Source organism: Triturus cristatus, chromosome 12 (assembly GCF_964204655.1).
Source record: "Triturus cristatus chromosome 12, aTriCri1.1, whole genome shotgun sequence".
Lineage (NCBI taxonomy): Eukaryota > Metazoa > Chordata > Amphibia > Caudata > Salamandridae > Triturus > Triturus cristatus.
Window position 1 is genome coordinate 9,982,310 of NC_140595.1, and position 72,089 is coordinate 10,054,398.

Sequence of the window (72,089 nt, forward strand, 5' to 3'; positions counted from 1 at the left end):
GGCCTCAGTAGAGAGCAGCAGGGGCGATTGTATGATGTGGGTGATAAGGCTGGCAAATTGATTGCGTGGTTGGATAAGAGGGAGAGAGCGAGTCGTGTGGTTCCTTTGATTGAGAGGATGGATGGTGCGTGTGTCACCGAGCCGGAAGCCATTGTCTCCTGCTTCGCGGATTACTTCCGCGAGGTGTACTCCCCGGTTTCCCCCTGCTCGGAGGAAGATTCCCATGCCCTGCTTCGGGACATCGCGCTGCCCTCCCTTACGGTGGAGGACAGGGATTTGCTGGACGCTCCTCCCACCTCGGACGAAATTGCCCTGGCTATTCGCTCGGTTGCATCCGGCAAGGCAATGGGCCCCAATGGTATCCCCATGGAGCTTTACAAGCTACGCCCGGATGTGCTAGCGCCCCACCTGCGCGCGATGTTCCTGGCGGCCCACTCGCAGGGTTCCCTCCCGCCGGACCAGCGTCTGGCCACAATCGTGGTGATCCACAAGGAGGGGAGACCCCGTGAGCGGGTCACATCCTATAGGCCGATCTCGCTTTTGAACGCGGAGCCCAAAATCCTCGCCAAGGTGTTGGCCAACCGGTTGGTCGGCGTGGTGGGCGATTTGGTCCACCAAGACCAATCTGGCTTTATACCCCACCGCAACACGGCTCTTAATCTGCGACGCTTGCACGGGGTGCTCGCGCGTGTCCCGTTTGTGCGGGAGCCGGCCATCTTGGCGTCCTTAGACGCCACCATGGCGTTTGACACGCTTGAATGGCCATACATCTGGGCGATGCTGGCGAAATTTGGATTTGGACCGGGATTCATTAGCTGGGTCAAATTGTTGTATTCGGGCCCATTGGCGCAGGTGGTGGTGAATGGGCGAGTCTCGGCCCCATTCGCGCTGGGGCGGGGCACGCGTCAGGGTTGCCCCTTGTCGCCGCTCCTGTTTGCACTGGCCTTGGAGCCCTTGGCGGAGTGGCTACGGTGGCACCCTTCTATCCGTGGTCTCCGCTGGACCCCCGAGCATGAGGACCGCGTGTCCCTCTACGCCGATGATATCCTTTTGTATCTCGCCTCCCCGCGTAAATCGCTGATTGTCCTGGTTGATGTTTTGCGCTCCTTCGGTCGTAACTCAGGCCTCGTCATCAACTGGGCGAAATCCTGCGTATATGTGCTTTCCGGGGAGGCTCCGGCCCTACCACGGGACTGCCCGATCCAGATTGCCTCCCAGGGGTTCCGGTACCTGGGTATATATATTACTCTAGACCCGGAGGCCCGCTATGAGCGGAACTTGCTACCCCCCCTCCAGCGCTTGAAGGAGGACGTTGCGCGTTGGCGGCGTCTTCCGCTTTCGCCGCTTGGCCGAGCGGCCTTGTTTAAGATGATGTCCTTGCCGCGCTTTCTGTACGCCCTCCAGAACACTATGGACTTGGTTCCGGCGCGCTACTTCCGTGAGGTGGAGAGCCTCCAGCGGCGCCTGTTCTGGGACGGGAGGCCGCGCATTGCTCTGGCTAAATTGACGCTCCCGTGGTACGATGGGGGGGTCGCCCTCCCGGACATTAAACGGTATTACTGGGCCTCCCAACTAGCTGCAATTAATCATGGCCTTTACGGGCCCGCCTTGAACCCGGCATTTGAAATGGACAAGATGCTCCTGCCCGGTGGCGATTACAATCGAGCGCTCTACTCTGGCGCGCCCGACTCCCGTCTGACGGGACCGACGCGTGTCATGGTGCGTGTCTGGCACGCGGCTAATGCAGCTATGGGGTGGAAGGACCGTTTGACCCGGGCGTCACCGCTATATGCGTCTGAGAGGTTGGGCTCCCTGTGGACATCGAAGGGCTTCGAGAAGTGGGACACGATCGGAATCAGCACGGTGGGAGATCTCTGGACGAGGGGGGGATTCAAAACTTTTGAGACGCTGCAGACGGAGTTTCAGCTGCAAGGCAGTGAGTACTTTCGGTACCTGCAAGTCCGCCACGCGCTGGGCTCCGTCTTTCCGGATGTCGCGTCCATCCCGGAGTCTTCCCCCCTGGAGGACAGAGTGCTGGATGGCCATGTTCCAGACAGCACAATCTCCCTTATATATAAAAAACTGATCAACGACAGATCGTGCCTGCTGACTAGTCTCCGCGAGGCCTGGGTTGCCGACGGGCTGGAACTGGACGACGGGGATTGGATTTCCGCGGTGGCCTCTCCGAAGGAGGTGGCCATCCCGGCTCGCCTTCGCTTCGTCCAGCTTAAGATCCTTCACCGGGTTTACGTGACGGGGCCAAGGCTTCTACGTATGGGCTTTGCTGGTGACGGATTGTGTAAGCGTGGCTGTGGTGCTTTGGCAACTTTCATGCATATACTGTGGGAGTGCCCAAAGGTGGAGCGATTCTGGCGTGGTGTGCATGAGGTTCTGCGTGTGGTTACGCGTGTCGCGCTGTTGCCTGAAGCGAGGAGATGCTTGCTGAATGTGTGGGAACCAAATGACTATTCGGTCCCGCAGACGCGGTGGGTGACTCTGGGATACATGATAGCTAAGCGTGACATTGCTCAATTGTGGGGATCCCAGAGGCCCCCGGCGGTGTTGGCCTGGAAAGAACATATGGATTGGTGTATGTTTCGTGAAAAGGTGGTGTATGTGGCGAGGGGTAAGCCTGGGGCGTGGGTGAAAATCTGGGGCCCCTGGAACGCCTACCGCGGGGGTATTTGTGAGCCGCCACTGCTACCGGCTGCCTCGCCAGCTCCGTCCCCCTAGCCGACCCCCCTCCCTCAGCCGTGGGCACGTGGTTCCCCAGTCCCTGATCTACTCCCATTCCCCTCTTCAGAGTTTTGCTGCTGGTTGGGATCCCCCACTTACGGAGCACGTGCCGTCACTTTGGATTGCGGGTTGCCTTGCGGGTGTGGTTTTTTGTGTTGTTCTGTTTTGATAAAAGGAAACCGTATTGTGGGCTTGGAGTTATGCGGCCTGCGCTATTGATGTCTCCTGCTTTACCAATCTGCACCGCCAAGAGACTCTTACTGTATGTATGTCATATGCTTTTGTCACTCTAGCGGCCGGCCGGGTGGTTGTAGGCCCATACCTGTAACTTTTTCAAAATGCAATAAACGGTTTAAAAAAAAAAAAAAAAAAAAAAAAAGCAGGTATTTCAGTACCTCCAGGAAAGGTGCAGTTTCCCACCCAGGGAAAGCAATGTTGTTCAAAGAGAGAAGAGAAAACAAAAGCGGCACTTCACTGGCAAACACTTTAAAGTGGCGCTACTGTGTTTAGATGGGAATAAATCAATCTGGCCACCTTGCAACCACTCTGTCTTGATTTAGTTAGTTATGTTTCATATTTTGAATGTTTCATTTCTCTCCACCCAGAAACTGCAGTTAGAAACTGAAAAATGTCTGAAAAAGTCGACGTTTCCAGCAAAAGTGTTTTTCTCTTTTGGATCCATTTCACAGGCGAGCAAATAAACGAAAGGAGGAAAGAGAAGGTAATACCTGTTTCTTGAAGTCTCAGTTCTCACTAAATGAAGAGGAGCGAGACAGAAAGAGAGGGAAGAGGGGGAAAAGAGAAGGGGTGGGGGCAGCTGCCAGAGGCAGGAGAACAGGACACTGTCCTTGTCTTCTCTGGGAACGAACGAAAAGACAAAGGGGCATATTATCAAGGTCTGGCGTTAAAATTATCGCCGCTTTATCGGCAGAAAACTGCAGCTAAAGCGGCGATAATGGGCTTGATAATATGCCAGTGAGAATTCCAATAGAAGTCCATGTTCTGGTGTCAACATGGGCTTCTATGGGAATTCTCCAGAGCATATTATCAAGCCCATTATCGCCGCTTTAGCAGCAGTTTTCTGCCGATAAAGCGGCGATAATTTTAAAGCCGGTCCTTAATAATATGCCCCAGAGTCCTTTTCCTTCTCCGCTCATGCCGCCCGTACCCAAAAGCTGAGCCTTCACTATCGGCCTTGGCGATTTCTGCCGTCCGGGAGGCATGTTTAAAATAAGAAAGTAGGGGAACGGACTCTATGAAATTAAAGAAGTAGGGGCACGCCGTGCCTTGCCGATGCCTACTTCGACCACTGACCTACGTAAACAACACTACTTAACAACAACGTGAGTCCACTTCCGCTCTCAGAAGTCACCTGCCCCTCTAACCACGAGCTGAATGTCTTTGCCCTTGTAACATCTTCCGCCGCCTTTCAGCTGGGTTTGTGCTGTACAAATACTAGATACGTCCATTGAAGGGTTCTTCGACTCATACTTGAGTGACAGGCTAAAATATACCGGGTAGCTGCGGGGTGGAGCTTGGGGGGAGGGGGATTGGAATGTTACATTACCCTAATAACTGTATTTTCTGATTAACAGTCTGTTATGGTGAGGTGTCTGTCGGATTTCCCTTGGGATTTCTGCATGCACACTCTGATGAAACACACACTCTCTCTCATCTCTATCTTGAAAGCCCTAAAAAAATGTTGATTTTTTTCCAAAATATTGTGTTGTCTCTCTTAGAACTCCTTACAAGCCACATTCCTCTCTTTCTAATGCCTCTTAAACCCCTCTCATGCGCCCTGCTTGTCATATAATCTATTTTAACCTTTTTGGGAAATCTGAAGCTCACAACCCCGATCTTACTGACCAAGCCGCGCCCCTGGGCAAGTGCTCCTAATAGGATGCTCACTTTGTTGGCCAGCCACGGGGACTGCCCGAATATGCCAGAGGGCTGCTCCAAGTGCGAGAGTGTCAAGGATGGTCACAAGAGCTAAACTACTTGAACTAGGCCAGCGCTGTTCATTGTGCCAGGGGCCGCCTCAGAATGCCAGCTGGAGCAGCTCTGCGCTCAGGAGGCCCGTGCTTCTGGTCAATGAGCCGGGTTAGGTGCTGCCATGTTCTTTCGCTCACTGTGCCAGGGGCCGCCTCAGAATGCCAGCTGGAGCAGCTCTGCGCTCAGGAGGCCCGTGCTTCGACGAGTCGGGTTAGGTGCTGCCATGTTCTTCCGCTCATTGTGCCAGGGGCCGCCTCAGAATGCCAGCTGGAGCAGCTCTGGGCACAGGATGCCTGTGCTTCAATGAGCCGGGTTAGGTGCTGCCATGTTCTTCCGCTCATTGTACCAGGGGCCGCCTCAGAATGCCAGCTGGAGCAGCTCTGCGCTCAGGAGGCCCTTGGTTCTGGTCAATGAGCCAGGTTAGGTGCAGCCATGTTCTTCTTCTCAGGTCACTGATCTCACTCTCGTAGTGGAGCCTTGGCCAGCAGCAGTGTCCATCATGATACCCAGCTCCACTGGCGGACTCCTGGACCAGGATTTAAGAATGTGGGCCGTATAGATTTAGTGACCCCGATCCAAGCCCTTCATTAAGGGCAACACTACAAGGGAATTGGCCAAGTGCACGTTCTCATCAGCGGAGGAGGACATCTATAACTAGCTGTATGAAGCTGGCTCTGTGTATACGATACCAAAGTAAGGTATAGTGTGCACGGAGTCCAGTGGATTCCCAGAGGCTTAAGTAGATAATACTAACAGCTCTATTTGCGCTAGAGTGGTTGAGCAGTCAGGCTTATCAAGAGGCTGTGTTAAGCATTTGTTCTACACACTCAGGCAATACATTATTACACACACTCAAAGACTGAATCCAAGACCAATTGTTTTGTATAGAAATATTACTTTGTCACTTTTATTTCTAGAACCAAGAGAAACTCAGTTGCTGAAGAGAAGTTAAAGAGGTCCCGCTAGTCAAGCTCCTCAAAGACCAGCGGCTGCAGGTGTAGGGGTGACTTTAGACATCAGATTTCTTCTTACTGGGCCGGTCTTAGTTGGAGGGGACCCTTCAGATTCACACTGCAGGCGCCGTCATGGAGGTCAGCCTGTTGTAAATTAAGGCAGAATGTGATTAAGCATTTACTGAAAACATTAATGCTTCCCTTTGTTCATGTTTTCCTCATTATGTTGGCCGAAGTCCGGACTCCATTTTGTATTGACATGCTGCCATGTGTTCACCACGAGGAGAGTCCGACCTCTGTGTTAGTTGCTCTTGCAATCTGCCTAGCAACAGTTTATAAATAGCTCTCTCTTGTCCGTCTGGCGCATGCCCAGACTTGACCACATCTGTTATAATTAGCTTTGCCTGACCATGTGTTTTCGCGGGCCCAAAGAGCGTGTAGGCTCCGCCCATGTATTGATTCAGTATCGAGAATGACCCTAAATGGTAATGTTCTTCAACCTCATGTGGTATCCACCCACTTATGAGCCCCTCTGTTGTGTATAAAAGGGGACTGTGTATGCAAGTTCTTTGTGCTACTCCTTGCAATACTGAAGAGTGTTGTGTGGATTGTAGGACCACCCTTAAGGGTTAATAAACGTTGTTTTTGTACTTTGCAGTTTCCGTGCCAACTTCCTTATAGATTTCGTTACAGAAGAGCGAACCCTTGTCTCTTGCGGGCCTAGCTGGGGCTTGTATTCATCAATTGGCGCCCGTCACGTGGGGCTCATCGGCGACTCGGATGCTCGAAGGACTGGTCGCGACGAAGGTGAGGAGTTTGGCCGGGGACGTGATCACTGCCAGCGGCGTCTTAGCCCTGGCATCCCGAGGTTTTTCTCCCTTCCCTTCCGAGCTGACCGTCTGGGTGGCGCCGGTCATCGACTGAGACCTCTTCTGTCGGTCCTGCCGTGAGAGCCGTTTGGGCGATTGTGGAGCTTGGCAGTTGGAACCTGGACTCTTGATTGGTAAGAACCGTTGTACGGTACTTGCTCCGAGTTTTGAAGCCTGGTCTGGCTATTTGAGTTTGATTGATGGTGACTAGTCATATTTTGAATTTGTCTTTGTGAAAATATATGCGTTGCAACACATATAGGCAGGTAATGTGGAGAAATTTCTCCGGAGCTGTGTAAACTTTGAACGGCGCAACGATTAAGTGCCATTTTCTTTATAATATTGCATATTTTGCATTATTCCTAGCATGCCTGCTTTTAGCGCACTCCGTAAGTGGTGCTGCTGTTTTGGAAGCCGGTTGAACCTCGAGGAATCTGCTCCAGCTCCCCCAGAGGGGACTCCTAATAGGGGGAACAACCTTTACAACGCAACTTTTACAACGCACTACCATTACAACGCATTTTTTACAACGCATAATCCATTACAACGCATGATATTACAACGCATGACACTACAACGCATTTTTAAAAACTACCATTACAACGCATTCCATTACAACGCATACTACCATTACAACGCATACCATTACAACGCATAATATTACACTATACTATCCAACACTTACCCTACTGATGCACCCCCTGGAGTTAGAATAGTAATTTTTACCCCTATACTATCCAACACTTACCCTACTGATGCACCCCCTGGAGTTAGAATAGTAATTTTTACCCCTATACTATCCAACACTTTCCCTACTGATGCACCCCCTGGAGTTAGAATAGTAATTTTTACCCCTATACTATCCAACACTTACCCTACTGATGCACCCCCTGGAGTTAGAATAGTAATTTTTACCCCTATACTATCCAACACTTACCCTACTGATGCACCCCCTGGAGTTAGAATAGTAATTTTTACCCCTATACTATCCAACACTTACCCTACTGATGCACCCCCTGGAGTTAGAATAGTAATTTTTACCCCTATACTATCCAACACTTACCCTACTGATGCACCCCCTGGAGTTAGAATAGTAATTTTTACCCCTATACTATCCAACACTTACCCTACTGATGCACCCCCTGGAGTTAGAATAGTAATTTTTACCCCTATACTATCCAACACTTACCCTACTGATGCATCCCCTGGAGTTAGAATAGTAATTTTTACCCCTATACTATCCAACACTTTCCCTACTGATGCACCCCCTGGAGTTAGAATAGTAATTTTTACCCCTATACTATCCAACACTTACCCTACTGATGCACCCCCTGGAGTTAGAATAGTAATTTTTACCCCTATACTATCCAACACTTTCCCTACTGTTGCACCCCCTGGAGTTAGAATAGTAATTTTTACCCCTACACTATCCAACACTTACCCTACTGTTGCACCCCCTGGAGTTAGAATAGTAATTTTTACCCCTACACTATCCAACACTTACCCTACTGTTGCACCCCCTGGAGTTAGAATAGTAATTTTTACCCCTACACTATCCAACACTTACCCTACTGTTGCACCCCCTGGAGTTAGAATAGTAATTTTTACCCCTACACTATCCAACACTTACCCTACTGTTGCACCCCCTGGAGTTAGAATAGTAATTTTTACCCCTATACTATCTAATACTTACCTTAAATGTAATGTAATATTATGCGTTGTAATGGTATGCGTTGTAAAGGTAGTATGCGTTGTAATGGTAGTGCGTTGTAAAGGTATTTTTTTAAAATGCGTTGTAGTGTCATGCGTTGTAATGTCATGCGTTGTAATGGATTATGCGTTGTAAAAAATGCGTTGTAAGTGCATGCGTTGTAATAGTGTGCGTTGTAACGTCATACATCCTCCTAATAGGGATATGTACGTGAAGCATGGTCTTTCTTCCATAATGTACAGCACGTTATGGAGGAAATATACGAGGAAGGATCCTAAGTTGCGATGGCCTTTGTATGGATCGTTTGATATACGTAAGATTGAGTATGTGGAACAGTGTATGTGTAAGCGACGTGCTCGTCAGGATATGTTTGAGTGTGTGCGATTATGGGTGAAGGAAGTGCGTGAGCGAGAGAAACGTGAGAAAGCGCTGTTTGATAAGGAGCAACGAAAGAATGATCATATGCGAGCGCAGGAAGCGAAGCGTCGGGAGGACAAAGAGCAAACGGACAGACAAGAGAAAGAGCGTAGGCTACAAGTTTCGGGTCAATATGTTGTTCGTCAGCCACTTTATCCTGTCCTTAATAATCCTGATGACGATTTTTATTTACTAGATCGCTCTCCGCCCCCTTATGTTGGCGCATCTGCTCCGCGGCCGCAAGATTCTGGCCCGGCTTCGGGTAAGGTCGACACACGGTCCATGTTATCGACCGAGCATATGGCTGATCTTCGGAAACTTTCCCTCCGTGCACTTAAGGGCAAGATGTCTAAGGATGAGTTGTTCCATACTTGGGGGTCGTGGCAAGATAGAGAGAGGGTGTATTTTCTGTCTCATTTCGCGGATGAAGTAATTGCTGCTTTCCGAAAATATTCTAGTGTCCTTGAGCCTGACGAAGTGTCTTCGGATGCCGGAGCATTACGTAATGGTGTTTTTTCTCCCCCTAAGGCTCCTGAGGCGGCTCGGCGGCTGTTCGCTTTACGGGACGAGGTGCTGGCCCTTAGAGAGAAAGCACGTCAACAAACGGAGGAGGAGAAGCAGTCGGATTCGTCTGCAGCAGGGGGCCATCCATCCGCCTCCCAGTCAGATAAGGATGACATAGTGCATGCTAAACCAATGCGAGAGGCGGCGCCTTTGTATGTTCCTCCCAAGGGAGCAGGGACTAGCTCGGATATTAATTCTGTCGATGCTAGGGGATATTTTGTGTATAATTGGGTTTATACTCCATGGCATAGGGCCGATGTCATGGCATTAAAGAATGCGCTGCCTGACCCCCGCAAGAATCCAGCGGCCTTCTATGAAGAAGTCGAGGGGGCCTTGAATTCTTGCATTATGACCTTAGCGGATATAGACTTGTTCTTTGGCCTTATCCTACCGCCGGATACGTGGCGCTCTGTCCGAAAGGTAGATGATGCGGTTGCCTTCAAGGCCCGGTGGTCTGACCTTGAGGATGAGGATAGGGAACGGAAGCCCGCACAGAAACCACCCCAGAATATTTTAGATCTCCCTGCGGCTATTGTGGCTAAGTTGAAGACGATTATCCCCCCTAAAAAGATTGATTGGAATATGTTAGCTGCGTGTAAACAGAAAGTTGACGAGTCAGTTGCGGACTTCTTTACGCGCTTTGAGGAGACGTTTCATGATTTTAGTGGCCAGTCGCTTACTGACGACACGGGCCGCCACCTTTTCGCGGACAAATATGTGGCTAATCTGCTGCCGGCAGTTGCGGCCCGGTTAAAAGCGAGTGAGAGTTCTTGGTCCTCCGCGACACCGACGGCCCTTCTGACCATCGCCCAGTATTATGAGCGTCAGGAGCACGAGGCGAAGGGCCAGGAGGAGAAGAAATCGAAAGATCTTAAAACCAAAGTGATGTTAGCACAAGTATATGGCCCGCCCCGCCGGGGTAATAATAATAGGGGAAGGGGTGGATCTTATGGTCCCCCTTCGGGCCGATCTGATTTGAATAGGAACCAGTGTGCGTATTGCAAGCAGTTGGGCCATTGGGCCAGGGATTGCCCAGCGTTGCGTGCTTCGCGTCAGGGGCACACTCCGGGTGGCCCGAGAGGTAGAGGGGGCTTCTCGAACTTTAGAGGAAATTCCAACGATAATGCCCGTTTCGATACTGCTGGACAGCACCGAGATAGCTCAAATGTTTTCGATCGCCAGCACCAGTATCATGTATCGGACATCGATCGGTCGGGATATCATGATTCTCAGCATGCATAGGAATGCGTAGGATGGGGGTCTGAATCAGTTGAGGTGCCGGTCGATCAGACGGGTCCTTATGTATCGGCTGAGGTTTTAGGTTCTACTGATCAGTTCCTAGTGGATACAGGAGCGACACGTAGTGCATTGTCTAGGTACTTGGTTCCGGGGGCTCCCCCATCCGGCTCAATAGTTACATCGGTAGGGTTTGACGGTACACTCTCCCGAAGCCCTCTTTCACAGCCCCTTGCATTTAAAGTTGATTGTTTTTCTGCGCCCTGCCCGTTTCTGCTTGCCCCGTACACACCGGATAACATTATGGGCCTTGATATGTTAAAGTACTTTAGGGCTACAATCCGCTGTTCCCCTGAGGGTGTGAGGGTGATTTTAAATGACAACTACCCCCGATCTGGGCGGATGTGTACGATATCAGAGGATGCGTTGTTGGCTACCCTCCCCCGAGCTTTATGGGCGACTTCGGACACAGATGTGGGACAAATGGTGATTCCTCCGGTCCACATTAGTGTCCAGGAGGGGGCGGTACTACCACGCCTCCCACAGTATCGTATTTCCCAGGAGGGCGAGGAGGCTCTCATACAGATTGTGCAAGACCTGATCGCAGTAGGAGTAGTGGAAGAAGTTCCCTATAATATCTGTAACAGTCCGATTCTCCCTATTCTGAAAAAGGACACGGATGCAAAGGTCTATCGGTTCATAATTGATTTGAGGGAGGTAAACAAGATCGTGATACCTCAGTACCCGGTGGTTTCCGATATCACGACGTTGCTTACCTTGGTCCCGCCTACGGCGACCATGTTCTCAGTGATTGATTTGAAAAATGCCTTCTTTTCTATTCCCATTCACCCTGATAGCCGATTTCTTTTTGGGTTCACATTAAACAGTAGATCTTATCGTTTTTGTAGAATTCCCCAAGGCTATACAGAAAGCCCTAGTATTTATAGTCAGGCTTTGAAGCGACAGTTGGATTCCTTTGCCTTACTCGAGGGGGTCGCCCTCATTCAATATGTCGATGACATCTTGTTGGCGGCTGACACCCTGGAGTTGTGTGAGAAAAGCACGATAGCCTTACTTTCCTTTTTAGCATCCCACAATCACAAGGTCTCTAGGAAGAAGTTGCAATTCTGTAGACCAAAGGTGACTTATTTGGGTCACCTTTTGTCTAAGGAGGGGCGTGCACTCACACCAGATCGTATCCAAGTAATTTTGGACACACCAAGGCCATCCACGCAGAAGGATGTGCGTGCATTTTTGGGTCTTGTTTCTTTTTGTAGGCAGTGGATATTGGGGTTTTCACACATAGCTAAGCCATTACTAGCTCTTTTGACAAAAGACACGCCTATCCCAATCCCTTGGTCAGATGAGTGTGATGCTGCTTTTCAGCAACTGCGACAGGCCCTTTGTTCAGCACCAGTGTTAGGGACCCCTGATTATGCAAAACCCTTTTCGTTGTATGTGCATGAGAAAGATGGATGTGCATTGTCAGTTTTAGTGCAGATGCACGGCGACAAGCAGCGCCCTTGTGCATACTTTTCGGCTGTGCTTGATCCTGTCGCCCGAGCATTACCAGGGTGTTTTCGCTCGGTAGCGGCGACAGCTGTGTCAATACGCCAAAGTGAAGGAATTGTGTTGTCCCATAAATTGTTGGTGTTAGTTCCCCATGCTGTGGATGCCCTGCTTAATCAAACAAAGACGCAGCATTTGACCAGTGCCCGTTTAACGGGATATGAGCTGACGCTTTTGGCTCTTCATATTACGTTAAAAAGGTGCGTGACATTAAACCCGGCCACATTGTTGCCATATCCCGAGACCCAGCCTGAGGCACAGAAAGCGCATGATTGTATTCTGGTGACTGAGGAACAAACAAAGGGTCGTATTGATCTCCAGGATACGCCCTTTTCAGACGTAGATGGAGAGTTGTGGGTGGATGGATCTTGCCTGAAGCTACCAGATGGTACGGCTTCAGCAGCGTATGCAATTACCACGTTACAGACGATAGTGGAGACAGCACGCATACCACAGAAATCAGCTCAAGCAGCGGAACTGATAGCGTTAACACGGGCGTGTGAGCTCAGTACAGGATTGTGTGTGAATGTTTACACAGACAGCCGCTATGCCTTCGGAGTAGCACACGATTTCGGCCTACTCTGGAAGGAGAGAGGGTTTCTAACGTCACATGGGGTGCAGATAATGCATGGGGAGTTAGTCCACAACCTTTTAACTGCATTGACATACCCAAAGAAAATCGCCATTGTTAAGTGTAGCGCCCATAGGAAAGTGGTTGATAAGGTTGGAGAAGGGAATGCGTTAGCGGATCGAGTAGCACGGGGGACTGCGATGCAGCCCGGTACTACTGCCATGTATGTAGTGAAGTCACAGGTGGAGAGATGGCACGATGCGAAGGAGGAAGTGCGAGAAATACAAAAGACCGCTTCTGACAAAGAGCGGGAACAATGGGCTAGCGAAGGAGAACTGGATGACGAGGGTTGCTGGAGAAATAAGCAGATGGATAGATGGAAATTACCCACGGCTTTTGTACAACCTATGGTCCAGATGGCACATGGGCTAGCACATGTTGGAGCTTCCGCAATTGTGAAATTGCTTACCCAAGTCTGGGAGCATCCAGAGATTGCTAGCACAGCAAAGAGGGTGGTGCAGACCTGTATGATCTGTCTGAAGTATAACCCAGGGAAAGGCACGCGAACTCCAGCAGGAGGATTTGCGACGCCCACTGCACCCTTTGAGGTTCTGCAGATGGATTACATCCAGCTTGAGCGCTGTAACAATTTGAAGTATGTTCTAGTAGTGGTTTGCGCCTTCAGTAAATGGGTTGAGGCGTACCCTGCGAAAGACAATACTGCAATGACTACAGCGAAGCTATTGCTGAAAGAGTTTTTCCCCCGATACGGCGTCTGTAGACTTCTGTGGAGTGACAATGGCCCTCACTTTGTAGCGGATGTTATAAAGTATGTCTTGAAGGGCCTAGGCATCACCCAGAAGTTCCACGCCGTGTTCCACCCCCAGTCTGCAGGACTAGTCGAGAAGTATAATGGTACACTGAAGCTTAAGATCGCCAAAATTCAAGCTTCAACATCTTTGACTTGGCCAGACGCCTTGCCACTGGCGTTATTGTCAATTAGATCGGTGCCACACTCTCGAACCGGCCTTACACCCTATGAGATAGTATTTGGACGCCCAATGAATATTTGGGGTCCACCAAGGCCTAAGGCTGTGTATGATGTACCTTGTGTGATGATGAGTGATTATCTGGCACAGTTAACGGATAACTTGGTTTCTATTCATCAACAGGTCCGAGAGGCGCTCCCTGATCGGTCTACTGGCGAAGGACATGGTCTCCGGCCTGGAGATCATGTGATGATAAAGGTTTTCGACAGATCGAACAGTTTGGAGCCGAGATGGGTCGGACCTGAGCAAGTCCTTCTTGCAACGAGGACGGCTGTGCGAGTCTCGAACAGGAAGAATTGGATCCATTCCTTGCACTGTCGAAAGGTACCGCCCGGATTGGTGGAGTCTGCCGTGCTGACCGATCAACGAGACATCCTAGCAGCAGAGACAGGCCGTGCTGCAGAGCCAAACGACACTGAGGAGCTCTTTTCGGACCACACGACTTCTGGAGGAAGGCGATATCATCTGCGACCAAGGAAGTGAGATTTCCAGTACCGGGACATACTGTCAGAACGGCCCTTGGGTTAGTGAAACGGAGAGCCGATGAGGCAAGGGGGGGGGATCAGCCCTGCATTAGTGTAGCGACACCCGTCTTGGACCGCTGGTGAAGAAATCAACCGCTGCCCAAGGGAAAGAGTTCTGACAGACTTTTAGTTTCAGGAAGATATCAGGGTATTGTTTCCTTTGACATGGAGAAGAAGAAAATTCTTTGTGCGTTGGGGTTCATGCTAACAGTAGCTATCGTTGGTATAACCACATGGTTTGTGGAGGAGGCAACTCCTGCTCGAAAGACACTTGTGTTGACGACTCCAGTGCCTGCGGAGCACTACTTTTATACATTGCCATATCAAGAGTTGAAGCATCGACAATCCTATTTGAATAACACTTTCATTCAGATGCTGCATCACACCCACGTTGCTACGAACGCTACGAACTGTTGGATATGTGGGATGATGCCAGCCCATCAGAAGAAAGGAGGTACGCCATTCATACCACTTCCTTTCTCTCACAATGGCTCTTGTAGAGCTTGGTACACTTTGTTGTTTGCCACTCGGAAACCGACAGTGGGACGATTGCTTTTTAGACTTAATAAAGAATGTCATCAGGACAAGAATGGATATCCACAAGCGAATGGGACAATTTGGGAATGGGAAGAGTACCGACCGGACAATGAATCCATCCCCTATATCTTCACAAACACCAGAGACACTGAGGGGAAGGACAAATTCGTAATCCAAGTAGCACAAGCCCAAGCGGACCTGTGTGTCCAGAGTGTGGGTTTTATTCCTGTGGGTGTCAGTGATTGTATAACCGTACTAAACATTGATGGGTTAAATAACAGCACCTTCTTAGCGTCCCATAATACCTACTTTGTATGTGGAAATAAAGGTTATTACCGTTTGCCGGCTGGGTGGTCTGGGGTATGCTATGTATCATTCCTATTACCTCCTGTATTCTTAGCACCTGCGTCATATCATAAGGATTTAAAACTGTTGAATAATGTGACTGTAAATAGATATAAACGTACTCTATCAATTGATGAGGTGGATCAAACAGATACCAGCTTGCAACAGTATATTGATTTTAACTTAGGATTGTTCTTTTTTGTTGGAGCTGCTTTGAATAGTAGGAAGATCCGAAGATTAACAAGAGTGGTAGAAGCTGTGACTAATCAGACTGCTGCTGCTCTTGGGAATCTTACGGAAGAATTACAGATTACCAGAATTGTTGCATTGCAGAACCGTATGGTATTGGATGTAATGCTAGCTGATCGAGGAGGAGCCTGTAAAATTATTGGAAGTAGCTGCTGTGTGTTCATTCCTGATCATACGCCATCCGTTTCTAACGCCATTAATAAGCTGCATAAAATAGCAGCTGAAATCCACACAGAAAACGGCACTTGGTCCTTTTCTGGATGGTTTTGGGCGTTGGTTACTGCCTGGGGATGGAAGGTCTTAACTGGTCTCTGCATTATTATAGCAATTCTGTTCTTTCTCTGTATGTGTATTCAATGTGGACCATTGTGCTGTTCCGTATGCATTTCACTCTGCATTCCAGATAAGAAAGCTATTGCCGATGGTGCCCGCCAGAAGGGTCTAGCTAAAGAGGTTAAAGGAATGATGATAATTGACATATATGATGATTATTCTTGGAAACCGGATGTCTTCAGTAAATGCTGAAAGGGTCGTCTGTTGTAAATTAAGGCAGAATGTGATTAAGCATTTACTGAAAACATTAATGCTTCCCTTTGTTCATGTTTTCCTCATTATGTTGGCCGAAGTCCGGACTCCATTTTGTATTGACATGCTGCCATGTGTTCACCACGAGGAGAGTCCGACCTCTGTGTTAGTTGCTCTTGCAATCTGCCTAGCAACAGTTTATAAATAGCTCTCTCTTGTCCGTCTGGCGCATGCCCAGACTTGACCACATCTGTTATAATTAGCTTTGCCTGACCATGTGTTTTCGCGGGCCCAAAGAGCGTGTAGGCTCCGCCCATGTATTGATTCAGTATCGAGAATGACCCTAAATGGTAATGTTCTTCAACCTCATGTGGTATCCACCCACTTATGAGCCCCTCTGTTGTGTATAAAAGGGGACTGTGTATGCAAGTTCTTTGTGCTACTCCTTGCAATACTGAAGAGTGTTGTGTGGATTGTAGGACCACCCTTAAGGGTTAATAAACGTTGTTTTTGTACTTTGCAGTTTCCGTGCCAACTTCCTTATAGATTTCGTTACAGAAGAGCGAACCCTTGTCTCTTGCGGGCCTAGCTGGGGCTTGTATTCATCAAGCCAACGCTGGATTCAAGGTCAAGCTCACTGGGGAGACTTCACTGGACAGGTGAGCCACTCAGACTTGGACCATGGGTGTTGGGATCAGAGTGTGCAGGACCCACGGTTCCAGATGGCACAGGAGTACTCGGAGTTGATTTCTTTGACACAGGTCTACTGTCCACGAGAGATTGGAGTCTCTTTCGATGGCAGCAGTCCTCCCAGGGTTTTCAGAGGTCGCTGGCTGCAAGACAGGTCGCCTTTTTGTTTAAGACTCTTTGAAGCTGGAGACAGGCCAGTAGGCCTGGGCCAAGGCAGTCGTTGTGTTCAGGCTTCCCGGCAGGTTCGGCTTCCGGGATGTCTTCTTTCTTCTTAGGTCATCGTAGGTCCGAGGATCAAGGTTCAGGGGTGCCCCTAAATACTGAATTTAAGGGTGTTACAGGTCCTGGCAGGTAGTAACCAATGGGCTACTTACCTTTAGGGTGGCTACACCCTTTGGGGCGGGGACATCTCCTAACCTGATTGGCTAAAATCCTTCCATCCAACATGGAGGATTTTTAAAGGCGGGGGTGTGCTTTATTTTCTTCTTTTCGATCTTGTATAGTGCATAGCTGCCCATTGGGTTTCCCGGCACTAAGGCAGAAGACTAAACAACTTAGGGAGTGGTAATGGAGTTATCCAAGTTTCAAGCACATCAGCATGGAGAAGAAGATTGGAATAGCCAGGTCTTTAGCTTTCTGCAGAAGGCAAGTAGGGTAGAACAACGTCGAATAGATTCAGAGAGAGAGTTCCACAATCGCATGCCGAGAAGGAGCGGCCACCCATCTAGGCATGGTTGACTCTAGGAACTGTAAAAAGCGAGCGAAGGCTAGAGTGCAGAGTGCGAGAAGGGAGGTAGGGAGTGACGAGGTTTTGCAGATACTGAGGCCATGAGCACGAGTGGATTTTATACATATAACACATTGCCTTAAACTCAATTCTCTTGTCCACTTTAAGCCAGTGGAGATCATGAAGAAGGTGGGACACGGAAAAGTGTTTAGGGAGAAGGAACAGCAGTCTGGTGGAAGAATTCTGAACCACATAAAGGCGTCTGATCATGGTCTTATCTGCTCCCAGGTATAGGATATTTCTGTAGCCCAGACTGGACAAAATCATGGCCTGTATGACAGTTCTCAGGGCCGAGAAGGGAAGTATCCGCAGGATCTTTTTAAGCCATCTCATGGTGGCAAAGCATGAGGAGGTGACCTTGGTTACTTGGGGCTTCATAGAGAGATTAGAGTCTAACCAAAAACCAAGATTCTTCACCTTGTGAGTGGGTACAGGAGGAGTTACAAGTAAGGAGGGCTAGCATTGGGGCCCCCAGATTTGGGGATTCTTAGCTAATACCATTACCTCGGTCTTGTCACCATTCAACTTTAGGGCATCTGAATGCATCCAGGTGGAGACATAGCGAGGCATGAGTTGAGATCTTACAAGGAGGCATCCTGTGAGGACAATAGTGAGAAAATAATCTGGGTATCATATACATAGGAAAAAAGAGAGAGGCAACAGCTTTCCACTAGGTCCGTTAGAAGGTGGGCGTATATATTGAAAGGCATTGAGCTAAGGGCAGGACCCTGTGGGACTCCAGAGAAGAGTGGGTGTGTGTTAGATGCAGCATTTGTAGAGAAAACCTGAAACGTGCAGTCCGTCAGGAAGGTGGACAACCAGGCTAAAGAAGTGCCCTGGAGTCCTAGGTAGAGCAGCCTTTCGATAAGATGGCCTTGGGACACAATGTCAAAAGCCGCACTTAGGTCCAACAGGATTAGAGCGGATGGACTGCCCATGTCCAGTACCCACCTGAGATGCTCTGTAACTCCCAGTAGAACGGATTTAGTGCTATGCTCGCCAGAATTCGGACTGGGAGGGGTGAAGGCAATTCTGGGTTTCTAAAAAGTAAGCTGGGAGTTGACATGCTTCTCCAGTATTTTAAAGAGAGTGGGAAACAGAGAGATGGGACTGTAGTTGGACCACTCAGATGGGTCCAGGAGGGGGGTTTCAACAGGGGTATCACCATAGCATGCTTCCAGGCTCAAAGGAAGAATTCCTCCTTTAGAGAAGAGTTCAGTAGTTCGACCAGGGGGGACAGAATGTGGGAACTCAGGATGCTCAGGTTAGCCGGGGGGAGAGGATCAAGAAGAGAACCTAACTTAATCGATTGAAGCATACCCATACATTTCACAGGCTCTGGGAGGGGGCAGAGAGAGAGGTTGAGCCCCAGGCAGGCTCAGTGCTAGATGAGTGTTTCCTGCAATGGCAGGAGTGGGAATTATGTTATTAATTACAGACTGGGAGTCGGCAGTGCTTGCCGAGGCCAGAGCGATTTTAATGTTTGTGACTTTTTTGACAAAATAGGCAGCCAGCTCTTTGCATTGGACTTTTGACCGTGCAGGAGATGGTGTTGTTGTGCTAGGGCTGGGCAGGTCTGGGGCCACTTTGAAAAGCGTTTTTCAATGATTTGGGGGTTTAAAGATTTTTTCTGAGAAAAAATAAGCACAAGCCTTTCTGTATTTCTTGTGGTATTAGCTCAGAGCTGATTTATATTTTACTTTAAAGGTATGATCATAGAACTTTCTCCACTCCCTTTCAAGCCCCTTGCAGAGTTTTTTTTCGTCCAACAGAGAAGGATTATACCAGGGGGCAGGAGGGTGTTGCCTGGACAGTTTTTAATTTGGCGGGCAGGAGTGTGTCAAGGGAGTTTCTAAGCCAGCTGTCGACTATGGGCTGGTCTATGTCAACCTGGTGGGCCAGTTGGACGTAGGTGCTTGATAAGCGGGAATGAAGAGCAGGATTATTGAGTGTGGGCAATTTCCGAACCATTATGCTAGGGCCTGTTGTTGCCCTGGGGCATCTAGAGGAGTGGGAGGGGATGAAGAAAGGGACCGCAAAGTGGTCTGTCCACAGTAATGGAATGGGAGGCGCAGTGGTGAGGCCAGTAACACTGGAGAAAATCGGAGCCAGCAAGTGGCCGCCATTGTGTGTGGGGGTGGAGTTGATTAATTAAGGTTGAGAGCCTTCAGATCTTTTCTGAAGGTGTGACTTAATTTGCAGTGGGGGTCTTCAAAATGCATGTTTAGGTCACCTATGAGTCTGAAGTTAGAACATTTTAAAAATGTATGGAGAGATTAGGTCAGGAATGGTTGTACACCAATTCCAGGCATAGCCCGGAGGCCGATAGATTAGGGCGCCGGAGGCCGTGAAATTAGGCACAAGATGAAGTGAGAAGAGGAGGGATTTGCAAGCGGGGAAAGGAAGTTCTTCAATTTTATATTTAAAGGTATCACGGGAAATGGCGATACCACCTCCTAACTTGTCTTTGCGATCTCTTCTACTAATGCAGTAGTTGTGCAGCAGTGCGGAAATAAAATCTGGTGTTGAGGCATCATGTAGCCAGGTTACCGTGAGGAACATGGCATCGGGGTCAGTATCTATGAGGAAGTCGAAGATAAATTGATGGTGTTTTGGGCAAGGAGCGCCTGTTTAGACTAAAAAAGTGGAAACCACTCTTGGCGGAGCCATATGTTCCTGTCCCCTTGCACTTATCTTTCAGGGTGTTAGTGCTGGGTATTTACACCACTATCATTGTATCATATACATAGATTGCTACATGTGTAGATTGGTATTGTTTTAATCACAGTTAAAGTTGTTGTTATATGATCACAATCATAGAGTAAGTAGCTCTTCAACCATATCAAATGTGGTAAACATAACATGTTCATTTGTACACCTCATGTGACAATGAAAGTGATTCATGCAATATATGTTTGAATATATCCAGAAGTAAACTATGTATAAATTGAATAGATCTTCTATTTATTCTGTCAATTATATATTGAAACACTAAAAAAGACAAATAAAATTATTAATATATCTTTTCAATAAGTTGTTTGTCATACTGTATAATATGTGGCTGGTTGTCTAGAGTGTACAAACTTTTTTTTAACGTTAATGTAGCACTGAACCCGGTGCGCAAGTTTTTCCAAAATAAGTGCTGGGTATCTTGCCAGGACACCGTAGGGGTGGTCCTGGCTGAGAGAAGACACACCTCTCCTGACTACTAATTTTCCAGCCACCAACAGTGGGGCTTGGTCAGGGGAGTGGGCATCTTCACTGGCTGAAGAGGCTCCGGCTAATATAACAAAAGGCAGGAAGCATTTGAGGCTCACTGCCCTGAATGCTGTTCCTGCTTGGGGGTAGGTGAGAAGCACCTCCACCCCAAGCAGGCTTTGCTCCAGACCCACAAGGGCTCCCACCGCAGGGGGGCAGAAACATGTCTGAGTGCGGCAGGCTGGTGCAGACCAGTCAGCTGTACACGAGGAAGTTGGTCGTGTTTCAGGGAGCATCTCTAAGATGCCTTCTGGGTGCATTTTGTAATAAATCCAGCACTGGCATCAGTGTGGGTTTATTATGCTGAGAAGTTTAACGCCAAACTTCTTAGAATTCAGCAAAGCCATCATGGAGCTGTGGAGTTTGTAATTCCCAGGCCATGTACTCAACATGGCTTCACTGCACTGACAATGTCTAAGAATGGGCTTAGACACTGTAGAGACACATTGTTCATGCAGCTATGCCCTCACCTCTGGTATAGTGCACCCTGCCTTACGGCTGGGAGGCCTTAGAGAGGGGTGACTTACCTATGCCACAGGCAGTGCTTGTGGGCATGGCACAGAGGGATGTGTGCAATGTTGACTCGTAAGTTTTGTCTGCACCAAAACACAGAGTCTGCATTGGTAGTAGTTATTTGAATACAAGTAACCATTCCTTTAACAGATATTCTTGTGAAGGAATTTCAAATAATGAAAGCTATGTAGGTAGTATTTTGTTACAAGTATCAAAGAATACTCTAGATACTTAAAGCAAGTGTGTGTGGGGGGAGGGGTTGATCACTGGCTGTCAGACTACAGTCAGTCCTCACTGTACTTGTAAAAGTTGATGTTTCAACGTAGTGAAATAATTCCAGGGCATCATTAGGTCAGACATATTGTTGGAGCAACTGAGTCAATCAATCAGTCAGGGTTTTGTAGAGTGCACTGCTCACCCGTTAGGGTCTCAAGGTGCTGAGGGGTGGGTGTGAGCAGCTCCGTTGGGGTCATTTGAAGAGCCCGGGTTGAGGTCTTTCCTGAGTTGGTGCAGTGTTGGGCTTTGCCCAAGGTGAAGGGGGAGATCGTTTCAGGTCTTGGCTGTGACATAGAAGGCCCTCCACCCGGTCTGGTCCTGTAGAAACGTGGGATGGTGGCTAGGGAGAGGTCGGCTGAGCAGAGGTTTCTCTTGGGGGCGTGGAAGGAGAGGCGGCCGTTGAGGTATTGAGGCCTGATGTTGTGGAGGGCCTTGTAGGTGTGCATGAGCAGCTTGAAAGTTATTCTTCTTTCGACAGGGAGCCAGCAGAGGTTGCAGAGGTGATGGATGATGTGGTTGTGCCATGGAATGTCGAGGATTAGTCTGGCTGCGGTGTTCTGGATGGTCTGGAGTTTGCAGAAGAGTTTTTTTGTTGATTCCAGCATAGAGGGTGTTGCCATAGTCCAGTCTGCTGGTGACGAGTGCATGAGTGACCGTTTTCCCGGAGTCTGGGGGAGGGGGGGGGCATTGAATATCTTAAGTAGTATGTAGAGGGTGTTGAAGCATGCGGAGGAGATGGCGTTGATCTAGCGATTTATGATGAGCGATGAGTCCAGTATGATGCCGAGGTTATATGCATGGTCCGTTGGGGTGGGTGGGTTCCCGAGGGCGGGGGACCACCAAGTGTCGTCCCATGCGGAGGGGGTGGAGCCAAGGATGAGGACTTCTGTTTTCTCCAAGTTGTGTTTCAGGCAGCTGTTCTTCATTCAGGTTGCGACGGCTCTCCTCCCTTCTTGGAAGTTTTGCCCGGTGAAGTCGGGTTCCTTGGTGAGGGAGAGGATGAGCTGGGTGTCATCGGCGTAGGAGACGATGTTCAGCCCATGGTTTCTGACGATGGTTATGAGGAGGAACATGTAGACGTTGAAGAGGGTGGGGCTGAGGGAGGATCCTTGGGGTACTCCACATCCGATCTCTGTAGGTTCTGAGAGGAAGGGTGGAAGTCTTATTTGCTGTGTTCTGCTTGTGAGGCAGGAGCGTAACCAGTCAAGGGCCTTTCCTTGGATGCTGGTGTTGTGAAGTCTGGTGGCTAGTTTGCGGTGGGAAACAGTGTCAAAGGCTGCTGATAGGTCCAGGAGGATGAGGGCTGATGTTTGGCTTTGGTTGAGGAGGGCTCGGATGTCGTCTTTGGCGGCGAGTAGGGCATCTCGGTGCTGTGGTTGCTGCGGAATCTGGATTGAGAGGTGTCTAGGATGTTGTTGGCTTCAATGAAGTGTGCTAGCTGGGTGTTGACGGCCTTTTCGATGACTTTGGCTGCAAAAGGAAGCAGTGAGATGGGCCTGAAGTTCTTGAGGTCCGTCGGGTCTGCGGAGGGTTTCTTCAGGAGGGGGTTGACTTCGACACACTTCTAGTTATCTGGGAATGTGGAGGTCTCGAGGGAGCAGTTGATGGTATCAGTTCAGAAATGCAAAAATAGTTTGGTAGATAGTAGCAACTTGAAGGAACTAAGTCAGTAATGCTCTGTAAAGGTACATGCATTAGGCAGCCTACTTTTATTACTCAAATGTCATACTGGGATACTGAAAGGCAACTCACAAAGCCAGCATAACGAAAAAGGCCTCCAACATTTTTTGTAATAAAAGCAAATTATGGTCAATTAATTAACCCTATTTACTAATATTATCAGTGTTGCAATAGTGGCCACATATGCAAAGACTACATTTATGACCACCCGACGCAAGATTACTAGCAGTGATGGCATCAGTGCATCAGGCAGCATTGCTAGCACTAGTGTAAAGAAGGCTTTGTCCACCTCGAAGCCCTCTACATGGGGACACATACCAGCTGTAGCTGCAATGTCCCTGGCGCCCGTGTATTAATGTTAGTAATATCTCCCCAGAGCCACACGACTTATCACTCAAACATCTGCTTTACATCTATTTTGGAAGTTCATCCATTTTTCTCCAAACATCGGCTTATATATTCTGAAAATACATATGTTTTTGTTTTGAATACACACTCCCTATTGTGGTATACATATAGTAGTAATCTAACCAAGAGACAGCTTATCATTTCGAAGGCTGAGCTGCATGCAGCAGAGCTACTTACAGGAAGCTGGAGAGCTACCAGTAGCCCACGAGCTACTCGCTGGAGAATCCTGCGAATCACTAACTGCTGCTTGTAAAGATCTGTATGTAAACCATAAAAACAAAGGCAGCATCCGTAAATAGAACTGATGGTGAGCTGTGGACAGCAAGATTTAGAATTCCACTAATATAATATTTACAAGCATACATTGCATACAAATGTGTCATTATTGGTGTAAAAAAGCACAGAATGTAAGGCCGGAAAAACACAAACTGAAATAACGAAGATACATGGGACACCCTCCTGTGTGAGTGAACCCTGCAAAAGTCATAAGGTGGAACGCGTGAAACATTCATTTATTTAGGCGGTCAGGGCATCAAAAAGTAGAATATGAAAAGGAAAACAGGGGCATATTATCAAGCACGGCGTTAAAATTAGAAAACTAAAGCGGCGATAATGGGCTTGATAATATGCCGCAGAGAATTCCAATAGAAGCCCATGTTGACACCAGAACATGGGCTTCTATTGGAATTCTCAAGGGCATATCATCAAGCCCATTATCGCCGCTTTAGAGGCAGTTTTCTGCCGCTAAAGCAGCGATACTTTTAATGCCGTTTCTTGATAATATGCCCCACAATTTTTTCTGTCGAAGCGCATCTGCTTGGAATGTGAGCTTAGTGTGTAGGAAAATGCAGGCTCTGGAGACTTTTGCAAAGTAAAAAATGCAGTGTAATAATCTTTTCCGTAATATGTGAAACAAAGAGAGGTGTGCACATCCCGTGCCCTGCTGCCTGCCTGGCATTCCCCTGCTCTGTCTTTGTCCTCCATGTCTTCCCAGATTCTATGCAGTGGCGCCTTTTCCTAAAGTGGTGCTCAAAGCAGGCCTTATGGAAGAGTGCCTCAGACAGCAAGAGCACAGAGCTGACTCAAAATAGCATCTTCTTTCCCCTCTCAGCATCATTGGCGCTTGTCTCGTGGGCTTTGGAAGAATCCACACATTACGCTTCACCAGCTCGATGTAGCAGTGAACGTACCTCAGTCTAAGAGGTCCCCGTGAGTGCACCTACTCTTCAAAGGAGTAACACTCCTCCATCCAGGACCGTGCCCTTGAAGGTGCCTTTCCACAAGCAGAGCTCACTCTCTGTGCTTGAGGGAGCACCTAAGAGACCAAGAGCAGCCTAGACTAAGGGGGTCTCTGCGGGGTCCAAGGCAGGATGACAATCAATGTCCAGAGCCATCATGCGCGATACATCTTTGGAAAGGAGAGAAAGGTGAATCCAGAGTTTAACTACTCCCCAGCGAACACCGCCTTGACACAGATGGATCTGGAAAAGAGAGGAGGTGAATCCAGAGTTTAACTTCTCCCCAGCAAACACTGCCTGACACAGATGGATCTGGAAAAGAGAGGAGGTGAATCCAGAGTTTAACTTCTCCCCAGCAAACACTGCCTGACACAGATGGATCTGGAAAAGAGAGGAGGTGAATCCACAGTTTAACTTCTCTCCAGCAAACACCGCCTGACACAGATGGATCTGGAGAAAGGAGAGGTGGTGAATCCAGAGTTTATCTTCTCTCCAGCAAACACCGCCTGACACAGATGGATGTGGAAAAGTGAGGCGGTGAATCCAGAGTTTATTTATTTATTTATTCAATTTGTAAGGCGCGGCAGCTACCCAAAAAGGGTTTCGCGGAACCGGAGCAGATCAAAAGAATGTATAGCAGCTTTGTAAGATTACTGGTTAAAAAGCCAGGTCTTCAGGGATTTGCGAAAAAGGGCATATACCATTTCGTTTCGGATAGCTGAGGGAAGTGAATTCCATAGTGAAGGACCAAGATATGCAGACGATCTGCCTCCCATCGGAGATTGTTTGATTCTGGGCACAGAGCAGTTCCCTTGAGTGGATGAGCAAAGGCAGCGGGTAGGCACATAGGGGCTGACCAGAGATTGCAGATACTGAGGGGCAGCGCCTATTTGGATTTTAAACATGCAGCTCAGGGCTTTGAACTTGATTCGGTTCTCCACCCTGAGCCAATTCAGGTCCCGCACATGACTTGAGATAGAGGTAGCTCTGGGAACCCTGCAAAGTAGTCTTGCAGCAGAGTTCTGCACCATCTGCAGCCTGCGAGTCACCAACTTGTTGTATCCGAGATAAAGAACGTTGCCGTAGTCCAGTCTTGAAATGATAAGAGCCTGGATTTCTGTTCTCTGGGTAGATTCAGGCAGCATCCAGATGATCTTTTTAAGCCACTTCAAGATGGTAAAACAAGTGGCAGTTACCCTGACTGCCTGATGGTGCATAGTAAGCGAGTCATCAATGATTACACCTAAATTGCGGACTTGACTGGTGTGCCGAGGAAGTGCTCCCATCTCACCGGGCCAATGTTGTGGTCCCCAGAGATCTTTGTTTTTACCAAGGATCAGGACCTCGGTTTTCTCTCCGTTAAGTTTTAGGTAATTTGTCTGCATCCATGATGCAATTTTACCCAAGCCAAGCTGAAGGGAGGATGACCCAACTGTACTTTCCATGGAGAGAGAAAAGATAATCTGGGAGTCATCTGCGTAGGAGAACAGAGACAACCCTGCATCTTCTGCGATATCGGCTAGAGGTCTGACATATAAGTTAAAAAGTAGGGGGCTAAGGATGGAGCCTTGAGGCACCCCATAGGGTGAAAGATGGATGTCAGAGCTGGCTGTTGGGGAAAAGATTTGGAAAGTGCGATTAGCCAGGAAGGAAATAAGCCAATTTAAGGCTGAGCCACAGATACCTAGTGATCTTAACATTTTTACTAGTATTGTGTGGGATACCGTGTCGAATGTTGCGCTTAGGTCTAGCAACATGAGGGCGACAGTATCTCCAGCATCCAGATGGCGACGCAGCCTTCCGTTACCCCCAGAAATGTTGTTTCTGTGGAGAAACCAGCTCTGAAGCCAGATTGTGATGGGTGGAAGAGTTTATTGGTTTCGACTAAATTAGAGGGCTGAGAGTGGATGTGTTTTTCCAAGATTTTTTAGAAGGGCGGCAGCAGAGAGCTAGGCCGATAGTTGGAGGGTAAGTCGGGGTCGGTGTTGGACTTTTTTAAGAGAGGGATCACCATGGCGTGCTTCCAGTCAGGGGGAACTGTGGCATCAAGTAGCGAAGCATTTAAAAGATCCATAATAGTTAGCAGGGATGGTGTCTCAAGCTGCTTGAGCACAGAAATAGGTAGAGGGTCCTTAGGTGATCCAAATTTAACACTATCTAGGAGATTTATGAGGGAGGTTGCGTTGAGTAGGGGCCAGGTGTCCAGGTTGTTTGAGGGAGCACAAAGCACTTTGTCCTTGTCAGGGTGGGTGTAGTCTGCTATATGTGGTGCAGATGCTGGTTGGAGGGAGTTAGCAGATTGCAAAGGAGGGGGGTTGTCATACCATGAGCTCACAATATCCGTGTAGATTTTCTCGGCTTACTGGACGAAGAAGGAAGCGAGGTCCTCACGTTGACATTTATTGAGTGGGAGGGGGCCTAGATAAGGTGGCAGATCCTGCAGCGAGAGTTTAACTTCTCTCTAGCAAACACCGCCTGACACAGATAGCTCTGGAAAAGGGAGGAGGTGAATCCAGAGTTTAAGTTCTCTCTAGCAAACACTGCCTGACACAGATGGATCTGCAAAAGAGAGGCGGTGAATCTAGAGTTTAACTTCTCTCTAGAAAACACCGCCTGACACAGATGGCTCTGGAGAAAGGAAAGGGGGTGAATCCAGAGTTTAACTTCTCTCTAGCAAACACCACCTGACACAGATGGATCTGGAAAAGAGAGGAGGTGAATCCAGAGTTTAAGTTCTCTCTAGAAAACACCGCCTGACACAGATGGATCTGGAAAAGAGAGGAGGTGAATCCAGAGTTTAAGTTCTCTCTAGAAAACACCGCCTGACACAGATGGATCTGGAAAAGAGAGGCGGTGAATCCAGAGTTTAACTTCTCTCTAGCAAACAGTGCCTGTCACGGATGGCTCTGGAAAAAGGAGAGGGGGTGAATCCAGAGTTTAACTTCTCTCTAGCAAACACCGCCTGACACAGATGGCTCTGGAAAAAGGAGAGGGGGTGAATCCAGAGTTTAACTTCTCTCTAGCAAACACCGCCTGACACAGATGGATCTGGAAAAGAGAGGCGGTGAATCCAGAGTTTAACTTCTCTCTAGCAAACACCGCCTGACACAGATGGCTCCTGAGAAAGGAGAGGGAGTGAATATAAATTTCACTTCTCTCCTGAAAATACCGGCTGACGCAGATAGCTCTGGAAAAATGAGAGGGGTGAATCCAGCGTTGAACTTCTCTTCAGCAAACACCGCATGACACAGATGGTTCCAGAAAGGAGAGAACATGAATCTAGAGTTTAACATACTTGTTGGACTTGGCCCTTCTGGCAGGTTCACCCCTGAACTTTTTTTGCTTTTTACTGGTGACTTGGTGTGGTGATTTTTTGGTTTCTGCGCACTTTCCCTGTGTCCCAGGGTAAAGTGCGTGCGCGCTCTGAGTGCATGTGGTGAGATAGGCCTGCCTTCCCATAGGAATGCATGGGGAATGTATGTGTCCCTAGTAGTTCCTGATGCGTGGGGTGTGCAGGCCCGAGTTTGGTATGTGCGGACTCGTGGGAGTGAATGCTGCACGATGATGTGTGCGGCGTGCATGTACCTAGTGTGGAAGTGCCACTTCTAGAAGTGGGCACTTCTGTGTGCAGTGTGTCTGTCGCGTGATTGGCTGGTCATGTCATGTGACGGGCTAGGGATTCCCCAGAGTCAGGATGAGTCACCCAGTGGTGAATGGGGAGATCAGCAGCTAGATGGGTGGGAGGAGTACACCTGGGTCCTGAATAGGACAGGGTTTTCCACACACAATGCTGGCCCCGCCCCCTGCGGTGCGACTGACGACCCTAGCCCTGCCAATGAATAGAGTGAGGGGCTGAGCACATCAAGGGTGCTCCCCAACCAGCTGCGACTGGTTTTCCCCCTCACCCTGAACCCAGAACAAAGGGGTTTGCTGTATAAAAATGGGGCTGTGTCCCCACAGAAACTGTTCTCTTCCAGGATCCTGAGGGGGGCTGCTGCTTTGCTGGAGGCCAGGAGGAACCGCCACTTTGGACTGCCTTCCTGCCTGGAGGGCCCAGTGAGCTGGCCCCTGGCCCAGCCTTGCCCCCTGCCCACCTTACTAAGGAGTTTGCTGGATTTGGTGGTTATTTCACCCCTAAGCGCCTGGGAGCGTTTTTCTCTGCCTTATAGCGCTAGGAGCGCTCTCTCTGTGGCCCCCGCAGCGCCGAGCTGCAATATTTAGCGAGGGAACCCCGGCGTGGGATTCCCCGCTTTCCGGCCGTGTTCTAAAGCGGGTGCCCACCCCGCATTGTGGCGCTTGCGGGTGCCTATCCCGCTTATTTGTATTAATTTCACGGCGGGTGCCACCCCGCCGTATATTGCATTACGAGGGAGCCTACCCCTCATTGCTGCCGGGGAGAAAGTCACCGCCGCGGCCCTTGGGCACACAGGAAGTCAGGCGACCTCCGTCGAGACGTGGGCGGGGCCTCGCCTCAACCCGGAAGCCGTCGGGAGCCTACCCCGCGCTCCGGTCCACGAAGCAGGGAGAGAAGCGGAGCCGGAGGTTCGGCGGGAGCCCACCCCGCCTACCGAAGAAGAGGAGAGCCCCGCAACAAGACCAGGAGCGCCGCCGGAGTCCCGGTGAGTGGGGACGACCGTGTGGTGCTCGGAGCAAGTGCGCTCCAGGGGGGCTCTTGCCGGGAGGGGGCCGGAGCAGCCTGGTCAGTCACAGAGCGCTGGTGCGCTCCAACGGCCGCATTGTATTCTTTCCGAGCCCCGTGAGGCTCCAGCAACTCAGGGGCACTTTCGTTTTCCAGAGCCCGAGAGGCTCAAGTGCCCAGCAGTATTTCTTTAGAGTCCCGAGGGACTCCGCGGCCACGAGTGGTTTATCGAGCCTGTGAGGCTCCAACAGGGGCAGTCCTTGGTCGTTTAGAGCCCCGAGGCTCCAACATCTGGGGTCCTGAATCTGTCGAGTCCCTGAGCAGGACTCCAACGCGGAGGCCAATCATTGTTTTAGAGCGAGTGCGCTCCAACGTGGGGATTGTGTTTTGTTGAGCCCAGTGAGGCTCCCACGTACTCGGGGGGCATTTCTCTTTTGACTGAGTGGCCCCAGATGGCAGCGGGCCACTCCCACCTTGCCCCCATTATTTTTCGAGCCTAGAAGGCTCTAGGGGGCAGTTCCTGCTGTGCAGAGCCCACGAGGCTCAGGGGGCATTTCAGTTGGTTCAGAGCCCTGGGAGGCTCCAGTTGCCCAGCACTTAGTGGGCAACTGCTACGTGTAGGTTGTGCTTTGTGCGCCTGGTTTGCGCAGCCTGCGCTGCATGGCCCTGACTCTGCTGGACACAGGGCGTCCTAGCCCCGACAAGGCCAGTTGGCCTAGGGACTGCCACAGATAGTGGCTAATGTGAGTTTTTGCGCCATTGTTCCTTTCCTGCACCTCTGAATGTGTTTATGCGTCATGTGCTTTGCTTTACACCTCTGAATGTTATGCATCATGTGTTTATGTGCTTAGACCCCTACAGGTATTGTGATATTAAGGTGGTTGCTTTTCTCCTAGTACAGGTGGTGCTAGTGAGGTCCTGATTCCCTGCGCAATATTTGCCTAAGGTGGTTAGGGTTGCGTAGGTGGTACTTACCTGATACCAGTAGTTACTGGTTGGGTGCTACATGTTCTATTTTAGTGCTACAGTTATTGTAAGTGCTATGGTCTACAGTATTATTCCTATGTTCTAAAAAGTGCTAATTCCGGACAGTGGTCCATGTGGCCCTGTCCCCTGTACATATAATCCCTTGTAAATTCTGCCCGTGCCTGTTGGCACATTGTAGAGTGTGTGTTTTTATCTAATGTGTTGTGTATAATACAAAGGTTATTTTTATAGAATACCTTGTGTGGAGTTTCCTTTGTGGTGGGCCTTGGGTGTTGTTGCTGGGTACGCGCAAACGCTTTACACATCGCCTCAGGGATAAGCCTGTCTGCTCGTGCCAAGCTACCAAGGGGGTGAGCAGGGGTTATCTTTGGCGTGTAACTTCCTTGCCCTGACTAGAGTGGTGGTTTCTGCCTGGCTTTGGCGCAAGCCCTAGCCAACCAGAAATCGCCATTTCTAACATTGGTGATCAGCGGTGGGATTTGGACTTGCGTTTGCGCTGTACCGCAGCGGCAACTGGCCGCACTACAAAACTCTGCATTTAGATAAATCACATGGTATAGGGATTATTGTTCTAAGTTTGTTTTTAATTGTCATTTCTTTGGAAATGTGTTTTTGTGCACTGTGAGTTAGGTGTCCCTAGCTCGGGATGGTAAATCATCCCCCTAGTGCATTGTGTTTCTGGATTCACCAGAGGGTGGGATCCAGTGGTGGCAGCGTAATAGTGTCCAGTACATTTGTCCCCCGCCCTGCGCCCAGAGTTGGTACCTGTGTCACGTGGTGGTCAGGTTGAGGAATCAGGGGTGGTAGAAACTGCCTTACCAGTCCGAGGGGAGGGTTGTGTGTGTGCATGAATGGTGTGTGGCACTAGGCAAGTGAGTGTGAGTTCTCTGGGTTAGAGAGCTTGCTGAATCTTTTTGTGAATCGTGTGCTCCTGTTAGGCTCAGACCCCTAGGTTCCCTGTAGAATCTTTTTACCATAACGTCCGCCAGAATGGAGCATGCTTGTGATCCCTATGAGCTAGCTTGGCGCCAGAGGCAGGAGTTAGAAAGGTCCTGTACAGGGAGAGAGTCCAACACTCTGTACGAACTTCAGGACCACCTGGTCCTATGGCAAAAGGGTGCATGGGATCTTGAGCATAGTATGGAAAGGGCCCGGGCCTCCCACCTGGAGGGTGGTGGGTCTGTGGGGAGCCCTGAAGATTCAGAAGAGGAGGTAGAGGATGACAATACCTGGACGCCAGTAGAGAGTGAGGACCCCATAGGTAGGGCGTCCCTTGCTGGGTCCAGCGTAGGAGGCAGCGCCTCATCCCTTTCCCTGTCCCCAGAGGAGTGGGAAGATAGGAGGAAAGAAAGGGAGCACCAGCTGGCGTTAGAGAAGCTCAGGTTAGAGCATGCTCAGGCTATGGCGCAGCTGGAGGCCAGGAAGCAACAGCGAGAGACTGAGTGGGTCTTGGCGCGGGAGAGTGTAGAGGAGGCTGAGAGGGCCTCCACCAGAGGCAAAGTAGCTCTGGAGGGTAGACTATCCCCTGCGCGCAGTTTTAATTTTCTGGACTCCCCAGGGAGGGTTGAGTCCAGTGGTAGCAGCCAGATAGATTCCAGTGTAGGAAATCCCAGTCCCAGTTCCCCCAGTCTAGTACCTGTTTCCCAGGAGGAGGAGTTAAGGTTGAAATTCAGGGGCAGTAGGAAACTGTCTCACCAGACTTGGGAGGAGTTTGTGGATGGATGTGAGGATGCAATGTTTGATTGGATTTCCACAGCAAGTGATTTTGACATACTGTGTAATCTGGTTCTCAAAGAACACCTGCTCAGTTGTTGTGTGCCAGGGTTGCGCCAACACCTGTTGGGGTGTGGATTGTCTGAGCCCCTTGAGCTTGCGGAGGAAGCAGAGCGCTGGGAAAGGGCTAGAGGTTCTCTAGAGTCATTAGGGAGTGACTCCAAAAGTAGTGGGTCAGGTATCTTCCAGCCCAGCGTGGTGGAAGAGGCTCAGTGTAGCCCAGCTAGGTCCCAGGATAGCGAGGAGGGTGTAGGGGCTCACTGCCTGGCTCAGTGGAGCAGGAGTGAGAGGGTGACCGAGGGTCCCCGGACGTACGAAACCCTGCCTCAGGACTTGGATGGTTCCATGAGGGAACACCAAGTTGGGGACCTAGGCTGTCCTGTTAGCCCATTTGAGGAAGATCTCCTGGTGAGTAGAGGACCTGGAGCACCTGTAACCAGGGCTCCTGTGGTTCTAGAGTCTGGCAGTACTGCTCCGGTAGGGAGGGTACAGGAGTCCAGTGTGAGGAGTGATTGGGGGATGAGTTTCCCAGTGGAAGAGCCTGTGGGTCAGGGACTACCCAGTTGGGCTAGGATCCCGTGTAGTGACCAGGGTGGCACCACTTCTGTTCTGGGGGATCTCCGCGCACTGTCAGGTGGACAGGGGACGGGAGATCAGCGCCAGACAGACAGTCGCTCGACATATGTGTCCTTTGATAGCCTCAGGGGGATGGAGTGGAAATCCCCAGAAGTCCTGGAGTGCCAGGCAATTATTCCACCAAAGGTTCTAGGCCGGAGGTTGGGAGGCCAGGTTCAGGATCAGCCTGACCTGAAGGGTGGGACGTCTGTAATCAGCGTCCCGACCAGTTCTTCTTCCAGAGGTACCGCCCCAGTTGGTAGGGAGCAGGGTTCTGGAAGGGGGTGCAGAGGGTGGGAGAGCCCACCTCTGCCCCCGGTACAACCTGAGGGGTTAAACCCTGGGTTGGAATGGCGTTCTAGGTGTACCCCTCGCCAGAGGAGGAGGAACCCTAGGAGAAGAGGTAAGGGGAGGAGAGCCTTCCCTGAGACTCCTGGTCCGCCTGAGGGTGTAGACCCTAGGCTGGAGAACCAGTGGCAGTCTAGTCCTGTCTTTCAGAGAGGAAGAGTGGAGCATGGCCGCTATGTGCCAGGGGTTACTACCCCCCACTCTGTGGTTAGGCAAAGACCAGTGGCACCTGGGTGGCCTAGGGCCTGGTCTTGGCCGCGGACAGCTTGGGAGTACCAGTGGGGTAGCCCAGTTGGTCCAGACAGTGGTGTTAGAAAGAATTCCATGGGTTCACCGTGGCGTAGAACCGGAGGGTGTCCCTGCAGTTGCGGGCCCGCGTCCGTGTTCTATCGCCCCAAGCAGGGAAGTCCATCACGGTGGTGATTGGTCTGCCCTGCGTTTTGGCTGGAAGGGGGTTGTGTTGGACTTGGCCCTTCTGGCAGGTTCACCCCTGAACTTTTTTTGCTTTTTACTGGTGACTTGGTGTGGTGATTTTTTGGTTTCTGCGCACTTTCCCTGTGTCCCAGGGTAAAGTGCGTGCGCGCTCTGAGTGCATGTGGTGAGATAGGCCTGCCCTCCCATAGGAATGCATGGGGAATGTATGTGTCCCTAGTAGTTCCTGATGCGTGGGGTGTGCAGGCCCGAGTTTGGTATGTGCGGACTCGTGGGAGTGAATGCTGCGCGATGATGTGTGCGGCGTGCATGTACCTAGTGTGGAAGTGCCACTTCTAGAAGTGGGCACTTCTGTGTGCAGTGTGTCTGTCGCGTGATTGGCTGGTCATGTCATGTGACGGGCTAGGGATTCCCCAGAGTCAGGATGAGTCACCCAGTGGTGAATGGGGAGATCAGCAGCTAGATGGGTGGGAGGAGTACACCTGGGTCCTGAATAGGACAGGGCTTTCCACACACAATGCTGGCCCCGCCCCCTGCGGTGCGACTGACGACCCTAGCCCTGCCAATGAATAGAGTGAGGGGCTGAGCACATCAAGGGTGCTCCCCAACCAGCTGCGACTGGTTTTCCCCCTCACCCTGAACCCAGAACAAAGGGGTTTGCTGTATAAAAATGGGGCTGTGTCCCCACAGAAACTGTTCTCTTCCAGGATCCTGAGGGGGGCTGCTGCTTTGCTGGAGGCCAGGAGGAACCGCCACTTTGGACTGCCTTCCTGCCTGGAGGGCCCAGTGAGCTGGCCCCTGGCCCAGCCTTGCCCCCTGCCCACCTTACTAAGGAGTTTGCTGGATTTGGTGGTTATTTCACCCCTAAGCGCCTGGGAGCGCTTTTCTCTGCCTTATAGCGCTAGGAGCGCTCTCTCTGTGGCCCCCGCAGCGCCGAGCTGCAATATTTAGCGAGGGAACCCCGGCGTGGGATTCCCCGCTTTCCGGCCGTGTTCTAAAGCGGGTGCCCACCCCGCATTGTGGCGCTTGCGGGTGCCTACCCCGCTTATTTGTATTAATTTCACGGCGGGTGCCACCCCGCCGTATATTGCATTACGAGGGAGCCTACCCCTCATTGCTGCCGGGGAGAAAGTCACCGCCGCGGCCCTTGGGCACACAGGAAGTCAGGCGACCTCCGTCGAGACGTGGGCGGGGCCTCGCCTCAACCCGGAAGCCGTCGGGAGCCTACCCCGCGCTCCGGTCCACGAAGCAGGGAGAGAAGCGGAGCCGGAGGTTCGGCGGGAGCCCACCCCGCCTACCGAAGAAGAGGAGAGCCCCGTGACAAGACCAGGAGCGCCGCCGGAGTCCCGGTGAGTGGGGACGACCGTGTGGTGCTCGGAGCAAGTGCGCTCCAGGGGGGCTCTTGCCGGGAGGGGGCCGGAGCAGCCTGGTCAGTCACAGAGCGCTGGTGCGCTCCAACGGCCGCATTGTATTCTTTCCGAGCCCCGTGAGGCTCCAGCAACTCAGGGGCACTTTCGTTTTCCAGAGCCCGAGAGGCTCAAGCGCCCAGCAGTATTTCTTTAGAGTCCCGAGGGACTCCGCGGCCACGAGTGGTTTATCGAGCCTGTGAGGCTCCAACAGGGGCAGTCCTTGGTCATTTAGAGCCCCGAGGCTCCAACATCTGGGGTCCTGAATCTGTCGAGTCCCTGAGCAGGACTCCAACGCGGAGGCCAATCATTGTTTTAGAGCGAGTGCGCTCCAACGTGGGGATTGTGTTTTGTTGAGCCCAGTGAGGCTCCCACGTACTCGGGGGGCATTTCTCTTTTGACTGAGTGGCCCCAGATGGCAGCGGGCCACTCCCACCTTTCCCCCATTATTTTTCGAGCCTAGAAGGCTCAAGGGGGCAGTTCCTGCTGTGCAGAGCCCACGAGGCTCAGGGGGCATTTCAGTTGGTTCAGAGCCCTGGGAGGCTCCAGTTGCCCAGCACTTAGTGGGCAACTGCTACGTGTAGGTTGTGCTTTGTGCGCCTGGTTTGCGCAGCCTGCGCTGCATGGCCCTGACTCTGCTGGACACAGGGCGTCCTAGCCCCGACAAGGCCAGTTGGCCTAGGGACTGCCACAGATAGTGGCTAATGTGAGTTTTTGCGCCATTGTTCCTTTCCTGCACCTCTGAATGTGTTTATGCGTCATGTGCTTTGCTTTACACCTCTGAATGTTATGCATCATGTGTTTATGTGCTTAGACCCCTACAGGTATTGTGATACTAAGGTGGTTGCTTTTCTCCTAGTACAGGTGGTGCTAGTGAGGTCCTGATTCCCTGCGCAATATTTGCCTAAGGTGGTTAGGGTTGCGTAGGTGGTACTTACCTGATACCAGTAGTTACTGGTTGGGTGCTACATGTTCTATTTTAGTGCTACAGTGATTGTAAGTGCTATGGTCTACAGTATTATTCCTATGTTCTAAAAAGTGCTAATTCCGGACAGTGGTCCATGTGGCCCTGTCCCCTGTACATATAATCCCTTGTAAATTCTGCCCGTGCCTGTTGGCACATTGTAGAGTGTGTGTTTTTATCTAATGTGTTGTGTATAATACAAAGGCTATTTTTATAGAATACCTTGTGTGGAGTTTCCTTTGTGGTGGGCCTTGGGTGTTGTTGCTGGGTGCGCGCGCAAACGCTTTACACATCGCCTCAGGGATAAGCCTGTCTGCTCGTGCCAAGCTACCAAGGGGGTGAGCAGGGGTTATCTTTGGCGTGTAACTTCCTTGCCCTGACTAGAGTGGTGGTTTCTGCCTGGCTTTGGCGCAAGCCCTAGCCAACCAGAAATCGCCATTTCTAACAATACTGATAGCAACCACTGCCCTTCCACAGATGGCTCTGGAAAGGAGAGAAGGTGAATCTAGAGTTTAACTTCTCTTCAGCAAACACCATTCGACATAGATGGCTGAAGTCAGTACCATCACAAGTGTTGTCTTTAATGCCACCAGTTTGACGTCACTGGCTGCTTGGGTTCAAAAGGACTCATAAACCAAAGTTGAAAGAATGCATTTCAAATCACAGGTCGGAAAGGGCCTCTGGAGAGGGTGATGCCTCTGAGGTGCCAATGAAGGGGATTTTTATCGGCCCATCTTACCAGCAATCCTGCACAGCCATGCCCTTTAACCTGAGCAGCAGAACTAGGCATATTGTCATCATACAGGGAATGTGATGCAAGGTGTAAGAGAATAGATTCCATTTCTTTTCCCGAGCCTGGTGGCAAAATCTCATCTGTTTGCTGTATGCATCGCCCACTTGAAGAAGCCCATGCTCGACAGGCTCAGGTGCGTGCAGCGTGAAGCTTGTAACAGAGGCGGAGGAGGCGTGAGAGAGAGGGTAAACTGTGCTCCATCGGAAAACCTTTTTTCACTTGAATGAAACAAGTGCTTTGTAACTATCAGTACTGGAGGAACTGTGTATTCACAGCGTGCACTTATAAATAAAGAAATCAGCTATCACGACCAGCACCCCGGCTTATCTTGCCGACAAACTCACCATCTCTGGTGATCCACTGCACACTTGCAGATAGGACTCCATGAGACTGGAAGCAAGGCAGGGTGAAAACAGAAGAAACCAGGCAGCAGTCCCTCTCCATCGAGGAGCCCAGGATCTGGAACAACATTCTCGTATCCATCCAAACCACCTAAATGCTGCTCCAGTTTAGGAAAGAATTGAAGACTCACCTCTTTAAAGAACACTGTTGGACCTGATATACGTCAGGAAGTGTTTCCCTGAACTTTTTCACTTTTTACAAATGGGTTTTGCTGATTCTCATATGTGGCCTCGAAGGTTCTTTCCCACTGTAAATAGGGTGCTAAAGTGTGTCCACCTTTCCTAGCCATGTGGGGAATATTCTGAAACATGGCTGATCTGTCGTTGCAGACCGGCGTGTGAGCACTGGCAGCTATCATGAGTAAACCTGTGATTAAGTGTGCTGTCTGCCAACACAGGCTTGTGCGTTAGCACAGACACACGTATTACAATAAACCTATGTCTAGTCTGCTTTGCAGACTCAGGCTGGCGCACTTGCACCCCTGGTGCTGGGGACTATGGGGCAGATTTACAATAACTGGCGCATCCCTGCATATCAGCAGGGATGCACCAGTTATTTTGCGTCACGGCAGACACCTCTTGCGCCACCATGGATGCGCTGCATTTACAATGCGGCGCACCATGGGGCAAGAATAGACAGATGCTTGACGCAGCTGCTGCCATAAAGGTAACGCATTGCTGGAGTCACGTCGCAAGCGCGACGCAGCTCCAGCAAGGCTCGGGGTGCCCGTATGCCTAACATGCTGCGTCAATCCTTACGCCTGCTTCCAGCAGGCGCAGGGTTTTGACGCAGCATGGCCGTAAAAGTGACTAAGTGAAATCTTGTAGATGTCACTCAGCCACTTTTAGGAGGCGTTCCTGCGTCGGAACGCCCGCCCCTGCGCCGGAACGCCCACATGTGGCGCAGGGTTTTACAACGTGACACATCTCCCTACATGCATCACATTGTAAATACCCTGCTGCATGGCGCTGGCTTTGGGGACTATGTGTCGAATCTGCCAACTCAGTTCTGTGTACAGAATATCACATTGGTATTTCTACAGCGCTTCATACCCCTGACAAGGTTCCAAAGAGGGTAGCATGCGACTCTCTGGCACTGCTTGGTGTAGAGTGTCCAGCTTTCCATTATCGCTTCACAGGACACTGCTTCCATAAGAGCACGGATACAGCAGAAAGGATTTGCTGCTGAGTGAGGAGGATTAAATCTCGCCGACTGCATACTTGGAGTTTAATTCCAGAAGGCCTCTCCTCCTAATCATGATCACCTGGTCAGACACGGTGTATACCTCACTGTATTTGAGTTTCAACCCTTTCACCAAAGGGAACAGTTAAGAAGTTTTTGTCCCTTTTATCACCACCAGCAAACGCCTGGCAGTGAGGGGCAGAAAAAACAATAATGACCCGCACACTGGGGGAGAGAACTCCCAATGTGTGGGGGTCATACGTTTTTTGTTGTCTAAAAATGAAACCCAGCTCTGGGAGTTTGTTTCTGCCTCTTTTGTTGTGTTTCTGTGAAGGGCAACAGCAGTCGTCCACTAAACCTTGTATACACTGAAAGGAACCACCGTAACGGCGATCCCTTTCATTGTCCAGAGATGACTTGTGGGTTGACGGTCATCTCTAAATGTGGCAGATGGTGGAGGTGACATCCTACACCAGAACGATGGCCGGAGTACCGTGTGTTAAACTTTAAATCAGGTCCTTAACTTCTAATCCTGGCTTCACCACTTTACCTAAAGAGCTGGAAGTAAAGACTGAATTACAAATCCAGGCAGTGCCCACAATACAGTGACATTTCTATGGGAACGTGTGCTACTTGGAAATTGTGGAACCAGGAGGAATGGTTTTTGATCTCGGCCTCCCCGTTTGTCGAAATTGTGGGCTCTCAGGCAATTAACTTTTGAACATGTGCCTCTTTCCCCATTTTCTGTCCAAGACTGAGAGTATTTAGAGTCAATCCAAAGAAATAATGGTGACAGGTTACAGATAGTGACAGGGCTCCCTATAAAATGTGATTAAGACCTTGTTAGAAGGGGATGCTGACTAATATTCCTGAAGCACTGCCCCTTGGCAGATGGATGGGGAGGGGTGGGATCGCAGAGGCTGTCTGTGCAAGGTGAAGGAGACTCTTCAGGTGATACCAGCATTGTGCCTCCATCGGCTGATAGGCCCGAACCGACTCCCCTTTCGCTGGCGACTTTCGGTGTGGCACTTACAAAATCTGACATACCATGCTCATATCCATAATATGCTTTTAGAGTACATTTCACATAAAGAAGGGACTGATTTCTTGGCCTTTAATTTCTGGGAGGACGTGAAGCCCACACTGCGGGGAGTGGACATTAGCTTTTGCACAGCAGAACGCAGAAGAAGGAGACAGTTGCCAAATGCAAAATCCTCACATCTCTTTGTGTGTGCGCCTGGCCGGACGAACAAGTTACTTACCTTCAGTAACGCTTTTTCTGGTAGGGACGTCATCTAACTGCAAATTCCTCACCTTGTGAATACCTCCAGGTGCCAGACTGGATTGTGAGAATTTTCAACAGTGAGTCCTTCACACGCCAATAGGTCTTGCGGCTCCATTCCTGATCTGTACCACGGCCAGATGACATTTGAGGTCACTACATATTCGCCGTCTCTTTGGGCTGATGTCAGTTTATGTCTAATCTCTGTCTGCACAACTGGAGGCAGAGCCTTCCAAAGTCAGATTGAAGCAGTCTGCAGCTCTCTCGAATGGAATCTTTTTAAACGGCCTGCACGAGTCCATTCCAGCTATCGAGGAAGAGAGAGGGTCAGTGGGGAGTCTGTGGTTAGATAGAGTCTCTACCATAAAGGGCATTACCAAAGGTAAGAAACTTGTTCTTCAGATAGAGACTTTTAATCGCAGATTTCTTACCTAGTGAAAAGATAACCAAAGATAACCAAACCCAAGTGTTGAATCTGTGGAATGGTTCACACCAGGAAATGCTGCAGGACAGACCAGGCAAAATGTTGCTTCCACCAGGTCTGGCTATCCAGACAGCAGTGCTTTGCAAACGTGTGAACTGACACTCACATAGCAGGCTGGCAGACGTCCAGGACTGGCACACTGCGTGCCAGTGCCACTGTAGCAACCTGTGCTCTGTTAGAGTCAGCACACCAGCTGTCACAGCGCTACTTGTTGGCTAGCCTATGGCAGATCTTAATGTATAAGATAATCCACCGGGAGATGGTTGTCTTTTCCGTAGCTTTTCCCTTATAGCTTTCCCTTTTTGTCCCCAGGAAAGTCCACAAACATTTGACCTCTGCTCCGATCATTGAAAAACCAAACTTTCTAGGCCAAAGAAAGCCAAAACAATAAATATCAGATAACTGTATCTGTAAAGGCTGGTTTTTAGGTAAGGAACACCAGACAACTTCTCCCAACGTCCCATTTAGACCATCTTGGTCAAGGGATGCCTGGCTGTTAGGGTCACTACTTCAGGAGGAAGGTCTAAAGCCATTAACTGTGGCGTTCAGTCTCTAAGCATGGAAGTGTAGGTTGAGCAGACTTGGGTGCCAAACCCACCCTGCTGCTGCAACAGAAGGTCCCCTTGAAGGGATAGCCAAATCAGAGGGCAGATGCTCATGGCCAAAAGTTCTGGGTACCACACTCTCCTTGCCTAGTCTGGAGCAACTAGGATGACTTGTGCCCGGTCTCTCCTGATCTTCTTCAGCATTCTGGGTAGGAGGGGTACAGTCGGAACACTGTATTGGAGTCCTGAATCCCAATCCAGACAAAAAGCATCTCCTAGTGAGAACTGTCTTTGGAACGCCAACGTGCAGAAGCTTGGACAATGCCCGTTATCTGCAGTGGCCAATAAATAAATCAAGCCAGGGTTCTCTCCATTGTTGGAGCCCCGTGCCACCTCCAAGTGTAGACAGCAATAGTGACCCCCAGGTAACATTGCCTGAGTTCGTCCACCCTGTTGTTTAAAGATCCTATTAGGTGTTGGGCAATCAGGGAAATTCCCTCAGCATTCAGCCACTTCCAGGGAAGTAGAACCTTCTGGCCAAAGACCCACAACCCCACGCTGACATGTTTGTTGCAGTGCCACATGGCAGTTGTGTTGTCCATGAGAACTTGCATCCTTTTCCCCTTGATGGTTGGGAGCAACACCTTCAATTCCAAGCAAATTACCCGCAACTCCAGCAAGAGATCTCAGATCTCCACTTCTCCCAGATAGGCATCAGAAACCCAGCAATGGTGCATCCATCACAACCGTTAGCTTTGAGTGCTCCAGGGAGAAGGGTCTGCTGCCACTCCAAATGCGGATAAGCAGCCACCACTGCAGATTTCGTTAGCTCTGGGTGCTCTGGGGGGAAGGGTCTGCTGCCACTCCAAATGCGGATAAGCAGCCACCACTGCAGATTTATCATAGTCTCCTCCATCACCTGGAGGAAATCTGGCAGGCTCCCCTAGTGCTCAGCCCACAGAGACCTCAGATCCCATTGCAGAGCCCGCATGTGCCACCTGACTTAGTTCACAAGCAGGATGCAAGAGGCCAAGAAGCTCTCAATGAGACCCAGGTCAAATGTTGATACATCAGAATCGTAGCTGGAATATCCTGGGCTCACTGAACGAGAGGAAAGGCATGGAAGGCATGGCAGAGCACCTTATCCAAGATAGCTTTGAGGAAGAGAAGCCTCTGAGAAGGAGTCTGGTGTGACCACACTAAATTCATGGAAAAGCCCAACAATGTCAACTGCTTGGCCATTGTCTGGATGCGATTTACGACTGTTTGAGGGGAGACCTCCTTCAGCAGCCAATCATTGAGGTATTGGGAGACTGATATTACTAACCTCCCCAGATGGGTTGTGACCACCACCATCACCTTCATGAACTCCACTGAGACGTACTGGTAAGGCCAATTCAAAGCACACTGGAACTGCTCTTGGCCTAACTGAAACTGCAGATAATATCAGTAGGAATGAAGTAGATGGATGTAAAAATAAGCATCCTGCAAATCCAACACCACCATCAACTCTCTAAAATCCAGGGCAGCCAGAACTTGCGCAAGAGTGAGCACTTTTAACTTGAACCTGTTCTCCTCTACAGTAGTTAAAACAATTATATTGTAAAAAAGCGTGGTGTAGAGGCAGACGTACCAGCATTGGAAAAAAGAACACATACAACCGTACTTTCTCTGGACTAGCACCTAGAATCTGGAATGCCCTACCCCTGGAAATCAGAATGAACCCTTCAAGCACTTCCTTCAAAAAAGAAGTCAAACTGCTTTAAATTAACAAATCCCTACCCCAATCCCAACTCTTGGTTTAGCTCACCAACCATGATTTGCACCTGATTCTAAGGACGAATGGCCAACACACTCTTGAGTACCCTCCGGATCCACTGCTAATATTGACATCACTTATGCTTTCCCTGATATCTACTCATGTTTGTGTTCCTCTCTATCTACTCAAATGTTTGTTCCTAGTGTATCGAACTATCTATTTGATCTAACATTTGTAAAGTGCTCTGATCCCCTCCCGGGGTTTAGTTCGCGGTATATAACACTTTTAAAATAGATAATAAATAAATAAGGGACATCATTGGAACCAAAATTGGGAGTACAAAACAAAATGCACAAATATAACTTCAGCTTGTAGGGCGAAGTTTCAAATGATTGCTTGGGCAACTGTGCAAGATGTATCAGCACCATTGCAAGGGATTCATGTGCTTTGGCTGAGAACAATAAACAATAAACAAAAAGGATGCATGGGATGGTTCTTACTGGACATAAAAGATTATGCATATGGGGGGCTCCGTTCAACTATTGGCTGTATATCGAAATATCGACTACGAAAGTATCCTGCTACAAAAATATTGCAGCCATAAAATCAACTGCCACAATTTTGTGAAGATAAGTAAATATGGGTGAGTACAGAGTTACTATTCTTAACTCCAAATCAGTGCAACGTTTCTGTGAGTAATATATACATACTTTGGAAATTAATGAATATATATATATAAAAAGCAAAAGGCACGAGTCTGAACTAAGCACTACCTCTTTGCCAAATTTGGTGTAATTCCGTTCAGCAGTTCGGGCTGTAGCTAAAGGTCCTATAGGAAATTACATGGGGAAAACACGTTTTGGGACCCCCCTTTTTTCTCGGCCCCCGCTACACGAATCATCCTGAGACTTTCAGGATAGGAGCGGACCGGAGCTGGCCAAAAGTTTTGAAAATTTCACGAAGATTCATCAATCGGCGCCAAAGTTATTCCAAATAGAATGTTGCGGATTTCCTATGGAAAATAGGTCCTAACTATAACTATCTACTGGCGACTGCCAGTAGATAATATATATTATCTACTGGCGGTCGCCAGTGGATAGTTATAGTTAGGACCGTGTTTCCATAGGAAATCTGAAAATTCTATTTTGAATAACTTTGGCGCTGGTTGACGAATCCTCGCAAATGTTTCAAAATAGGTGGGGCGCTCCGCTCCGCTCCTACCCTGAAAGCCTCGGGGTGATTAGTCAAGCGGGGGCCAAGAAAAAAGGGGGGTCCCAAAACACGTTTCCCCCATGCATTTTTCCATAGGGACATTTAGTCCAAGGTACAGCCCGAACGGCTGAACAGAATTATTTGAAATTTGGCAAAGAGAAAGTCCTCAGGTCAGGGATGTGCCTTTTGAATATCTGGAGTCAATCTGTTCAGTAGTTCCTGAGAAAATTTCAGTTAAAAGTACATATATATCTATAGGCGCGCATCGTGCGCGTACAGTAAGCATACCGTACGCGCACGCTGACGTGCGCGAGCGTAATTCTGATTGGTGGTTACATTTTTTTGAAAATTCTTTTTATTGGCATTTAATAATATGAGCATACATACATCACTTGTCGTGAAAATGAGTACTTTACATTAGCGGGCAAATAGACCAACATCAATATAGAGAGTACGTACGTGTCTCGTTCCGTGTGGAAGTGGTCTGTATGATTACCGAGCATTGCCTGTATAGAAAACTGGGGAGGAGAACCAAACTGTGGGATACCATGGAGTTCTAAGTGACTAGTTCTAGGCTGTGTCCCAAGTCTGCCATTGCCCGTTCGGCTGTATAGCTGCCAACCATCTAGGGGGGGGTGGGTGTGTGCACAGTCCGGGAAGAGGAGTCGTGGGGTGTATCAGACTCGGATCGCGGGAGGCGGTGCGGCGTTGGGGGTATTCATGTCGGCTACCAGTGTTGTTGGGGTCTGGGATTGTCGGAATTGGTGTAGTAGGAGCGCCCACTCTAAAGAGATTGGGGTTTTACGGGTACCCTTAGCCTCCTCCTCTCGTATTGCGTCCTCCTCCGCAGCAGCCCATTTAAGAACCGCCCCTACCCAAGCTGCAAGCGGGGGACCAGTAGGGGACCGCCAGTGCATTGCTATACAGCGTTTAGCCAATAGGTGGGCCAGGAAGACGAAGCGCATCGACACCTTGTGTCGTTTTCTCCGCCCTAGGATACCCAGCGCGCATCCCTCCCAGGTAGTCAAATGGGTCAGCCCAGTGAGGTCTCTGAGTGTTGTGTGGATAGAGGTCCAATAGTTCTGGATGCCCGGGCAGGTCCAGAACATGTGGAAGAAGGCAGCATCCTGCGCCTGACAACGGGGGCATAGAAATGTAGTGTCGGGATAAAAACGTTGAAGGCGCGCTGGCGTCAAATAGGCCCTATGGAGAATGTGAAACTGTATATTCTTAAAGCGGGCATTCCTGGATACTTTTTTAGGGAATTCGATCGCTCTGTCCCATTCGCTGTCGTGAAATGGTCGCCCCGTCTCCTCCTCCCACAAGGCTCGGAGATGCACCAGCAGTGGGGGTGTTAGGTTCCCGATTGATTTATACAACCATGTAATAAGGTGTCGACCCCTTCCCAGTTGTAAGAGTGTGTGTAGGACTGGGTGTGTGGGAGGTTCTCCTTGCGTGAGGTCAGCATATGGCCGAAAGTGGCTGAGGAGTTGGTGGTGAAGCAGGAACTGGCCTGGGGGTAAATCGTATTCCTCCATGATCTGTCGGTATGGCCTGAGCTGTCCCTCGTCAAATAGCATTTCCGCTTCGACAATGCCCCTCGCCGTCCATTCCCGAAGCATGGCGGGCGTGAAGAATCCGTTATTTCTGGGCCAGCCGACCAGCGGTAACGATGGCGTGTATGGAGGGCAGCGCGGTGCCATGCGATGGATACGTTGCACGCATTTCCGGGCAACGTCCACCTGCAGGGGGTAGGTTCGCGTGGGGCGGGAACCCGGCAGAAGCAGGCGTCGCAATTTGGGCAGAGGCACAAATCCCGTGGTAGTGCATGTCTCAAGTAGGCATCGCTCCGCCGTCCAATATGAGAGCCATTGGAGCTGCGACGCCAGGAAGTAGGCTTCGAATGAGGGCGCCCCAAGCCCCCCCTGCGTCGTGGGCAGTCTTAGCTTGGCCAACGTGATTCTGTGCCGTCCTTGCCCCCATATCAGAGAGCTGAGGAGCGTATCTAAATCTTTGAAAAAGGAGCGGGGGGGGAATCACTGGGAGATTGGTGAAGTAGTACAAAAGCCGCGGGACCAATATCATCTTTGCCAGGGCTACCCGGCCAATCGGGGCCAGCGGCAGACTCCGCCAGAACCCAATGGAGGATCGTATCCCTGCTAGTGCCCTCCGATGATTCCCCTCGAAAATGTCGATGGGGGAGTGATATAGTCGGATCCCAAGGTATCGGGGACCCTCCGTCGCCCAGTGCAGTTTCCGGTCACCGATCCAGACCTCCCGAGAGGGGGCGTCCGGGTGGAGGGGATAAACCATCGATTTGTCCCAGTTCACCCTCAACCCCGAGGCCTCCGCAAACTCCGACAGGGCGGTCGCAACGGCGGTGAGATCCGCCGTCACATCTCGTATATATATGAGAAGATCGTCCGCGTACATGGATACGCAGTGTGTGACATCCGCTAGTGGGATACCCCAGGTCTGCCCATCCCTACGGAGCCGGATGGCCAAGGGTTCTACCGCGAGTGCGAATAAGAGGGGTGAGAAGGGGCACCCCTGTCGCGTGCCCCGGTGTATCGCGAATTCCGGGGAGATATAGCGACCAAGGCGGATCCGGGACGTAAGATTGGTGTAGAGTAGGCAAGTATAGGCTATGAGTGTGGGGCCGAGACCCGCTCGTCCCAGAACTGAAAAAAGGAATTGCCATGTGAGGGTGTCGAACGCCTTTTCAAGGTCCAAGATCAGACACGCCGCGTGCGGGAAACGATCCCCGATCTGATCCTGAATGTGAAAGAGGCGCCGAATGTTATGAGAGGTATTCCTCCCTGGGACAAAACCGCATTGGTCCGGGTGTACTAACGGGCATATGATTTGAGAGTATCTGTCCGCCAAGATTTTTCCCAGGATTTTACAATCAGCTGTGAGCAGCGTGATGGGGCGGTAGGAGGCGAGGAGTTGAGGGTCACGGTCGGGTTTCGGAAATGTCACGATCACCGACGCTCTCATAGAGCCGGGCAGCTCGCCAAGTCTAAGCGCCGAGTCTAATACTGCCGATAGGCGAGAGGTCAACTGTGGGGCAAAAGTGGCGTAATATTCAAGTGGGAGCCCGTCAAGGCCAGGGGCTTTGCCGCGGGCCAATGCTCGTACCGCACTTGTAATCTCAGTTGTTTTTATCCGTGTGTCCAACCCCTTCCGGTCTGCAGAGGCAATTCGGGGAAGGGGAAGGGGGTCAAGGAAGTGGTCGATGGCCCTAGGATCGAGAGATGTGGGAGCGGTGTAAACTGCGGAGTAATGATGATAAAACGCCTGGAGGATCTCTTCCTGAGATTGCACCAGAGTACCCTGGGGGTTTATGATTGCAGTGATAGGCCGAATTTCGGTATCTTGCTTAGCGAGCCATGCCAGGAGTGTGCCCGACCTATCACGTTCCCGATGCATTCGGTTTGCGTAGGCTCGAAAATTGTGACGACGCAAGTCCACGCACGCCACCTGGTATTCTGATTTGGCATGGGCGACCTGAGTTACTGTCGCCACTGATTGATCTGCGGCCTTAGTGGCCGCAGCCAGTTGCTGCTCCGCCCGCTCTAGGGCACGCTCCAGGGTGTGTCGCACCCCGGCTCTGTACCGGATGCATTCTCCCCTGGCCACTACCTTGAAACCATCCCACTCGATCAGGGTTGACGACGCGGTCCCCGCGTTATGTGTAAAGTAGTCTTGGATGCTACGTTGGTGGTCATGTGTAAAGGTCTGGTCTGTGAGACACTCCCGTGACAGCCGCCACGTAGGAACAGGGGGGTGCGGGGGTCGCCACTGAAGGCCGAGGAGGTGCGCATCATGGTCGGAAACGACCCTACCCAAATAGTCCGAGTGACATATCTGCGGAAGAAGCGCCGCCGTGCATAAGAATCCGTCAAGCCTAACTCGTAAATTATGAGGGATGGAGTGGAATGAGTAAATGCGGGCCTGGGGATGGTGCAGCCTCCATGCGTCCGTGAGGGACCAGTGTGCGGCCCACGCTTTAAAGCGGTCTATTTGTCTATAGGTGGGAGAGTGTGGGAGTGGAGGGTGTGAGCGGTCCAGCACCGGGTCCAGGATACAGTTGTAGTCCCCTCCTAATAGCCAAGGCACCTGTGTGAATTGAGCCAACGAGATTGTGAGTCGGTCCCAGAATTTATCCTGGTCGACATTTGGGGCGTATATACTGCCTAAGAGGACAGCCCTCCCGTCTAAGAGACCCTCTAGCAAGACGTATCTGCCTTCGTCGTCCACCACCCGCCTTAGTTCCCGAAAGGGGATTCCCGGGCGAATCCATATCAGTGCCCCTCTGGCAAACGAGGAGTAGGTCGTGGCGCAGATAAGTCCGCGCCATTTTACACGCAGTTTGCCGACTTTGGTTGCATTAAGGTGGGTTTCTTGTAAGCAGAGGATAGATGCCTTCTGTCGTTTCGCGTAGGCATATATCGCGTAGCGCTTACGTGGGGTATGTAGACCTCGTGTGTTGAGTGTGAGTATATTAATGTCTGCGCTAGTTGTCAGTCGTGCCATAGATGGTCGGTTCTGTGTGGGGGCGGGGTGTGATGCCCCTTAGAGAGATCGCATAGTAGACCCTCAGGGACGTGCTGCGTTGAAGGGGGGCAGGCGGACTGGAAGCCTGGGAAAGGGGTGTGTTGTGGTGTGAAACTCCATGGCGAAGTGGGACATAGGCAAACCGGGGTGTGAACAACATATGGGGATGCGGGAAACTGTCCCAATACTGAGGACTCATTGTGTGGGTTACGATGTGTCCAAACTACCTCCCGTAACACTATAGGGGGAGAACTGCTTTATGTGATAGGGGGTGGCGATGTGCTAGTGCGAGGCCACACGCTGAGTGGGCATGCAGTAGGATCACAGTGTATCAGGAGCTGAGTGACTGACTCTGTGGGTGCAATATCATGGGTGTTAGGTGTGCGTCACATAGAAGGATACCAAGAGTCCGTGTGTCTGAGTTGCCTCAGGATTGAGGAGAGGAGGCCGATCCATCCAATAGTCCATCTGCTGTTTGTGGAGTGGCGCAGGGGGGCGCCGCTCGGTCCGCCCCTGAGACGGTGCTGTCGCTGTCGTTGTCGCCATCGGATGAGAACAGGTGTGGAGGATGATCTATAGAGTCTGAAGGTTGTGTGGTGCGTAGGTCAATCACCGCTTGTAGAACCTCCCGTCTCTCTCGCATAATCTGTTCGAGATCCGGCGAGTCGTGGGCGCCTGGCATTGATCGGGACTCGATGTTACGGAGCTTCTTGGGTCGCTTCCGGGCGTGGAAAGTTTTGAGAGGGGAGCTCCTCTGGGGGCGAGGATCGGATGCCCGCGAGCAGTGTTGATCTGTCCAATCCTGCGCGGCCTCTGCAGATGTGAAGAAGAGGGGGATCCTTTATAGATAATCTTGAGGCGGGCCGGGAAGAGCAACGCGTATTGGATCTTATTGTCCCGTAGCCTCCGCTTTACGTCCAGGAAGGAAGATCTCTGTTGTTGCACCGCTCGAGCATAGTCCGGGAAGATCATAATGTGGCTGTTTTCCAGTCGCAACGGTGCAGCTAGTCGCGCCGCCCGAAGCACCGCATCTCTATCCCGGAAATGCAGGAACTTAGCGAGGAATGGTCAAGGAGATGTGCCCGGCGGGGGCTTTCGGGCCGGCACACGGTGAGCCCGTTCTATGGAAAAGAATGGTGAGCGGTCTGCAGGCGGGGTAAACGATTTCAGCCACGTGTCCATGTAGGCATTGGGGTCGGCGCCCTCGATTCCCTCCGGTAGCCCCAGCACTCGGATATTGCAGCGTCTCGAGCGGCCCACCAAATCCTGTGCATGTTCTTCCACCGCAGTTAGACGAGTAAGGACCCCCTGGAGCGTCTGTTGTTGCTCTTTTAATATGGGTTGTATTTCCGTAAGTGTCCGCTCCTCCGTACGCACCCGATCCGCCAACTTCCGGTGGTCATCGCGAAGGAGATTTATATCCGTCGCCAGGGTACCAAGGCGTTCTTCCATGGACAGACGGGATAGTTCAATGGCGGCGAGGACCTTATCCAACTTGTCCGAGATCGATAAGTCTGTGGAGGCCACCGTGCTGGGGGACCACGTCGAGGTCCGAGGCATGTTCTCCGAGGCCGTCTCCGGGATCACCGGATGCTGCGCGGGTTTTGACTTCCCCATTGTGAGTCCACGTGGTCCGGGCGAGTCGGCAGTGTCCGCCGGGTCTTAGTAGCCCCAGCGACGCAAGGAATCCACGGAAGGGCGGAGGGCGCAGCCGCGTCGCCTCCCGGATGGAGTCGCTCAGGAAAGCCGCCGCCCGAGCCGGTCCACCTAGGTCCTCTTCGTGAATCAAGCACAGGGATCGTCCGCACCAGCCACCAGGCACTAGACTCAGGGCGCTCCCAATACCAGTCCACCCCCCACGGGGCCTCCACCGACGGCTGGCGCCACTGGGGATCCTCCGTGGTCGCCCCAAGGTCAAGGGGGGGAGCGTAAGCACCGATCTTGTGGCCCCCGTGCAAGTCCAAGTTCCTCCCAGGGCCTACTGTCGAGGCGAGGCCATCCACGTCTCGCGGCAGGTAGGTGGTCAGCAGGTCTGGCAAGGGTACAGCAGTTCCCGCGGGTTACGCCCAGGAGGTCGTCACCCCGGCAGGTCCAAGGAGCAAGGCCTCACCAGCTGTGTTGAGAGGGATGCGATGTCCCGTAGGCGGCCATGTTAGGGTCAGGCAAGCGCTGGTCGGGTCGATTGAGTGCCTCCAGATCCTGCCATCCGCATCCAGATCCAGCTCCCTCTTAGTCCCCTGCAGCGCCAGTCATATGGAGTACCTTGGGTGCATAGGGGCCGCCCAGGGGTCCGACTCCAGGTCTCGGTGGGCTCAGCAGACTCAAAATGGCGGGTGCATCCGGGCCAGCAATGCCCCTCCGCTCTCCGGTGCTCCGCGTCTTTCTCCGGGGGTCCGCTTCCCGCCCACACCCTCCGGGTGTCAGCGCGATCAGGGCGAGACGCGTTGTCGGTTTCCCCGTCTCCTTTCACGGCATCTCCCGTATTACACAGATATGCTCCGCCGCCATCTTGCGGCTCGGGGTGCGGCGCTGGCGGCAGTTGCCGGACTATGTCTCGTCCGGAGGGCTAGGGATGCGCCCAGGTGTCCGCCGTCTCCCCCGCTGTGATGCTGCCTCCTTCCGATGCCTTGTGCAGCGATCTGCTCCCACTGATACACTCCGTGTATCTGTCGAGAGGCGCCCAGATGCGGAGCCTCAGCAAAGCCGGACCGCCATCGTGGCTCGCTTAGCCACGCCCCCTGATTGGTGGTTACATGACAGTAAACATTCTAGTCGGTCAAAATCAGGAAGTGTCGGCCGCCATTTTGTCTCTCGCAGTCTGAGGCGGTGAAAAACAAAGGTGGAGAATGTGAAAAGGGGGCAGGGTGGACAGTTCCTGACCCCCTAGCCTTTGTCAGGGGGTCACTGAAGGACCCCCACGGATGAAAAAAATATTTTTTTTTTTCGAAAAAGCGCGGAGTGCGCGCACGGCACGTACAACGCATCGTGGGTGTTCGGTGCGCGAAGCGAAGCGCGCACGGTGAAGAACCTGAAAAAAACCAAAAATTAATAAATACATAACTTAGCATTTAAAAAACCGTACAAATTCACTTAAAAAACCATAGGTTTCACACACGTTATAGTTAGGAATTAGCATTTAAAAAACCTTGCAAATTCACTTAAAAAACCATAGGTTTCACACATGTTATAGTTAGCTGGACATTTCCCTCATAAAAAACCAATGAAATTCCCCCGTTATAGTTAGTGCAGGCAACTATAACTCACGCGACCGCAATCCTCTGCTGATGACGTCAGATATTACATCACTGTATTTAGACACCTATTTACCCATGTCTTCTTCCATTAATCTTTAGCTATACATATATTACAAATATTTATTTTTCAGAAAGACACATATGTCATCAGTGATGTAATATCTGACGTCATCAGCAGAGGATTGCGGTCACGTGAGTTATAGTTGCCTGCACTAACTATAGCGGGGGAATTTCATTGGTTTTTTATGAGGGAAATGTCCAGCTAACTATAACATGTGTGAAACCTATGGTTTTTTAAGTGAATATATATATATATATATATATATATATATATATATATATATATATATATATATATATATATATATATGTGTGTGTGTTAATTTCCAAAACTCCACCAAAGCTGCTGAACACGTGCATTGACTCCTTCGAAGAAGAAAGACAGGCACTCATGGGGTCAGTATCAGGATGATTTATTTCTGCAAGCAGACGCCTTTCAGCTCCATTGCCTTTCTCAATTCTTGCTAATATGAAAAGCACATTGCATCAGTAATCATAAGTAAAAGCATCCAACAGCGTCCTCTTTGGAGAAACAAAGGTAGACATGGAGGAAGAGCTGGGCTGTCAGGGTCGAATCCTATATACGCGTCCGTCACACTCGCATGTCAAATGCCCAATTGAACCGAATGACAGCATGAATGTGATATTATACGATGTGTGAGAAAATCAAGTTTTGTCGTAAATAGACACATGTCTCAAAACATCAATGATTAATGATATTATTGACATGGAGATAGACGATAATCAGTCCTCCCTCTTAAGGGGCCGTTCAAGGCTGGCCTGGGCCACCCCTCTGATTCCTGTTTTATGAGGTAAGACATTTTATTTTCCACCTCATCCCCCTTCTCTGGTCGCCGTTCTCATCAGCAGGCTTCTAGCCCCAGGAGCAGGACTTATCTTGCAGGAAGATGATTGTCTTGGAAGTATGTCTAAACTAAAATTAAAGCCGAGAAGGGGGTATCTCTGGCGAAAAGAAAGACTACCACCTACAAGTGGCAAAAATAAAAAGTCAAAACCCACAAATCGAGCAATTTCAGATCTCACCCCACCCATAGGGAGCGTGACTCCGCTAGCTGCGCTGGGCCCCCTATAGATAGGTCCGAGGTGAGGCTGGCCAGTCTCGCTAAGATGAAAGTCTTGGCTGACCACCTTGAGTCCATGGAGGCCACATCTATTCCCTAATCAAGCTTCTGGTCACCCCAGCACGGCCCGCACACCCACCTATAAAGCTACTGGAAGGAAACAACAAGAGTCTCGCCAACCAGATGTTGTGAGCCCAAGGGAAGGTCTGGACCCAGGGGAAGGTGCTGTTATCGAGACGCCTGTAGTATCTTGTTCAACTGGTCACACCACCTCAGCCCCCCAGGTTCAATGAGGGGGGTCTTCTTCTGCCCACAAAATCACCCCTATTACCACCAACCCTATGGATTTGTTCATTTCTTCTCCATCAGGTGTGATTTGCCACCAGTGGCTTGCCCCTATGTCATCGTGTTGGCAGAGGTGCCAAACTTGCGCCCTGGTGTTAAAGAGTCGCCCAAGGACCTGATTTCTAAATTTACCCATTGGCTCCATGATATGTGGGGCCGAACTTTGCTATTTAACAAAGTGTTAATGCCCAAAGGGTTGGCTGGGTGAGGAAGTTGTAAAAGGTATACCCAGGCAATTGTGTCATTATCTCCTTCTGAAACCCTAGAGTAGCAGGGAAACTGCTCAAGGCTTTCTCTCAAGGCCGGCATTAGCCCAGCAACATCAAGATGTTACAACTTGGCTATTTTTACAGGCCAATGACCACCATGTACTCTTGCTCAGACACCTCGTACTGTAGTCAAGGCCCTATGCAGGCCCATCCCATATTTTTAACATCCACATGCAGAATCATTTTGGGTCCCTGGGGAACTTGACTAAAGTGGACTGGCTCTGGAATAGTCCCACTAATCTACAGGATGGTCAAGACCCAAATAGCCAGCCCAATGGACAATGCCAGGGGTTGTCTACTCTAATATACTTTCTGTCTCCCCCCTCCTGTGTCTCTTGGTGGTTTTCCTCTGAGTGCTGACCAAATTGGTTCCTTCCTTCTCACCCACTTCTGGCTGACAACATCGAGGGTGCCCCACTGCTGTCGGATGACCCCATTCTCCAGACCAAAATTATCTTCTGGAACATCGCCGGTTTGAACAATAAAAAAATATATGGTACCGGCAAGTCTGTCTTCCGCCAGTCAGTCCAAGGGTGGTTTAATGGCTTACTTACACTGTGAGAATACTGCTATTTAAGCCCTTTTGATAACCTGCCCAAAGGGGTTGCATGACGGAACCCAGCAGGCATTTACCACACAGTCAGTACTCCATGTGCAACATTACAACACGTTACTTTAGCACGCCTAGTCGTTACAACGACTTGTTTTAGGGGCGCTGGACTTTGGAATAGTATAAATTACTATTTCAACTTCAGTCTACGCAGCCGTAGGGAAGCTGTTGGACTTAAGAATCCAACACCAGACGCAAGTGGTGCTGGAGACGCAAAATTATGACAGTGCAATGGGGGGGAGTTAACTGGGGTACATTTAATTGTTTTTCTTATCCATGTTATAACGGGAAAGCGTGCATATAAAATGTCGATGCCAACGCGCAGTTTTGCCGGGAACAGCATGGAGTACGGCAGCTCTCTACGCCTAAGTTCCTTCTTTACTTCCACTTTACTTTACTTTACTGCTGCCGTGTAGTCCGGAAAAAATGAAACCACCACGTTCTGGACTCGCAGTTGGGGGGCCACCCTCGCCGTCTGGAGTATTACATCTCTGTCGCGATGATTGAAGATGCGGGCGAGGACCGGCCTGGGGGGGGCTCCAGGCTTGGGCTTGTTCCCTGGCACCCTGTGTGCTCGTTCCACAGAGAAGAAATGCAAAAGCCCTCTGGGCTGGAGTTTGGCTTTGATGAGCTCCTCGACATAGAGATCCATGGCCGGATGCCCGTCGCTCTCTGGAATGCCCGTGATGCGTATATTGTTGCGCCGCGAGCGCCCCTCCTGATCGTCCAACTTCTCTGCCAAGACCCGATTTTCAGCTTCTAGATGTGTGACCCGACCAAGTAGAGCGGCGGTGTCCCGCAACAGTGATTTTGTCTGCTGCTCCACTTCAGTGACCCTGGCAGTCATTTTCTGGAAGTCCGCTCTCAAGAAGGAAACATCCGTGGAGATGGTGCCCACCGTCGACTGCACACTGGTAAGGGCCGCCATGATATCTTCTAGCGTCACTTTCGTTGCCCCTGGCGGCTCAGGGTCTTTTGGAAGGGTGTCCTTGCGCTCAGGCTCCAGAGGGGCATTCTTATGATAGGCATACTTGTCTAGTTTGGTTTGTGAGTTCGTGCGCGGGCCCCTGCCCCCCATCTCTGTCGCTGGGACACAGCTCTGACTGGTAATCGTCGCCGCCTGCCGCAGGAGCGCCCTCCACGCGCGGCCTGTCGGTTTTCCTGCCGTGCTGTTGATCCCGTGTAAGTGGGCCGCTTTGTCGCCCAAACCAGACCACGATCGTTGCTGCGCGGCCTCAGAGGCACCACACCGCCTTGTCTTCACCCCCCGATAGCCGTTCAGTGCGTCGGCCGGGAAAGTCGCTGGATGAGGTGACGCCCGCCCCCCGCTGTGCTCCTTTTCCGTCTGGGCTGTAAGGCCTGATCAACCTTTAATCACTCCTTTGAGGCCGGTGGCCCCAGCCGCCTTTGCCTGTCTCCCTCTCAGTCATTCACGGCCCTTCATTTAGTCCTCAAACAGGCAGTATTAATTGGCCCCGCTGGTCCCAGGCATCCAGTGCTTCCGGTAGGGCCCCTCAGACCCTACTCCTTGCAGGCTTCCAGAGTGCACCAAACAAAGCTCCCCCGCTCCCTGCCGCTCAGCGATATTGTGCCGGCATCCGCTGGGTTCAGGTCTTCACCTCGCCCCCACCTCCGCTTCCCGTGCGCGCCTCGAGGTCTGCGGCGCGCACCGATACCGTTTGTGTCTTGTGTTGGCCCCCGACGGTGGGGGGGGGGCGTCGGGAGGGAGGAGGGGCGCAGGGGCACTCACCGGGAGCGTATAGCAGTGCGGGCTGCGATCCTTCCGCAGCGTCCGTCGGCAGCCGGGGTGCCCTCCGTATCGTCCTGAGTGCTGGTACTCCCGGGGGCGCGTGGCCCACGCTATTCCCCGGCCGCTAACGGTCCGCCGGGCCGCACCTCGCTGCACTCGTCCTTCAGCGCACGACGCTCCTTCGCCGGACCTTGAGCGGCGCAATCCGTGCTCCCAGCGTCCCGCTTGCCACTAGTGTCTCTGAGGCACGAGAAATTGTCGGATGGGTGATCGGATGTGCTAGGGACTCCGCGTCTTCCCCCGGAGCTTCTCTAAAGTGCGGCCATTAAGATCGGCAGTTGGCCACGCCCCCAGCCAAGTCACTTTTGAATGTAATTAAGATATTCACCTTTTTAATGCTTGGGATGGCATTGGCTCAGCCCACCATTCAAATGCTACTTTCGTTAGGGGTGTGTATGGGTCAATCATCACACAGGAAATATGAAAATATCTTGCCTGTATTAATTTTAGTTGGCTGAGACTCTCGTCATCTTACCAACGCTCACTAGGGGTCCTAAGAAAGCCAAGAAACATGACAATCAATGCAACTACATGCACATGTATTACTCAAGAATACAGAGATAGAGAAAACAACATGAACATTGTTTTTATTAACTGTATTAAGTACAAAATACACTAAATAATATATAGTCACATCTGTATATGTTCATATGTCAACAATCAGAAAAACATGATAGACAACAGACACCAAGATTAAGAATGTCACTACCTCTAGTACACACTTTCACGCATACCACATTCATACAACATCCAGTAAACACATTCTAAAAACGACAAACAACATCGCGGTCTGGAGAGCCAGAACATACACAATATTCGAGAGGACCTCAGATTGCATTAAATATTTCCAATGATATAGTATATCTCCAAGTCATAATTTGATGTTTTCTTCAATAACTGATTGTATTATTACAAAGCAGTGACTGTGATAAAACGGTCCTATCATAGTGGTCTCCAGAGTTTGCGCTAATCGTCTACTATATATTTGCTTCTCGGTCTCTCAGGTGGTGGATCATATGTGGGGGCACAATCGTTACTGCCCTGAGTGATCACAATACCTTATGGCTGGGTCTTGATATTCCCAAGGGGAAAGGTAGGACGGGTGGCATTCCTTCCTCTTCCCTAATTGTTAAGTCTCCAGGGCTCCACCCAGCTTGGAAAAATGTGGATCATGGGGCATTATTGAAAAGTCTGTGCACCAGTGACCTTGATATTCTATTTAATTGTCTATTCCATGTTTAATGGCTGATTGTTCAGCTGGGGTCTGCCATCAGTAGCCTCCTTATGAAACCAATCAGGCCAGTATCGGTCGGTGATAGACTGGTTTGACTCTTCCTGCAGAATAACTTCCACGATTTTGCATAGGGCCCTAGGGACCTAAAGGAGAAACCCAGAAAAAGCAAGAAAATTAAAGACCATAGAGTGGTGTACAAAAGGCTTTATGCAGGAGGCACAAAGAGATCAAAATGGAGCAATGGGGGAGGCTGGTGCAGTCCTGTAGGAAGAAGAAATCTGAGTCCTTCTGGGGGACAGTCAAGGATATCAGTACGCAGGGACCTAGTGGCAATCCACTCATATTCACCATTAGCCCAGAGGCCTGGGTGAGACACTTTTGCGGTTTCTATTCCTCTGATATGCAACACGATACACAGGAGGCCGAGGTGGTCTACTCAATTCCCATGAAATTTTCCCTGGAAGAGGTTCATGAGGCCTATATTAAATCTCCATCCAACAAGGCCCCAGGTCCGGATCGGGTCCCCATGGACATGTATAAATCTGCCCTGGAATTGTGGGCCCCACTACTTTGTACTGTTTTCATGCCTTCGTTTAGTGTGGTCTCCCGGACACATGGCATTCACCTACCTGTAACGCCCCTAAATCTAGTATTTAGGGGCACCCTGAACCTTCCTTCCCCAGATTCCAGATTCCAAACTACAAAGAAGAGCAAGAAGAAAGAAGACCTGCCCTGCAGCTGCTAAAAAGAGGAAGACACCAACTGCTTTGGCCCCAGCCCTACCGGCCTATCGACCCTCGAACCTGCTCCAACCCGGCATCTCTTGTGGCCAGCAACCTCACAAACCCCGGAGGACCTGGCTACCTCTTGGCTCTAAGCCCCTGGGACTCCCATGAGTAGAGGCTCTACTCAAAACCTACCTCTAATCCCTGGCAGCAGCCCGGAACCGCGAACCCAGCACACTCTGCACCAGCCAAGCCTGGCCAGTGCCGGAGTGAACAAAGACCCTGAGGACGACCCCACGGCGACTGTGACCCCGAGTACGGCACCCAAGGACCGTCCTCGACACTCCTGAAGAAGCCTGCAGCCTCAGAACAAGGTGCCCCCCCCCAACCGCGATCAACAGAGGGTAAGATTTCCCGACACCAAAAGGCACCCCTGCACGCGGTGCCCCACGGCCCCCTGTGCCCAATCCCGGGGTACCTACCTATCCTCCACCTACCCAACTTACCTCTCGAAGTGGTGGTGGCACCTGAAGAGTCCTCGTCCCCGAGCTTGCAGTCTTTTTCTAAACCGGAGATTTCCCATTGAAATCAATTGAGCGCCCGAAGGCTCAAAAGCCCTCTGCACCCAGCCGCCTGAGTGGCCCTGGCAGTGAAACCTCTACACCTACCTACTTCCCCACTTGCCCTGAGTAAGAGACCAGGAGCCCAGCTCCCACAACCGCGTGGCTTGCCAGTCAGCAGCCACCAACCAAGGCCCCCCTATCCCTCATAGGATAACATTGGGCCTAACTCTCTCTGCACCCGGCCGCCCTATAGCCGCTGAGGGTGAACCAACTGTACCTACCTGACCCTGGGGGACCCCTGAGTCTATGCCCAGACCCTCAACTCTTCCAGTCGAGTACTTACACTTAAACCGCAAACTCTATTTTCCTCATAGGGTAACATTGACTGGCTTTTTCCTGAAATTTATTCGAAGTGTGGACTTTTCAAATCTTAAAATATTCACCAAAAATCAGCCGAGTAACGAAAACAAAATTACTCATCTGCTCTTAGGTGAGCTCCCAGTGCTGGATCTTGGTGCCCAGCACTGACTCTGAAAAATAGTCTGTACTTACCCTTAACTCAATTTTCTTCCATAGGAAACCATTGACTGTTTTTCTGGGAAATTTCTTCTAAGTGTCAATTTCTGCAATCTTTAAATATTCTTCAAAAATCGTATAATATCTGAAAACGTAATTACTTACCTGTTTTGGATAAAGGTCCCAGTACTGAGTCTAGGCACCCAGTACTGGATTACAAAAGTAACGAGAACATACTGTACCTGCAACTTGAATTTTCTTCCATAGGGAATCATTGACTGTTTTCTTTGAAATATTTTCTATGTGTCAACTTTTAAAATAGCTAAATATTGTTTAAAAATCATTACAGTAATTAAATCGACTTGCATCACTTGATTCTGAGTACTGACCCAGGACTGAATCTAGGATCCAGTCCTGGAATTCCAAAAGTAATCCTAAAAGTAATCTGTGGCAAATAACATGAAACTTCCATTGAACTCAATGCATTATTGTGTTTAAAATAGTGTTGCCTATTGCAACCACTTGTAACTGTTTACAAAAGTCAATTACATATTGCAAAAGTATTTATATAAAGCATCTCATTCTGAGAAAGTATATTTTAATTCCAATTGTTGGTTCTAAAATAAAACAAGCATATATTTTTTTATATATAAACCATTGGCCTAGAGTTCAGTTATTGAGTGTGTGAGACCATTTGCTTACTGAGTGTGTACAACAAATGCTTTACACTGTCCTCTGATACTGCCTTACTGCTCGACCAAGCTACCACTTTAGAGAGTAAGGTTATATCTAACTTTAGCCTCTGTCAAACCCTTGGGGACAGTATATACAGAGCCACTTTCTCACAGTCTGGGGTCCAGTAGGTTTTGTGTAGTTTTGTGTAGTAACCAGAATTTCGTATGTGCATGGACTGGGGTGATCTTGTTTTGTGTGGCCGAGGACCACAGAGTTTTCCACTCCTGGTCATTTAGCGGGAGGTGTAGCTGTTTGTCCCAATATTCGTTTTTTTTAGCATTGAGTTTGGTGTTTTTTGGGCGTAGTAGCTTGTAAATTTGTGAGACTTGGTGTCCTAGTTTGTTGATGTTAGTCACCAAGCGGAAGATCGAGGGTTGGGTGCTGGTTAGTTTTGTCTTCGACAAGGCTGCTATTATCTTTAGGAATCTGTAAAGGTCTAGATCTTCTAGTTGATGGGCTGTTTTCAGGTCAGAGAAAGTAATAGGGGCTGTCCCCTTCTCTAGTTGGTGTGGAAAGCATATACCTTTCTCAATCCATGACTCAAAGTTAAGACTATTCCCCTTATATTTGATTTTTCTGTTTGACCACAATGACTCTGACTTGGACCCCCTGATGCTAACCTCCATTCTCCTGTATTCTTTTAGGAGTGCTATTTTTGTGTTTTTAAATATCAGCTTAGATGTGTGTGGGTATGTGTTCGTCATGAGTAGGGCAAGAGGGTACAGGTTGTTTAGAATGGCCTTCTCTACCTGTAACAAAGCTGGTGTGTAGTCGGGCGTCTGGGTCACCCACTGAGTGCCCTGTTTTGCTAGGAAGGCTAGTTGGTATACTTTGAAATCTGCTAGGTTCAGCCCCCCCTGTGATTTAGCCTGCATCAGTTTCTTAATACTGATCCTTGCCTTCTTGTCCCGCCAGAGGAATTTGGTGAGCATGTTGTCGATTTTTCACTGGAAGTCGTCTGTGAGGAGGAGAGGAAGCATGCTTGACAGGTAATTGATCATCGGCGTGATCATCATTTTTATCGTTTCTATGCGTCCCCACCATGTGATGGATTTCAGGGACCAGGCCTCTAGCAGGTTCTTAACCTTTTCTATAAGGGACTTTTCATTGTGGCGCAGGGTGTTTTACAGGTTGGAACCAAAGTGTATGCCTAAGTACTTGATGTGTCCCGTCTGCCAAGTCAAACCCGAATACCCCAGCGAATCTCTCGTGCAGTAGATGTTTAGTGGCTTGCATTCTGATTTTTCGTTGTTTCATTTGTACTCTGATAGTTTGGAGTATTGTGCTATTGTGGCCATCAGGGCCTTAATGGAGGGTTTTGGTTGTACTGTTAAGATCAGGATATCATCCGCGTATGCGGCTACTTTTACTACGGTGCCTTTGATTTCGACCCCTTTTATGTTCTCGTTTAGTTTTATGTCTTGAATGAGGGGTTCTAGGGCCAGAAGAAAAAGTGACGGCGAGAGTGGGCATCCCTGTCTGGTTCCCTGCTTTAGTTTGAAAGGGTCCGAGAGTGAGCCATTAATTGTACTACGGGCTGAGGGGGTCTGGTAGAGGGCCATGGCCATCCTTATGTATGTCTCTCCCAGATTGAAGGTCCGCATGCAGTGCTCTAGGAAGGCCCACGAGACCTTATTGAAGGCCTTTTCTGCGTCTAGTGCAATCGCCACAGCTGGCTCCGGTTTCGTGGAGATTTGTTCTAGAATATGGCAGAAAAGGCACGTGTTGTCGCTAGACATACGGTTACGTATGAAGCCGACTTGGGCATTACTGATTAATTTGGGCAGAACCGTGTTTAGTCTGACAGCCAAGATTTTGGAGTAGATTTTGCAGTCCACATCGATGAGGGATATGGGTCTGTAGTCTTTTGGTAGGGCATGGTTTTTGCCCTCCTTAGGGATGACTATTATGTTAGCCTCTGTCATGGATTGGGGGGCTACCCCTGTCTTTGCGGTCTGGTTGAAGACTCTTTTCATGGTAGGTATTAATTGAGTTAGGAAGGTCTTATAGAAGTCAGCAGAGTGTCCGTCTGGTCGAGGGGCCTTATTTTCTTTAAGGGATTTGACTGCCCTTTCAATTTCTGCATCGCTGATTTCCTGACCTAGCTTTCTTGTGTCTGCGGGGTCTAGCTTGGGGAGCCCTAATCTGTCTAGGTATCTAGTGCATTCCTCTTGGTTAAGTGTCTGCTCTGAGTTGTATAGCTCTGCGTAGAATTCTTGGAATGTGTTAAGAATATCCTTGTGTCTCGTGTGTGTTTTGTTGTTTGCGTCTGTTATTGACGAGATCGCTACTTGGTTGCGTTTGTGCTTCAGATACGTTGCTAATAGTTTCCCTGCTCTGTTGCCTTCGCAAAGGCTTCGTGCCTTGCACTTGTTGAACCACAGCCCTGCCCTTTCGCTCAGGATTTTATTGTACTTGTACTTGTGCTGTGTTAGTGTGGTCAGGAGTGCATCGTTCTTTGTGTCCTTTGCGTGGCCTAGTTCTAGCTTTTATATCTCTTCTTCTAGTTGGGTTATTCTCAAGTTCGTCTTTTTGTTTATCCTTGCCTTGATTCCTATTAATTTACCCTTGATCGTTGCTTTCAGGGCCTCCCACAGTGTGCCGGCGCTAGTCTCCGGGGAGTCATTGTGGTATAGGTAGTCTGATATGGCCATCTCAATTTCTTTTTTGTTTTCTGGGTCCGAGATGATGTCACTATTGAAGCACCATCTACTCGGCGTCTCTTCGTTGTGGCAGCCGCTTAGTTTCAGGCTGATGGCTGAGTGGTCTGAGACAAGTCTTGGTGCTATATCTGATTGGTCTATCAGGTGCGTGTGTGCCCCTGATATTAAAATGTAATCTATCCTGGTGTAGGAGTTGTGTGGGTTGGAGTAGAAGGTGTAGAAGGTGTAGTCCCTAGTGTGCTGTAGTCTCCATGCGTCTTTGAGGTTGAATTTGGTGCATACGTTCTGTAGTGCTGTGTGCGATTTTGTGGGATAGTACGGGCAGGAGGATTGTCTGTCTAGTGTATGGTCAAGTGGGATGTTGTGGTCCCCTGCTACAATCGTGAGTTCGTCCTGGGGAAGTTTGTCTAGTGTTTCTGCCACGCCTTCCCATAATGTGGGGTCGTCAGTATTGGGGCCATATATGTTCGCCACGTGGAATCTTTCTTCCCCTCTTGACAAGTTTGTTATTAGTAGTCTAGCCCCCTTATCACGGGAGTGGGAATCTATCGATATCTTTGATCTCTTGGATACTAGGGTCAGAACTCCACGTTTTTTTTGTCTGCTGGTGAGCAGGCCATATGCGCTATCCAGTTTGCTCTGACTAGTTTTAGGTCTTCCTCGTCTAGTTTTGTTTCCTGTAACAGGATTCTATCTCCATTTGTCTTTGCTAGGTAGTTCACTATCTTCCTGCGCTTAATAGGATGGTTTAGGCCCGTGACATTTAGGGACACTATATTAAGGTCTGCGGCCAGGGTGAGTGTTTTGTTACTTGCCATCTGGTGTTGTGTGTTGCGGTGGTATCGTGTGCTCAACACTCTGGACCCTGCGGGGTCATTTGTGTTCTGGAGTCTCGTGTGGCTCTCTATCGTTATGTGCAGATTTGTAGGCGATGTCCGCCGTTGAGTGCAGTGACGTATAAAGTGTGGAAAGAAGAAAAGATTGGAAAATAGAGAGAACATAAAACAGAGATAGATTAGAGCGGCTCACCCCCCCTTGTCCCCCTCCCCCCCCCCATTCACTTGCTTGTCGGAGGTGCGACGGCAGGATCGCCATTCTGCCTCCCAGAGACATGTTGTCGGTTGGATCAGGATAGCAAACTCCATTGTCAGACTTGTGGTGAGGTCTATCGAGAGATTACTTGTATTTGAGTGCATGGGAGCCTGAGCAAAAGGATACTTTGTATTTCCTAAGACTTCCTTTTGTCAACCAGGGTTGGGTGTTGGTTCGCTTCGCCCGTCGGCATGAGGTAGGTATTGTATTCTTACGAGGTAGGGCTTGTCTTGAGGTAGATCGCAGCATCCATGAGGTGGGTACTTTACTGAGGTAGATTTGTTGCAGAGGGTGTGTCCTTCATGAGCCCCCTCCCCCGGTGATTGGTTCCGGCGAGGGGCCCCTCTTTGCAGAGGCTTGTTGTGAGGTGTCCATGGTCTAAGTTGCTGGCCCATTTAGGTAACGGGTCAGTTCTTTTGGGTCTGTAAAAAAGTGTTTTTTCCCCTTTCTATTATCTTGAATTTTGCAGGAGCTACAAAGGAGAATTGGATGTTTTTACTTTTCAGCCTTTGGCGTATGGCTAGGAAGCCTTTCCTGGTGTTGACCGTGGGTTTGGAATAGCCAAACACTTACTTTATTTTCGATCGGGTCCGTAGATCCGCATCAATATCACCGAACTGCAGCTCTAACGTGAGCCCTTCTTAGTAAAGGTTCCTGGAGAGCCTTCTGTACTTCAAGTGAACTTGTGTTTGGTGCACGGTGAGAGCATTGGCACTATCATCCAACTGCAGCTCTGACAATTATGAATAATGCCTCATCTAAGACTGCCTCCCACTTTTCTCATGGTCTGTCCGGGAGAGCTTAGCAATCACGCTTATGGTGCGGAAGGCTTACGCTCTCACTATGACTAGAAATAGCTGGTGGTTTGGGTTCTTCGTTAGGCCTCCCTCTTGAATATTTTTTAAGGAATCACTGGGACCCACTGCTGGTAATTTAAGGACTGTTGGCAAACATGGCAAAGCGAAATCCGAAGGCATGATTGAAATGCCCAGTGTTCTCAGATGAGCCTGAGAGCAAATTTTCTCTGAACACATTTAGATAATGACCACCATTTTCACACACCGCTGACTGTAGGACAGAAATTAAATCAACTGTTCCACAGCAGCACAGTTAATGACCTCAGTCAAACTTGAGCCTCGGGCCAAGGATACCATGGTTGATGGCATTGAACGCTGCAGATAGGTCTAATGCCATCAAGACGCTATTGCTTGCCCATTCAGGCGCTAATAATTGATCTTCTCGACTGGAAATGACTACTGTGACTGTAAAAACAACCACTGGTCTCCAGTTGCTCCTTCAAATTGCTTCTCTGCCGCGCTTTCTTTCTTTTACCTTCGCAAGGACGGTGTGATGGTCCCGCACCATCGGACAACCCGGATACCTCCAACATGGCCGCCGCGATCCGCCAGACCGGATGTGAGGGAGGCAGTCTAGCGAACGCAAACCGGCCGAGTACGGGCCCAGCTGAAAAGAACGAGGGCGAGGCAAGTGCGTCGGAGGAGGAGTTGAAGCCGCGGACCGGAGGAGAGAGCAGGACTACAATGGACCCCGACAAAGTGGGGAGAGAGCACCAGGAGCATCAGGTAGCGGAGAAAGACGACAGGAGCAGACCCGGGAGCCTGAGGACACAGGACGACGGAGGACGCCGAGACCGCTCAAGGAGCACTGTGCCCAAGACCGCTGCCTCCCACGAAGACTCAGGAGCAGGGTCTTCCATCACCACGGCCCAGGAGGGTCGTGGAAGCAGGCAAGTGCCCGGGGCATGCACCGTGGTTGTACAAGAGCTGTGGGCATGCTTGAAAGGCACCAGGGAGGGAGCACAAAAACCCCCACACTAGGCACCTTCACAAAGGACAGGGCTCTGATGGTGGCGCACTCTCCCCTCCCTTTTGGTATCCGCAGTTATACAGTAGCCTGAGTTTTTCTTTTGTTTCATTCCTTTTTGGGTCCTACCCCGAGCCTGGGAAGAAGTCGGAAGTAGAGAGAGGCTGGAAGAGGTCCTGAACCAGCCAGGAGAACCTTTGGATTTTGTATATGGACCTTTATGTATATCAGAACTGTGACATTAACAAACCTTACTTTAATAAATAAGGAAGAACAACCATCCTTCAATTGTCTAGACTGCCTGGAGAGGAGGAAGGGAGGACCGGGTTGAGGGACACGACCACAGACGGGTATCAATGATGTGGTCGATATTTACCAATGCAGGTCCAGTGATGAGTTTTGAGCAGAGGGCTGAACTACACCCCTTGAAATGCAGCCACTGGTCCTGTTCACAGGTTAGCATTAATGGTGTTAGCACGACTGGGAGCGCCGCTCTTACCTGCCCGACAAGCATCTCCAGACAAGAAACAGCATCTGAAGGCTTAAATGATATTAATAACCGCGGCTTCTCTTACGAGCTGACAGTATAAAGCTGACCTATCATTCCTATTAGCATCGGCAGATCTAGCCTGGCTCCTGGAGATTCCTGGATGTTTTGATACATCGCTCACTTTACTCTATAAAGACAGAAGTGAAATTATTACATTTTCTTCTAAATGTTGTTTTTTACCCGTTTCCTGGAGGTGTGTTTATGTGCTGGCAAATTTGTGATTTTTCAAAAGAATCCCTGGGGGGACATGAGCTTCTGTTATTTGCACATTTTGCATGTCATGCCTTTTTATATGCTCTTTGGTGTGTTTTGCAGCGAAGGCCTCTTTATCTCCAACTGTTTCAAAAGAACTTTCCTGCAGCTTGATGGTTTAAAGGTAATTTGTGAATCACTGATGAACTAACTATCCTGGCCTTTGATTGCATTAATAGGATCTCACTTAGGCCTGACTGATTTGCATGTTATTTAAATTAGTATCTAATATGACTTGACTCACTCTCTACCTGGGTCTGCTCTCTGCCCAAGCCCCTATACACACCCACCCACACACACACGCACATACAACAAGCCATTCACTGAGTACTAGACGGCTGAAGAATACTGACACGTACTTCGGACAGCAGCGCCACCTATGGTATTCACTGAGGACGCAGCTCAGAGTCCAGCCTGGGCAGCGAATCACTGGGGAGCAAGCAACAGGCTGCCAGAGGTGATGGCATCTCTTTGAGACCCTTGAGGCCTGCGCCTTGAGACCCTCACGGGTGAGTAGTTGGACTTTACCAACCCTGATTGATTGGTGGCATGCCAATGATACATTTACACACCAAAGATTAGGTATTAACACAGAAACAAAAGCATTTGAATATGTCCATGAACAACTATCTAGCGAAAAAAAATGCATCTCCTCGAGGGGCCCACGCACAATTCCTGCCAATGATATGCACCGTAATCGGCAGACTTGGTACACAAAGGCAACAGGTTTTGTGGACCCTAAAAAAGGTCTGAGAAAGTGGCTATGAAACACCGTTTGTGGGTTATTTTGATCGACAATTGCTGCAGCAAAGCCATTCATGCCAGCATACCCGCCACTACAACAACAACCATGCCCTGCTGCAAATGTCGGAATGCCGAGAATGGGTTAAAGACCTGGTGGATCTAGACTTGTCGGTCTTGAGGTAATTGTTGGTTTGAAGCAACAGATGAAAACTCCTATTCCCTCTGGTACCACCTGTAAGACCCACCAGAACGGTTAAAAATCTTCTCTTCTGGAAGATTCTGTTATTCGTCTGGAAATCCTGGGCAGGGTGAAAACCGCCAAAGACCCACCCTTCTCAGGTATAACTCTTAATAAGCATTGACAGAGCCAACAGAGCTATTGGTTTAGCCAATGTCTTTTAGCCATGTTGTACAGCAGTTTGGCTACTGTTGTGCAAGACTACAAGTTAGTGGTGTGGAATAGAATGGTGCAGAAGAAAGTGGAGTAAAATGGCATAGGGTGGAGGGGAGCAGCGTAGGGTGGAGTGGTGTAGAATAAAGTGGCATAGGGTAGAGTGGCATAGAATGGAATTGGTGCATATTAGAGTGCATAGAGGGGAGTTAAGTAGAGTGGTGTGCATAGAGGGGAGTTAAGTAGAGTGGTGTGGTGCAGAGTGGAGTGCCATAGTGCGGAGTGGCATAGAGTGATGTGGAGTGACGTACAGTAGCATGGAATAGTGTAAAATGGAGTGGTTATGACTAACGTAGTGTGGAGTGGCAGAGAGCAGAGTGAAGTGGAGCAGAGTGAAGCAGAGTGCTGCAGAGAGGTGTAGAGTGTCGTGGAGTGGCATAGAGTGCCATTTAGGAGTGTGGAGTGTTGTGGAATGGAGTGGCATAGAGAAGAGTGGCGTAGAGTAGAGTGATGTGGAGTGGCCTGGAGTTGAGTTTAGCAGAGAAGAGTGGCGTGGAGTGGCGTAGAGTAGTGTAGAGTGAAATGGTGTGCCACCTCCCACAAGGTCATTTAGATGCACTTGTTCCATCACCTTCTTACAGGGACAAACTAAATTTAATGTTTTCAAATTCAACAAGGGTTAAAGCTTGGATTTCAGTAAAAGGGGTGGGACATGTGTGTACAGGGAAGAAAGGATCCTGTGGTTCAAGCTGCTCAGTACTCTGAACCCAAATTAATGTCCAGTAAAGATGGAAAAAATGGTCTGGGGAAAAGGGTCAGATTAGATGAGGTGGGATGGGGGGATAGAAAATGGTCATAGACCTGTTCCCCTGGCAGAAGATGAATGAATAGTAGTTTAGCTTCTGAATAGGCGTACGTAAGATCATCTGCAGTGCCAGATGGCCCCACTGAGCGAGAGGAGCCATCACAAAAACGTGATTGCCTCCAGTTAAGAAAGCAAACGAGGACTGCACTTGTCAATTTCTGTTTTTCATGTAATTACAATACATTTGCAAATAAAAAGCTCTCCAACTTGAGGAGCGTGGCTTGGCAGGCCAGCATGGCGGACGTGAGCTGAGTGTGCTCCGTCCAGCCCCGCACTGATCATTTATCCTGCCTCATCTGCATTTTTTGTGGTCCTTGGATTGTCCTGCGATCATTGCCAGCGGAGCCTTGCCCCCGAGCCGTGTTTGGTGCCACTGAGGGTCTCGTGGGCGGCAGTGCAGTACTGGGCGGCCTGCGAGGGACGAGACCATAGTCGCAGCCGCGGACTCGCCTAGATCTTTCTGCCGCATTGTCCGGCCGCCGCGGCGGCCGCAGAGGGGAGGTGACTGGCGGATGTCGGAGCCTCGGCTGAGGCTTGTGGTGAGGAGTGCACACCGAACTGTCAGCGGTCCTGCGGCCCCTGGCCAGGAGAATTAACGCAGTCTCGAGTGGAGGAGACTTCCAGAGGGCGAGTCGCGGCCGGCTGGCCACCATTTTGACATCAGAGTGGCTCCCAGTGGAGAGGAGGCCTCATGGTGTGGCTGGAGTGGCTGCTTGGCAGGTACCCAACTAGTGAGTACCGCTATCCTGCCTGGGGGGAGGTCTGGTGCCTTCTGCCCCCCATTCCCATTCGCCCTTCCCTCCCCTTTGTTAGGGGGTTTTGATCTCTTGGGGGTTCGGTGGTCTTATCGAGCCACAAAGGGGACCAGGCACAGGTGGTAGTGAGCCGGGGAAGACCCTGCCGATTGGGCACGTCGGGGCGGTCCACAGTGCCCCCCCTTCTTTTCAGCCCTCTACAGACTGACCAGTTACTTCGGCCGGCTATCGGCCGGACAGCAAGAGTTTTTGGGGTTGTGGCAATCTACCGGACGTTGCAGCGACGTCGGATGCCAGGTCGTGTCACAGTGGTGTGCGTTGCGGGCAAAAGACGGCTTGGGAGGCGACCGGCCCGAGTGACACCGGGAGTGAGGCCCCCGACCTCCATCTGAACAGCCTCACATTTCCCACCGGGGTCGGAGGTAGTGATTGGGCCGGACAAAACCGGCGGTGGCTCCTCTAAACAGAGTACCATGGACAAATTCACAGGCCAGGGGGCTCCGGCGGCGCAGCCCAGGAGGACTCAAAATCCTGTACCGGACAATGCAGCCCTCTTAGCCGCCATTACGCAATCTAGAGACACCTTGGAAGCCAAGATCGGGACGGCCGGCTCTGACGTGATGCTCCTGCGTCAGGACCTGAGAAACGCAGTAGCCTGCATCACAGAGACAGAGACAAGGATCTCGGGCGTGGAGGATGTGGTTGCCACACTTCAGCAGAAAGTAGCGTCACTGGAGACCACCCAACGGGGCCTAGCATCGAGAGTGAAAGATGCGGAGGGGAGAGCACAACGCAATAACCTGTGCTTTGTTGGTTTTCCGGAGGACTGCGAGAAGGGGAATATGGAACGATTTCTCACGGACTGGCTCGAGAGTTGGCTCCCCGCTGGGGAACCCTCAACTGCTTTGTTGTGGAACGTGCACACAGGGCTCTGACGCAGAAGCACCACCTGGGCGCACGTCCGCGGCCCGCCATCGCCAAGCTCCTCAATTACCACGACAGGGAAGCTATCCTGAAACAAGCCCGAGCTAAGGATCCCTTGCTGTTTAATAATTCCCGCATCTTAATTTTCCCGGACTACACTAAATTGATGCAGCAGCGGCGGCAGTCGTTCCTGGCCGCTAAGGCCTACTTCCGTGAACTTAAGCTCCCTAATGCTCTGCTTTATCCGGCCCGGCTGCGTGTAGTATACCGGTCCCGCACACACTTCTTTGACACACCAGGGGAGGTGTTTCACTGGACAGATGAAACTGTGCGGCTACGTCCTCACTCTCCCCCGGGAAGGGAATCCGACTCATCCTCCGGTGGGCCCGCCCGGAACCAGCATGGGACGTGGGGGAGAGGGGGCAGACGCTCCAAGTCCAGACACTGCTCGCGATCTGTGGGTCCCGCGGCTCGGGAGGGCTCTGTGTCTCGGTCTCACGTCTCGGCAGACTGACACCAGGATGCCCATGTCGCTTTCACACCTTGAGAACCTTATTGAGGCCGATGGGGCATGTGCGGGGGCCAGTCTCTCCGTGGGGCTCCACAGAAGGAGAAGGTGCCACTAGACATTGAGCTGTGATTTGGGGTTTTGTTGGTGGGTGAGGGGTGGGACCTCCTTTTGGGGTCAGCCTGCTCTGCCTGCCGCGACAGGTACCTTCTTGTTTTGGAGGTACAGGGTGGGGGGAGGTGTTGTGGGGTTGTGTTTTGGGGGGGGTTGTGGGGTTGTTGCACTGTCTACATGTGTTCTGGACTCTTTTATGTCTTCTGGAGGATTTTTGCTGCTGTCCTGGTATTGTGTAGGTTCTGCACGGAGTAGGAATGGCCGTTAGTTCACGGGAGGCCCCAAGTCTTATTAGGGTTCTTAGCTGGAATGTTCAGGGGCGCTGGACAAGATCAAACGCGGGGCAATTTTGAAGTCAGCTAAGCGAGCTCACGCAGATGTGTTATTGTTGCAAGAGACCCACCTCATGGGGACTAAGGCAGTATGTTTCCAGCGCTTTGGATTTCTACAGGTCTTTCATTCCGGGTTTGTGAGAGGTTCTAGAGGGGTTGCTATCTTAATACATCGGAGGGTTGCCTACACGCATGTGGAGATCTGCAGGGCAGGTACCTGTTCATACAAGGTATGGTAGGGGGTGAGACCTTTGTGTTAGGGAGCGTCTATGCCCCCCCGCCCTTTTCCTGGGGTTTGGCGGAAAAGATCCTGACCCTGTGGTCAGATATCCCTGAGGGCCTCGCGGTGGTGGGAGGTGATTGGAATGATGTGATGGATTTGGCCAGGGATAGATGGAAGTCGGGGGGTTTATTTGAGGCCCGTCATCCTACCAAGCTGCATTCCTTAGTGACGAGCCATGATTGGGTCAACCCATTGCGCAGGCTGCATGGTAATACAGAGGGCTATACGTATCTTTCGGTAGTTCATGGTTCCTTCTCCCACCTGGATTATTTGTTCATCCCGCGGGTCTTTGACAGCAGAGTGGAGGCGGCCGAAATACTCCCGCGCGGGCTCTCTGATCACTCCCCAGTGGCACTCACTATACGAGCAGGGGGGGGCCAGTGGCCCATTCCAATGGCGTCTCTCGGTCTGGAATCTTCAGAAGGAGGACTACAGGGAACGAATGGGAGATGCCCTAGATCAATATTTAACGTGGGCTCGGCCTCGAGGGCAGAGTCTCTCTGGGAGGCCTTGAAGCCCACTATTCGGGGGGTGGACATCTCATTTTGCGCCGCGGCCCGAAGACAGCGTAGGGAGGCCCTGGTTCGAGCAGAGGCAGTTATTCTTGAGTTGGAGGTGCACGCCAGGGAGGAGGGCCGGCGGCTTGCTCGACATCGGCTGCTGCTAGCGCAGCAGGATTATTCTCATATCCTCTTGGAGGAGGCTCGTCAAGCCTGGCTTGCTACTCGTAGTAGGATTTACCAGTGGGGCGAAAAATCTGGTAAAATGCTGCACCGACTGTGTCAGGGTTCGCTTCGCCCCCAGGCCCTCCCGGGGGTGGTGGGGTTGGATAGACTCCCTGTGTAAGGCGCGTCTGCTATCGCGAGTAGTTTTTCAGAATATTATGCTCAGTTGTATGCCCCTGCGGAGTGCCTTTCGGTGGAGGTCATTGATCGTTTTTTGGATGATCTCCCTCCAAGGTCACTCTCGGAGGCAGTTCGGGAGGACTTGGAGGGCCCGCTTTCTGACGAGGAGCTGGGGACAGCCCTGGGAAATCTTAATTCTAGCAAGGCCCGAGGCCCTAATGGCTTTCCATGTGAATTCTTAAAAAATAATTTTTTGCAGCTGGGGCCACACTATCGTAGGGTGGTGGAGGAGGCCAGGTACCGGGGGCGTCTGCCCAGTGATTGGCGACACGCGGAGATAGTAGTCTTTCATGAGCCCGGCAGACCGCCGGAACACCATGCCTCGTACCGCCCTATCTCCCTCCTGAACGTGGAAGCCAAGACATTGGCCAAGGCTCTGGTGAACTGTCTCTGCCCTCATATAGCTTTGCTGGTTCAGCCGGACCAGACTGGGTTCATGCCCCAGCGTGCAACCCGTCACAATATTCGGCGGGCGCATGTGGCAGTCTCGACCATTCAGGGTCTGGGGGAACGGGCGGCGCTTCTCTTGTCAGATATGGACAGGGCGTTTGATTCCCTGAGTTGGATCTATTTATTTGCGCTCCTGCGGCAGCTTAATTTCGGA